This window comes from Cydia splendana, chromosome 25, assembly GCF_910591565.1.
Source record: "Cydia splendana chromosome 25, ilCydSple1.2, whole genome shotgun sequence".
In the NCBI taxonomy this organism is placed as follows: Eukaryota; Metazoa; Arthropoda; class Insecta; order Lepidoptera; family Tortricidae; genus Cydia; species Cydia splendana.
The window spans coordinates 4,763,499-4,824,446 of NC_085984.1; the positions used below are offsets into that span (position 1 = coordinate 4,763,499).

The 60,948-nt window shown below is 37.4% G+C and overlaps 1 protein-coding gene across 1 annotated transcript; it reads left to right on the forward strand.

The window, feature by feature from the left end:
• Nucleotides 1–16,111: 16,111 nt before the first annotated feature.
• Nucleotides 16,112–59,672, forward strand: LOC134802846 (pro-neuropeptide Y-like). Its single transcript, XM_063775581.1, has 3 exons — nucleotides 16,112–16,146; nucleotides 55,607–55,777; nucleotides 58,530–59,672. Exons 2-3 carry the CDS (start codon nucleotides 55,611–55,613, stop codon nucleotides 58,651–58,653), a joined length of 291 nt encoding a protein of 96 aa, XP_063631651.1. The 5' UTR covers nucleotides 16,112–16,146; nucleotides 55,607–55,610; the 3' UTR covers nucleotides 58,654–59,672.
• The last annotated feature ends 1,276 nt before the right edge of the window (nucleotides 59,673–60,948 follow it).

Sequence of the window (60,948 nt, forward strand, 5' to 3'; positions counted from 1 at the left end):
ATTCCTGCGGCTGACATTCGCGGGTTAAATAGTTTAGCTAATTTGAGAACATGTCAGAATGACGGGCGGGCAATACGGGTCCCGCGAATGTCCGATCTGGGTAAGTTTCACCTTATTTAAGGATTAGCGATCCGACCCAGCTTTGCGGGTTAAGGATGACTCACGTTACACCGGACTGTGTCCGGGCCGGAGTTTCCGGCGATTCGTTTTCTATTTTCGTGAGTCATCCTTAAAGGTGTATACGAATTTCCAGCTTATTATTTCTCATTCCAAGGTGTAACCCACACACAGGTGTAACACGCACACAACAATAATAGTGTTACAAACCTACGTATACTAGATTTCAGATATGAGATAACCATACCTATATATAAACTAATATAGCGACCCCCGCACAGAGAGAGAGCACCCCGGCTTCATACACGAAACCTAATGACAACAGAATAAAAATCCGGCCATCTATAATTAACGCAATTGACCTGTATATGTTATTCAAACAATAATCATACCTATTTTGGGCCGTTGATGATGCCTTTTAAAATATAATTAGTGGGTTTATAACCCAAAAGCTTTAGTCGGTCGGGCAGTGTAGCGCTCTCAAGGGATGATTGCAACACACAACTTTTCAATAACTGATGTAAAATGTTGTAACCGTTTATATTTAGGAAACTAGTGTACTCACCTGAAATAATCGAATGGTTCGAACTGTTCGAAGGCCGCAAAAATATGTGGCACACACTTATGGTTCCACAAATAAGATTGTGTCAGATATTTGTAGCTTTTGTTGTGTTACATATTATTGCAGGTGCCTGTACCTATTTAAGTTATTCTTGTTTTGAAATGAAATAAGAAAAACGCTTCAATATTAAAAGGTTTTTTCCTTAAGTGGTATCCAGACGGGGCTAATCAAATCGGTCGATTTGATCAGGAAAATAATTGGCGCCAATCACCAATTTTAGATTTATCGTGATATTAGAGCCCTCTAAATTGAAAAAATACTGGCGTCACAAATTGGTATTCTTGCGTCCGCACCTCATTTTATCGGTAATATCGGTCGTTCGGGAATTCGGCGATCCAAATTGGTGTTTGCGTCCGCACGTCCTGCTTCGATCGGGCAATTTTATCAGATTGGCGAAAAATTTACTAGTCTGGACACCGCTTTAAAAACATCTGGAACTAGATTCATATTTCAGAATTTGTTATTGTTTGAACTGGTTTGATACGACCTTGAAATGAAAGTAAAAGTCGTGCTTGAGATTCACTCTAATCGCCAAGACGACCGTCAAAGTCGTATCAAAACCAGTCAAGCCATAACAAATGGTTAAATGTGAATCGGTTTCCATGCTGTATAGTCACCTGTAATACGAAGTTACAGGAAGGCCGCAAAAATATCTGACACGATCTTATTTGTAGAGCCATAAGAGCGTGTCACATATTTTTGCCGCCTTCGAAGAGTAACATATTATTGCAGGTGACTGTACGGTAAGGCACTTCGAATGTAAAAAGCCAATTATCTCCGAATAACATGGAATGGACTGTCATGACATTTTGAAATAGCCATTACCCAAGTAGCATTGCAAGCTGTATATAAGCTGTATTAAAGTTTATTTGTATACTATAAGCTGTACAGTTAGGCTGTACAAAGGCTGTATAAGCGCTTATACAGCCCTTATAAGTAAAAAAAGGGCCCAAATTATACAGCCTTTGGCGTTATTAGAGCTGTAGAGTAGCTGTATAAGCAATACATAAGCTGCATAATAGCTGCATTACAGCTATATTTCGGTGTAACAGGAAACCTTAACACTACAGATAATCTCTTATAAGTACGATATAAGAATATAAGTTTTAAATGAGTTATAAGAAAGAATTACAAGAGAATAATAATCATTTAAGAAACTAAAATGTCTTAATCTTGTTCATTCGTAATATAGTAATGGCGACAATAAAGTGTTATAGTGGATGGTAAAAGTAAATATTATACAGGACTTGAATGGAATTTTACATTATTGGTAAGTGCGGATTATTATTTATTGTGAACCTGTGTATCTTTTCTGGCAAAGTATTTACGCGCCTGCAAAATAACAAAGAGAAACCATAAGGAAAATATCAAAAATCGGTAAAGTTACTGTTTGTTTTTAAGGTTAGAGTATCAAAAATATTTATAAATATTAATTCTAAGGCTAAACAATTTATTTTAGCTGGTAATCATAACACGGCGTTAGTCTGCTAAATATTTGCAAGTATTTCTTTAATTATATTTACAAATACGTTTTTTTTTTATTGTAAAATGGCGACAGTCTTTAAACAGCCTACAGGATAGTTGGAGAGCATTATAATCTTAGTAGCTGTGCTGTGTAATAAATGGAGTGTCTTTTACAGCTTTTGTAATTAAAACAGCTTTATAATAGAATATTTGTATTCGTTTGGCTGTATTTCGGTTCTCCGTACATAAGTTATAATTCTCTTTAGAGATCCGTATAACAAATAAAAAACCTGTACTTGTAACTGTCATTCATTAAAAACATTCGTAAAAACTAAAAAACTAAAACTAGTGCCTACGTCAAATCATGGGATTAGTTGTCAAGCGGACCCCAGGCTCTCATGAGCCGTGGCGAAATGCCGGGATAACGCGAGGAAGAAGAAGACTGTAACTGTCATATATTCCTTTAGTTTTATAATACACTTATTTTCAGAAATCATTACACTACTATACTTATACGAGTGTAAAATTACGCCAAAAGATTGTTATAAGCGACTCTATCAGTAATACAGAAAAAAGCTGTACTATAGCTGCCATTTATTCATTTGGTTTTATAATACCCTTACAGACAGAAGTTATACAACTACTATTCTTATAGGAGAGTAAGATTACGCCATAAGAAATAGCTTTAAAACGGGGTTGACAGATACATTTGTACAGCTACAAGTGCCAAGTGATACTACAATACAGCCTGTATACAGCTTTTACGATAAAATTAGCTTGTAGTGTTTCACAACACTTAATGTTTTAAAACGGAGTTGACAGATACTTTTGTACAGCTAAAAGTGCCAAGTGTTACTACAATACAGCCTGTATACAGCTTTTACGATAGAATTAGCTTGTAGTCTCTCACAACACTTTTAGTTTTATAGTAGATTTTTTATATTCTGATAAAGCACCCCATGCTTCCGCAGAATCCTTTATAATGATTTTATACAGCTTGAGCTGTATAATGTCTGTAAAGTACCTTTTATACAGCTTAAATCTTTTCTGACACTCTTATACGTCCCTTAAATCACTCTAAGTTCTTAATTGGCTGCTATATTGATGTTGCCGACACTTCCATGCTACTTGGGTAACCATTTAAAAGGAATTCATTTGTCAAAGCAAACAAAGGGATTAATATTTATTACGGCAAAAAGCTGGTAACAGTGGTAACGCAATGGAAATTCTAATACATACCTAGGGTAATTCGCCAGTAACTGGCCACCTGTTAGTAACTGGCCACCCTAAACCAAAAATGAATTCTATTCACCTATAAAAAGAATTCATTTTAGTATAAGGTGGCTAGTTATTGAAGGCTGGCCAGTTATTGAAACCTTATGCTAAAATGAATTCTGTTTATAGGTGAATATAATTTATTTTTAGTTTAGGGTGGCCAGTTATGGCCGGTGGCCAGTTACTGGCGAACCGTATAGAACCAGCACAGAGAACCAGTATTTAGCGCCATGAGTTGATGTTGTTTTGACAACAAACCATAAAAGCGGAGCGTGAATCTCGCGACCTAAACGCGCAACTTCTATGAAATTAAATAATATTCTATGAAATTATGACGTTTAAAATAACACTTGCACAGTCTGTGCTATCAAAATCGCTGCAGAGTTACCGTGGTCTGACTCTAAGTATACGGTATTTGTACAATAAATCCTTGTTGCCTGATTAAATTTTTAAATACATAGCAATCGCATGATTCTCCGCAAAAAACGTGACCATCCAAGTTGTGCCAATACTTTGGTACCTACCGAAGCGCTAGAGAATCAAACTTCAAGCCCTTGAAACCTAATTACAGAATCAATATTCGAATTTCAGGCTTAAGTTAAAAATTAACTGGAACTTGAAAATTCGTGTCCTAACAGCGGCACTCTTAAGGCTGCGTTTAATTCCATTTTATTTAAAGTTGTCCCCTACACTTTTTTTTTATTTGTAAAATTTTATGTTATTTCTACTCAGAATCACGAGCTCTTTCTATCCTAATAGGAGATAAAAAGTGTCCCAAAGTTTTTATTTCCACTCCGTTACGTTAGTACTCTTTATACTGTGACTCCGTTACCATTTTTCATAGACTTTGTATGGCGGTCACGGAATGGAAAGATCGAAAATTGTATGGAAATTTTGGGACACTTTTTTTCTCCTATTAGGATCAAAAGAGCTCATGATTCAGAGTAGAGTGAGTATATGTTATTTACATCTTCTTCTTCAATTTAAGAGGTATCCTCTTGTCGGTGGAGTATTTTCCATTTCTCCCTCTCATAAGCCATAGCTTTGACCTCTTGATACGACACGACACCAGCTTTTTCTTTTATTTGGTCTACATAGCTACGTCTTGGTTTGCCCCTGCCTCTCTTTCCTTCTATCTTGCCTTCTATGATGGTTTTAAAGAAGTTGTCGTGCCGTAACAAATGTCCAATCATTTTTACATAAAAAATCCCAAATATGAAACAAAGTGTAGGGGACAACTTTAAATAAAATGGCCCTTATACGCGAGGTTGCGTAGAAGGCCAAGCGATAAGAAGGTATAGAGGGAAATGCTAGGAACATAATTTTTGACTCCGTAACATTGTTTGGACTAGTTAGGAGGTGAACATATCAAAAGTCCCCGGCTGTAGCCCCGGTGCTGGAGGGTAAAGGGGGGTAAGAAGGTCTCATTTTTCGGTTTTTCACTTATATCTTATATCACGATTATAATACTATTTCAAGATTCTTTACGATTGGTTTAGCAAAAGTGGTAACCGACACCTCGATTATTGAGATTTTTTTCTCACAATTTTTATCAAACCTGCAGTTGTTTGATTGATTGATAGATTTTAGGGGTCACCCTCGTCAGCGCGACGCATATATTCACTTAAAATTCTCAAATCTAAAAATAGGCTCTGGTCCTTTTTTTCTTTTCGTTCGGCGGAAACTTTTTGAGCTTGTAATATTTATTTAATAAGTAGGTATACACATCTAAAAAATAAGTAAAAATTAGACCTAAAACCAAATTAAAACTAACAAAAATAAATTAAACTATAAACTAAACAAACTAAACTAAAACTACCTAAAATGTGAAAGCCTACAGATAGAAAATGGCCCCAGGTCTGTGCCGTCCGGAAGCGTGCCCAGAAGGCTGGCGGCGTTGCCGCGCTGAACGGCAACGCCAATGCGTACCCGTTGCGTGTATTAGGCACTTGGCCAACTCTTTGTATTATGCTGTGCTCGGCTTGACCCCACGGCCCAAGCGTCTCCACTCCACACCAAACGGCTCAAACATGCAGCCGGTGTCATATCTTAGCAAAAGGGTCAAAATATCGCATGCCGTAACAATGATATTTAGGAACCCATAGCAAGTCAGCACGTTTGTACTTATGATGATGATGATGATGACTTGTTGAACTTGTGTAATGTCTTAGCAAAAGGGTACCGACTGGAACCCAGAGGGTATTACGCACGATGCGCCGCGATACGCGTTATCGCGGCTATGGGATGAAAGGAGTCGTTATTAGGAAGAAGTTATAGGTTTTTCTTTACTTAATAGTAAAACTTTCGTAAGCTTCAGACATGTTAAATATATGATCGGGTCACTAACTCTATAATGAGATTTTTCTTTTTCAAAACTATTAATTAAAACCAAAATATTACTTTGCTAATCCGCGAAAAGATAACGTGCTAGTCAATCAGTACTAACCCGTTATACTTACTTGCGTATTTTTACATGCAATTAATATTCCCACCCTCCCACCGCGAAAATAAATACGCAAATAAATATAACAAACCACCACCAAAAGAATAAACCTCAAAAGAGGTTTAAGGAGGAGGAGGAGGTTTTAGGGAGGTTTGAGGTGTATTCTTATTAGTATGGATTTCCGGAAAGTAACGCCTGATTCTATTCACTATTTGAAAACTATTAATACTACCGAGTTTAATACCGCCTGTTGTTTAGGGCACAATTCTTTTTGTTGTCTTGTTTTTTGTCCCCAAAAAATGTGACGGAGTGGATCTTTTTGTTGTATGAATGAGATGAAATTTAGTTTTTAATTTTTCTTGTGTAAAATATAATCTACAGCTACGAAGACATGTTAACTCGATTTTTGAAGTGAAAACTTCTTTAGCGGGCGTGCACTTTTTGTGATGGGGAAAAATGATAAACTCGCGACAGCGTAAGACGTAAGACGTAAGCGCTTCGTAAGACGGACACGTGACCTGATCGAAAAACTGTTACAATGTCATTGAGTTTTCACTTCTGCCGGCACTCCCGTTGTTTTTTTATTTATTTGATTGAAGACACAACAACAAGACACAACACAACAAAAGCATGACAGAGTGATCAGAAACAAGACAACAAAAATAATTTTGATCCGTTTACCTCAACTTGTGTTGCTGTTTTATTTTTACCCGACTGCGCGACGCAAAGGAGGGTAATGTGTTTATTATCAGCCTATATATGTATGTATGTATGTATGTTTGTTCCTATGTGGCACTCCAGAGACCAAACGCGTGAACCGATTTTGATAATTTTTACGTCAATCGAACCGTCTTACTTTTGCGTGTGTCACTAAAGACATGACAGTAATCAAAATTCAATATGGCGACAACCAGACGCCAAAAATGAAAAAAAAAAAAAAAAAAGAAGTTAACGAAATATGTCGAGTGGGGTATCACTGAATAGGTATTTAAAAATTAGTTATAGGTTTCTTTTACAGTTTTTCATTTAGAGTGACCATTTAAAATCTATAACGTTATAAAGTTATAGTAATTCTGTTCAGTATTAATACTGCACTGCGCGACGCAAAGGAGGCCAATGTGACTATGTGACTAATGACTATCCTATAATATAAATAAAAATATGATAATGAAGCCTATATGTACAGTCGCCATCAGATATATCAGAACGGCCACGTATTTATTTAAGTATGTATGTATGTATGCAAGTATAAAAAGTTGACATACTATATGTCAAGTGGTGTCATATCGTTATGTATTACCTATTTAAATTATATTTTTTACGTTTCCCTTATCATTAAATTTGATTAGAATAGGTACCTAAGAAAAATTTAATAAGCTTCGTGACCTAAACGCGGTACTCGGTTGAAAAAGCTGTCATTAGATCACGATTGTATAAAATACTATTGACAAACCCAGAGTGCTTCTGCTTCGAAAGATAGTTTTAACGACCTAAAGCGTCACTTACAGGCTACAGCTTACGGTGAGATATTACTTCATTTGGAATAAATCTCTATACATATAATAAAGCTGAAGAGGGTCGAAAGTAGGCTTGTGTCGGTCATGAACTAAGAACTGTTAAGAATGAAATCCCATCAAGGACCGAAAGGAACTAAATCTTTTTGTACGCTCTTAATCGGTCTTTAGGTCCTTTAGTTCAGTGGGATTGGTGAGCGCTTGACATGAGTGAAACAGAAAATAGACTGAACGAAATGATTCACAATGACGCTGGCACGAGTGCGAACGAGAAAAAAGAGTGACAAACAGTCCTAAACTGAAAAGTATGAAGAAAAATCAAATATTTTTTCTGTTTTTTTTATATTATTTTATTATGTCTAGCTTTTTGATGTTTAATCGTCATATAGTATCGTACAACTTGAATCGTAATTCAGTTGCCAAAGATTTAGGAAAAAACTACTGTAAAATCGATTCATACATTCCCAGCTCTCAAAGACCGAACTGAACTAAAGGAACTAAAAGACCGAACTAGTTCGTTTGACCGATTGACCGAGAGCGGAGCGCTCTCTGTAGTGACCGAGCAGGCACAAGCCTAGTCGAAAGTCTGTACGTGGAAGATATTTGAAAAAAAGTTGGCTGGGAATACTTAGAATTGATAACAGAACACGTTCCAACAGTTTTTAGAATTTTTGTCTGTTTATCTGTTTGTCTGTTTAATTGAACGCGCATCACGTGAAAACGGCTGAACGGATTTTGATGAAAACTTTACTAATCTGCCGAGAAAATCCCCGGCCAGGTTATAGGCTATAAAATTTCAACCCCTAAAAGGGGGGGTAGCCACAACACTCGATTGACTTACGTTTGCTCCTGAATCGTATGGCGCTACTTAGGAAGGAGGGGCAAACTTTTTTCAAATATGTGCTAACACTATAGAGTACCCTGGTAAACTAACAGATGGCGCTGAATTTAATACGATGTGGCATAAATAAGCCACCGAGGAAGGATTTTGCTAAATTAACTCTAAGTTTAGAAGACCCCTCTTCTAAAAATTCAATCAATCGTACGGATAAAACAATTGAATTGATAATTGTGTTGATTTAATAATACAACAAAATTAAACGACAGTAAATTAATTGCCCCCTCATTGCACAGTGCCATCTTTTGGGGAGCTGAGTAAACATTAAGTAACCAAGACAACTAAAAATGAGTTTACATAGTTACGTTGTGGTAAAAAAATAAACACACATATCAACACGCGTATAATTGCATAAAATTATTTAAAATTATTTATTTTCTCCGTCATGAATTATACCTAATCGTAATTATATCGCATCAAATCCATGTTCATACGTATCGCCTCCTTAAGCACTTAATAATGGCCACGAAGGTGGGTACTTAAAAAAAAAAATCATTGACCTCTGTCATTTGCAGTGCCGGATTAACCCTTTTAAGCAAAATAAGCACTTGCTTAGGGCACCATGTCTAGGGGGCACCAAAAATTATCGAAAAATTTACGCGTTCGCTTCGCTTGCGTTTTCAATAACTTTCTAAGATATGATAAATGTAACATTCGGTTGGCGACTGCAGCAGCATTACTCTGCTGCAACGTTACTGCTGCAGCACTGTCGATTTTCGTGATAAAATGATGTGACTGATTTCCTTACTAAAAGTAAAAATGTACAACTGTCTATCAAATTGCGTTTTTGAAGTGAAAACTTCTTTGGCGGCGCTGAGCACTTTTTGAGGTGGGGTAAAAATGATAAACTCGTACCGTAACGTAACGTAACGTAACGCTGACGTCATGTGTCACTGACAATGTTATTCACCAAAGAACTTTAGTCATAACGTATCATAATCAGGTCAATTATTTAAAACTGGGCTTTTATATTAAGCAATAAAGCTCAATGTTCTAATCTTGAACGGGTTGAAATACGAGGATCTCACAGTTACATTCTAATTTTATAGCCCTCAAATATAATTCAATAAAGCTACATCTTGATGAAATCGCTAATAAAAGTGAACTCTAGTACTGGTGAATAAAACTCAAAATATCATGACCAAATATATTTAGATGCGAGGTCTGCAAGGTAACTTTACAATTTCTATGCGAATTTTAAACAATTAATTTTCACTTCAAAAATAGTTGTCATTGTCAATAAAATTGATTGTAATGTCACCTGTCGACAATGTCAGTGTCACGTGTTTCTATAAATAATATCGTCTGGAATGGAAAATTCGTTTATTTTGAATCCCTAAATCATTAATTTCAAAATACCTACGCTATAAATTTGTGAAAGCTGATTCCAGAAATCTGCCTAAGTTATATAATATAACTTAGTTTTATTGGAGTATGTATCCATATAACATCCAACTCCAAACATAACTTGTCTGAAATCAGGGGAGCAAAAATACAAATGTAAGTTACCTAAAAAAAAAAAAAAAAAAAAAAAAAAAAAAAAAAAAAAAAAAAAAAAAAAAAGTTACCTACATCATATATATTTTAACTGATTCGATTTGTAAGAAGATTTGATTCATAAAATCGTTACAAGCGTCCATTGCTAAAGGTAGCTTAGCACCCAGTGGGTACTTTCTACCCGCTTGTCACCATTGTTTGGATATTGTACTATACTACTATATTAGGAACATGCCAATTATGCTAATTATATCCTATTATTTCAGGTCATTTCGAAATAGAGGAAAGAAAACGACCTACGAAACCAGCTGTTGATAATAACACGACTAAGAAGTTGAAAGGTGAAGGAAAAGGGAATGGAACAGGAAAAAACCACAAGAAGATATAATTTGTTCACATTTCAATAATGAAAACAATTCTTACCTAAAACTTCGGAAAACTGGGTAGGGTGTCAGTAGTGTGGACGATGGGCCCACACAGCTTGTACTGAAGTCGACGACGAAGATATGGAGGATGTTTTGATATTATTTTTTCTATGAAGAGAATTAGTCCTTATCTTGCCCCATTTTTAATATTCCGTCTTATCCCATATGTGGGGTAAGATGGTGTATTTTCCATTTTTGATAATTGTTTGTACCCTTATTTATGCAAATAAATATTTTTGATTTTGATTTGAGTGCTGCAGACATTTTGGACTAGTCATTGAGTTTTCACTTCTGTCGGCACTCCCAGAGTGCAACCCGTTGTTTTTTTTATATCGATAAATTTTCGCGCTCGCTTCGCTCGCGTTTTCATTAACTTTCCAACACATGATAAAGGTGACATTCAATTTTCGTGATATAATGATGTGACTGATTTCCATACTAAAAGTAAAAATGTCCAACTGTCTATCGAATTGCGTTTTTTTATATCGAAAAATTGTCGCGCTCGCTTCGCTCGCGTTTTCAATAACTTTCTGAGTTATGATAAAGGTGACATTCGGGTGGCGACTGCAGTAGCATTAGGTACTCTGTTGCAACGTTACTGCTGCGGCACTGTCAATTTTCGTGATAAAATGATGTGACTGATTTCCATACTAAAAGTAAAAATTTACAACTGTCTATCAAAATGCGATTTTTATATCGAAAAATTTTCGCGCTCGCTCGCGCGCGTATACCTACCTTACTGTATCGTCCGACGACAAAGCTATTAAAAACAATGTCCCTGGAGTAGGCGTAAGAATCGAACCATCGACGACAGAATTCCATGCACTTCGTGGACAGAGCAAAATAGAGAGAAAAATGTTACCATTGATATTGTGCTGGGGTGTTACTGTACATAAGCTACAAGGAACGACTTTAGACCGAGCTGTGGTTGATCTAGACACGCGGTAGCGTGTCCAGCCAAGTTCAAAGAAAAAGTAACTGGCGACGCAGCAACCGTGTGTAATATTACACGAACCATTTCGAGCTACTTTTGACCCCTTCACAACTTGAAACCTACTTAACCTACACTAATGAAATTTGGCACATGTATTCAAGCCCCTTAGCTTGTCCAAAATACAAAATTTCATAAACGTAGCTCAAACAGTTACTGATAAATTAACGTTTAAAAACCGGCATTTTTGTGACTGACTGACATATAGATCATAAACCTAACGCACTTCCAGATGACCTAGAAACTTGAAATTTGGCATCAAGGTAGACTATTAGGTGTATATAGAGGGAAAAATCTAAAAAGTGGAAATTATTGATATTTCGATGGAAAAAAAATAATTAATACTTATAGACCAAAAACCTAACCCACTTCTAGATCACTTAGAAACTTGATATTTGGCATCAAGGTAGACTATTAGGTGTATATAGAGGGAAAAATCCGAAAACTGGAAATTATTGAGAATTAGATGGAAAAAATAATAATTAATACTTATAGACCAAAAATCTAACCCACTTCTAGATCACTTAGAAACTGGATATTTGGCATCAAGGTAGACTATTAGGTGTATATAGAGGGAAAAATCTGAAAAATGGAAATTATTGATATTTCGATGGAAAAAAAAGAATTAATACTTATAGACCAAAAACCTAACCCACTTCTAGATGACTTAGAAACTTGATATTTGGCATCAAGGTAGACTATTAGGTGTATATAGAGGGAAAAATCTGAAAACTGGAAATTACTGAGATTTAGATGGAAAAAATAATAATTAATACTTATAGACCAAAAATCTAACCCACTTCTAGATCACTTAGAAACTTGATATTTGGCATCAAGGTAGACTATTAGGTGTATATAGAGGAAAAAATCTGAAAAATGGAAATTATTGATATTTCGATGGAAAAAAAAGAATTAATACTTATAGACCAAAAACCTAACCCACTTCTAGATGACTTAGAAACTTGATATTTGGCATCAAGGTAGACTATTAGGTGTATATAGAGGGAAAAATCTGAAAACTGGAAATTATTGATATTTCGATGGAAAAAAAAATTAATACTTATAGACCAAAAACCTTACCCCTCTTCAAGATCACTTAGAAACTTGATATTTGGCATCAAAGTAGACTATTAGGTGTATATATAGGGAAAAATCTGAAAACTGGAAATTATTGATAATTCGATGGAAAAAACATAATTAATACTTATAGACCAAAAATCTAACCCACTTCTAGATGACTTAGAAACTTGATATTTGGCATCAAGGTAGACTATTAGGTTTATATAGAGGGAAAAATCTGAAAACTGGAAATTATTGATGTTTACATGTATAAAAATTAATTAGGTAATACTTATAAACCAAAAACCTAACCCACTTCTAGATCACTTAGAAACTTGATATTTGGCATGAAGCCAGACTATTAGGCGTATAAAAAAGAAAAAAATCTGAAAACTGAAACTTTTTAACAATTGACCGCGCGTTAGCTAGGGTCTCCTTTTCAGCTTAGGCAAACTGCTTTTAACTGCTTTTATGATGAATACCTACTATAGTAATTTCTGTACAAAAAGTAATGATATCCCAACAAAAACATAAATGTGAAATGAGAGCCAAGTTCAATATTAAGAATATGTGTCGTTGTTGACTCGCTGACAAAAGAATTGAGATCTATATGGGTGCCAAGTTCTGTGTTGTGTAGAAAATCCTGAAATTATAAAGGAGTTGTCTTGGCTAGTTTTTACGTACTTATAGGCTACTTTTCTAAAATTTGGTTTGTTGGTAAAAACTAGCCAAGTCAAATCCTTTATAATTTCAGGATTTTCTACACAACACAGAACTTGGCACCCATATAGATCTCAATTCTTTTGTCAGCGAGTCAACAACGACACATATTCTTAATAAATACTTAGAATTTAATAATATTTTATGTGATGAACAAAAAGGATTCAGGAAAAACTTATCAATAAACATGGCCATATATGACTTTTTACATAAAATATACACTAGAATGGATGATAGTCTCCCAGTCTATGCTGTTTTCATAGATATGACCAAGGCGTTTGATTATGTTGACCACAAGATACTACTAGACAAACTATATTTATACGGTGTAAGAGGCAATGTACACAATCTGATTAAATCTTACCTTTCTGGTCGTACTCAACAGACAAATATAACAAGAATATCACCTCAAACCAAAACTGAATCAGATTTTCTTTCTGATAAAAAATTAGTTACATATGGAGTGCCACAGGGTAGTATTTTAGGTCCCCTACTTTTTCTTGTGTACATAAATGACCTCCCAGGAGCTATCTTACATCCAACAGTTTTGTATGCAGATGACTGTACGGTTGTGCTTACACACAAAAATCAAATAACTAGCAGCCTAGAATCAATAAAACAATGGCTAGATAAAAATAACTTAAAAATAAATTTACAAAAAACTACAATAATGAGTTTTAGCCAAAGAAAAACTGAGGATAGCACTGCTGTAGCTTTTAATGATACCTATATTGCTAGCACACATGTTACCAAATTCTTAGGACTATACATAGATGACAAAATGAATTGGACGACTCACACTGACAATCTCTGTAAAAAACTTATGACATATTCGTATACCTTATATATGCTAAGTAAAGTCGTAAATCGCACTGCTGTTATGTCTGCTTATCACGGCTACATATCTTCTGCTTTAAGATACGGAATTATCTTCTGGGGGAACTCTAGCCAAGCCAATGATGTTTTCAAAGCACAAAAACGGTGCGTAAGATCGATCTGTAAGTTGAGGTACAATGCCAGCTGCAAACCATATTTTAAGCAACTTCACTTACTAACCGTGCCCGATTTGTATATTCTGGAGACTACAATGTTCGTCAAAAAAAATCTACATCTTTTTAAAAATGTTGTAAGTGCACGACATTGTGATAAACTTTACCCAGTTCCTGGCAAATCGGCTCTTTTCCAGAAGAGTATTTTTGCAATGGCGCCGAAAATCTATAATGGTTTGCCAAAATCACTGAGGTTGATAGATGACGAGATAGTTTTTAAGAATCTATTGGTTAAGTTTTTGAATGAGCACTGTTTTTACTCAATGACTGAATTTTTCAATATTAAGCAATGACTTGTATAATTTCAATTATTTGACATATTTAACAATTACATCCTTTTAAAATAAATTATTTCTCTTGACATTTGATGTATTCCGTTAACCTTTTTCTTGCTAGCTTTTAAATTGACCACAAATAACTTAACCATAGATGATCATAGACATAGCCGTATTTTCGTTTTAGTTTTGGTTTGACATGTTCTAATTTCAATTTTAAGTTATTTGTATATCTGTAAATATGTTTTTGTAAATATTTGTAAATATGTCTTATATTTTCTGATTTGCATGCCTTCTGGCTAAATGCGCTGATACCCACATTCTATTGTATATGACAACATCTAATATGTACGTGCATTTTTAGCAAATAAAATTTTGAATTTGAATTTGAATTTGAATTTGAATTTAATATTGAACTTGGCTCTCATTTCACATTTATGTTTTTGTTGGGATTTAAGTTCTCGCATTTTTGCAAAAGGTCAAGCATATGTAGCTTTGAGCCGCGTTAGGTCTCTAAATGGATTAATTATCAGTAGTTTAGACCACCGCAAGCTACTTAATAATCCTCACGATATTAACTCCCTCAATGAAATGACAAGATTGCGAAATTTGCCGTCTTATAATACTAACTAAAAAGTGTTAAATAAAAAAAAGATAATTTAGAAAATAAAAAAACCCGACTGCAAAAAAGCTATCTTTAGAAAAAAATAAAAAAAACTGAAAAGAAAAAAACAAGTTCAGTAGTCGAGAACATTGAATCAGTTTCATGATTAACATTTCGTATGTCAATTTTGACCTTGGAGTTTAAAAATAATGTCCAAATCGCTTGTGACGGATCCGGAACGAGCCATACGAATCGTTATGACACAGATAAAACAAACTATACATTCTTATACGAAACAGCAACTTCAACAGTCGGGACCCATTATTGTCGTCAACATTAGTGCCGCAGCCTAGACTTTTAATGGGTCCCGACTGTTGAAGTTGCTGTTTCGTATAAGAATGTATAGTTTGTTTTATCTGTGTCATAACGATTCGTATGGCTCGTTCCGGATCCGTCACAAGCGATTTGGACATTATTTTTAAACTCCAAGGTCAAAATTGACATACGAAATGTTAATCATGAAACTGATTCAATGTTCTTGTTTTTTTCTTTTCAGTTTTTTTTATTTTTTTCTAAAGATAGCTTTTTTGCAGTCGGGTTTTTGTATACCTATAATCTGCTATAATATATATATCCGGCGAGCGGTCTAGGCATCTGCCGCGAATGCAGAGGGCGCTGGTTCGATTCCAGCCCTGGGCACTCGATGCCTTGGTCTCTTTCACTTACATATATGACATCTATTTCAGTTTATTATTTATGCAGTAGTGATTCCACTTTAAATGGTTCGATGGATCGAAAATGAAAATCACAAACGGAGCGATGTACGGTGCGTGATTTGATTTATTAATCGAGCCAACCGTGAAAATGTTATATTAGGTAATTTAAAACTTTCCTTATTTAATTTTGTCGTAACATAAATCATTACTTACAAAAATTGTCAAAATAAAAAAAGATCTCAAAATATCATGCTTTTTTAGTATTTCACAACCCTGTGAGTCGAGGCCAAAAACTTGCCGATTATGAATAAGGGGGTAAAGATTTTCGTCCTGTCAAACCAAACTTTCAAGCGCGACTCCACGCATTTCCTGTAACTCCGCCCACCTGTTGGGTCTTTGCTATAAAAGCACCGCACAGTCTGTTCGCTCGCAGTCCGCTCCGAACTTTACCTGTCTTCAATCCGGTTCCATAATTAGGTAAGTTTTTGAACACCCTGTATTCAAACTTTGCTTTCATTGTAATCGTAAAAAATTGTGATTTCGGAAAAAGGGTACTTTTTGGGTACTTTTTTAACCATGACAGTGGTAATCAGACGTGTAAGTTGCGGAAAGTTGAAAAATATCACCGGTAACGAAGGCAACTTTCATTACGGAAATGGAAAATTTACTTAAATGCTTTTATTAACACATAATACATAAAACTAAATTAACAATAAATAAAATTATCTACTTAAAAATTTAATTAATATGAAATAAAACTATAATGGTAAATTACGATTGTTGTACAAAAATAGGAGAGGATTCTATGCGGATAATTTGCAATTTTGTAAATTTTCCGACGGCATAATTATAACTGCGGTGGTGTCACAAAAGTTAGAAAAACCCTATTTAACTACTAGAGTTAGACCAAGAAAAGTCTGCAGCGGTTTTGATAGCCATCGCAGTGCAAGTGTTATTTTAAACGTCAAACTTCTATGAAATTATGACCCATAGATATGTCATGTTCAACACCAAAAGGTACCTTATGGCGGCTGGCGCTTACGATATTATTAACGCCGCCGCTCCAATATTCAACCGGGGCAATGGTACCTTTTGCCGTGGAACGTCACATATGTTTACTATTTCATATCTAGTGAATCTCTAATTCATTTCCCGAATCGCGCCGTATAGCTGGGTGGTTTTCAGGTACCTAAGTACTTATTTTTTATCGAAAATTTCAGAACTTTGGGTTGTTATTAATAATACTCAAAACTGGAGCTAGATTTGGTTCAATTTGGGTGGTTTTGTCAGTTTTGTGACGTTTTTCAACATACATTTTGCAGATTTTGTATATAAACTTTTTTATATGAGGCAAAATTATAATATAATTAGAATATTATAATTAGAGTTAGACCAAGAAAAGTCTGCAGCGATTTTGATAGCCCTGGCAATGCAAGTGTTATTTATACGTCATAATTTAATAGAAGTTTGACGTTTAAAATAACACCTGCACTGCGTGTGCTACCAAATCGTTGCAGACTTGTCTTGGTCTAACACTATTATTCTAATCAGATCATCATCAATTTATATAAATAAACTCTGTCCGTTTATTCAGGCCCACTCAATAGGGTATTTGACTGTATTTAAAATAAATTCTTTTACACCATGCGAGAAATAAAGCACCAGAAGATTAATGTGTAGATAGAAAAACATAGACAGCAGTTATATTTAAAGACACAATTTATATTTTGAAACCCGTATAAAACTATAAAGAGTAGGTAATTTGATTGTGACGTCACATGCTAGTGGTCCATATTAATTTCTTCTTCTTCCTTGCGTTATCCCGGCATTTTGCCACGGGGTCATTCTTCGATTTGGTGCAAATCGCTGTCGCTCGCGTTTTTCGGTACTAAACGAAGTTGGATCTTTACCGTGTCTTATACTTATAAGTAGTACATAAAAAAATATCAATACAGGCCGTTTTCCATTTCACGATATCTTAAGAAGATCTATGTTTTTTAAGGCTCCAAAGGGTCAAAATGTCACTACCAACGCGTGTCGCCTGACCAGATTTCATCAAAACATGAGCTAAAAGTCAATTTAAATGTAACTTTATGGCTAGTATTTACTAAGTGCCTAAAACTATATTGGTTAGTACATTAATTAATTGATTGCACAAATTAAATTGTGTCGTACAGAACTAACTGGCAACATCGAACTTTTCCGGCCTCGCGGTACCGTCATTTCCGTGGATGCTACTTGCACATCATATACAGTGAAACCTGGTTAAGTGGGACCTGGATAAGTGAGAAACCTCTATAGCTGGGACTCATGGTGCGGTCCCGACACTTTAGCACTGAATTACCTCTGTTAGTGAGATAAAACGAGCCTCTATAACTGGGATTAGTTGTTGTGATTTTATAGTCACATTTACCTCTATAATTGAGACAGAGAGTGTATTTTACCTCTTTTACTGAGACTATATTTATAAGATTACATTTTCCTAATTGTTTTTTTAGAATTTTATACGAATTACCTCTGTATCTGAGATAACGTCAATCTATGACCTCTCTAACTTGGACTTTATTGATCTATTTCCGTATTATTACTAACTCTTAGTCTATCCACAAATTCCGCATTTGCTTAATTCTGTCTAAACGACTTCAAGTTTCATTTAGTTACTTTATGTAGTTAAAATGATCGAAACGAAAGCTGAAATCTTGTAAAGTAACAAGAATAAACAAATTTTCATTTAATTAATTTCTAAGCAGTGAAGTCCGTATTAAATTTAATTGAAAAAATCTATCCTTTGGAAAATCATTCAAAATAAATTCAAAGAAATATTTAAACAGACTTAAAAAATATTTAGGGACAAGGATTATTTTACCTAAACATTTAAAGATAATTACAAAATACCTTATTAACCACCTCTATAACTGAGATATATCCTCTATTCTCACCTCTATTAATGGGACCCTCTGTAAATGAGACAGAAATTTATTTGTACTTGGCTAACTGAGAGCCTGGGTAAGTGGAATACCTCTTTAAGTGAGACAAATCTGCTCGTCCCTTGAAGTCTCACTTATCCAGGTTTCACTGTAGCTGTCCAATAGAAGGCCGTGCTGAGATCCTGCCGCTGCCCCCGCGCGTCCTTCGTCGCCTAGTAATCGACAGTGGAAACACACTTCAACATTTGTGCCCGCATGAATTTTATTTTTAAATAATAAGTCGATTACCATGGTTTCGTCCAAAAAAAAATGTCAGTTCCGTGTGTCTTATTTCTCGGTAAGTGGAAGTCATTTTAATACGAATCCTATTTGATATGATTACTTATAAATTCGAATTGTTATGATGTAATTGGAAGAATGTTCTGGAACATTTATTATGTTTAGGGTTATGAGACAAAAAGATAGCTTTTATCATTACCATGGTAGTCATTACCACGGAACCACGGTATTTTTCGACAATGGTAATGACTATTCTTCCACGGTAAGAACATGAAACGCTTTTTTTATTGTTTATGTTCTCTATAAACAAAACTTTCCGAAGGAGAGTTATTTTTTCTTCGTTGTATTTTATTCATATATCATAATATTTCACTTAAAGTGAGAAAAATATATAATATAATTATTTATATGATGAAAATGATTATTTGTCATTACGATGTATTAACGCCATACTAAGCACATAAAATGTCATCACCATGACACTTTAAAATTGCGAGATCCATATCTTCGCAGATTAATTTCACAGAAAGGGACCAAGACGTATTTCAACATCCTTGTATCCTATAGTAGTTTGTGTTACAAGGGATCAAAATGATATATTTCCGTCAAGGGCCTACATTGAATCCTGAATGAAGCGATGGATTCTACAATAGAATCCCGATCGTACTGAGGGATTCTAAAGTAGAATCCTGAGCGTAATGAGGGATTCAAGTGTTAACGCCCAAGACGAAATAATTTTGATACAGTGTGACACATACTGCTTTTCACATCAACTATGAGGAAAAAAAAATCTTAGTGTTGACATAATCTGATGCTTAAACAGATTATTTAAGCTAAAAAAATTATGTGCAAAAATGTTTAGAAATAGTGTGTTAGAACAGAAAAGTGTTACTTTGATCCCTCCTAGCAGGGAAGAAAAGTGCCACTTTGATCCCTCCTAGCAGGGAAGAAAAAGCCCTTTTTCGAATAGGTGTTGTGAAAAATATTTCATTACCGGTCAAACAAATACCTAAAATAAATATTTTTTAACTTTTTACCGTGGACTCGCCAATTTACACCAAATCGAAGAATGACCCCACGGCTCATGGGAACCTGGGGTCCGCTTGACAACTAATCCCATGATTTGACGTAGGCACTAGTTTTTACGAAAGCGACTGCCATCTGACCTTCCAACCCAGAGGGGAAACTAGGCCTTATTGGGATTAGTCCGGTTTCCTCACGATGTTTTCCTTCACCGAAAAGCAACTGGTAAATATCAAATGATATTTCGTACATAAGTTCCGAAAAACTCATTGGTACGAGCCGGGGTTTGAACCCGCGACCTCCGGATTGAAAGTCGCACGCTCTTACCGCTAGGCCACCAGCGTTCCATATAAATTCCATAGTAGCAAAATCGTTTTGACAGTTCGAAAAAAGAAACTGATTTGACTAGTAGTCACACACCCTATTTGAAATACATTTGATTCCACATTAAACTGTACATTCAAAATCTTGAAGTTAATTACTCCCGCAAAATTGTAACTAGGTAAGTTTAGCAAATTCACGCCAGATTAAAGATGAAGAGTTTTCTAATTCCACTTAGAAGTTATAGTAAACGGTGTGGTGAGATTAGATCATTCGGTTATAACTTTAAGAGATTCCTACTCGGAATGTTGATGTTTCTTTTGGCATTAAAACCTATAAATTGTATAATTATAGAATTGTTACAGAATCAATTATTGACTATTGTGCATTGTTACGTTTACATACCTACTACATGACCTAGGGCCACTTGCACCATTCCACTAACCCGGGGTTAACTGGTTAAACCTGGCGTTACCATGGTTACCAGTACAATTTGACACTGGGTTAACGGTTTAACCGGTTATCCCCGGGTTAGTGGGATGGTGCAAGTGGCGTTTAGATATATAATTTAAGGTAGGTACAACTCGCGGAGGTCTCTTAGAAATACAATATTTTAATATTTAGATTAAAATATATTTAAGTTATTTTTGTATGATATTATATACCATTCCAGAACAGCCGATTCAACGGAGCCACGCCGTTTTGTCGCATAAATAGTGTTTAGTTTTTAAGTTTATAATATATATATATGTATGTTAGTCTGTAAGGTATTTGTAATATGGGCCTTGTTGCCTGATTTAAATTTTAAATAAAAAAAAAATTACCTTTTGTACGTAGGCTGGAATCAACTATAAAATACTCAACTAATTATTTAAAAAAAAAATCAAGTATAGAATATTATTATTTATTTATCGATATAGCGAGGAAATTCTGCCAGTATCTACGGCACTATGCCGCAGGGGGATAGATTTTAGTTATTTATTTTTAGATTTAGATTGTAATTTTTATAGGTACGAGTAAGTTACATATAAAACTTAATTTCGCTACAATATATATACAGTGGTACTACTAAACGAAATTAATAACTAGCTTAAATCTAAAATAGGCCCTTGAGGCATTGTACCAAGGATGCTGGCGGCATTTCCTCGCTGTATCGCAATGCTGATACGTTGTGCGAGGTAGCCGCCAGCTCTTCGGTCACCAGTTACGTCAACCAGACGCTTCGCGATTTCTGCGAACAACTTATGCGCGCTGGGACCCCATGGACCTAGAGTTTCAACACCGCTTTTCGCTTAACTTAATTCGCAACTCGTGTAGATTTAAATCAAAGCCCTCCCTTCGGTCGTGTCTTAATTTAACGCCACTTGTTTCGAATTGCCTCTTTTCCGCATTTGTATCGTAAATAACTATTTTAATACTTAATATATAGGTATTGGAATCTTGGCGCAACTCTGCGATTCCTATATGCAATTTTTTTAAACATGTTCTCTACATATTGCGGTTCCATATTAAAAGATAGCTGGACTGTAATTGAAAATGTTAATGGTGGTAATAACACCAAGTGTGAAAACAGATAATCTTTAGCTTCTATTGCGCAGATCTAAATATATTTTTTTTATTTCTATTTTAGAGTAGATAAGTAAATATATTATAAAAATAGCATTGGTTTTTGACGTGTAGGTATTCAGATTTAGGTTTATTATTTATATTCTATTTGTATTATAATAAATTTAGTGTAAAAAAGAGCATTTACACCAGCTTATAAATGCTCTCTTTATACCTACCTACTTTAAAAACTGATGGGAAAGTTGCATTTTATCCTCGGTGACAAAATTTGTTTAACCCTAGTGCCTTGAAAGCCGCGCAACTCGCAACGCTCAAGATCCCACTTTTGTAACCACTCGATAAGCTCGTGATTAAATTTTGGAATCTTTCGCTTGCTCGAGTACTATTGATATTAGTAGCAGTAGCGGATTTGTAGTCTTTGGTGCCCTAGGCCCCAGGCCCTATAGCCGCCCCTTTCACAGCACCCATCATATTGATTACATTTTTTTTCAGTTATTTCTTGTTATCATCAGCGAATTTTTTGCCCCTCTCGAATGCCTGCTCGATTTGCTGCCCCTAATTTTTTGCCGCTCTAGGCCCGGGCCTACTGGGCCTTAGGGCAAATCCGCCACTGATTAGTAATTTTAGTAGTTAAGTTACGCCTGAAGCGCTACGAGTATAGAGCCCAAAGCATGTAGCGATAATCCTCCCTGGGTTTTGTTCCAGACGATGACGATATTTACTTCTTAAGGTAGACTGAGGTGAGTTAAAACAGAGGTAAGTTGAAACAACGTCAATTTTGCGGTATTTATAATCGTCTTGAGGCAAGGACGCATATTGAGGAACGGCAAGACGAGGCTAAACATCGTTTTTTTTCAGTTCGGTAGATGTCTCAAAATTGACATTGTTTCAACCTACCCCCGTTTTAACTCACCTCGGTCTCCCCTACCTATTATAAATTATATCTTACTTCCATGCGACTTAAATGTACAGTCAGAAATAATATTCGCTAAGCACCTTAGCATACAAACTTATATGCATTCTATGCAGCAGACTGTACCTAATGCCCTTTTATACACAACAAAACAGTGTGAAAATTGCTGTCTAAAATAAAAAATATTTTTTATACCAATTTTTACTTCAATATGATTCATCTTTCGCATACACAATCCTATTTTAGTCGAAAGACTATTTTAACAAAGTATTATATTAATAGTCAAAAAAACATTAATCTTAATGCAGATCCTTCCCGCTTTGCGGAAAACATTTATTATATTTACCATTACCACCAATGTAGTTACTATAAAAAGAATTGCTGTAGCGGCCATTTAAGGATGACTCACGTTCACGCTAGACCGGGCCGGGGCCGGGCCGGAGCTTCCTGCGCTTCGTTTTCTATAGAAAGCACCCCGTGTAGTGTAGTAAATAAAGGTAGTGACAGAGCAATTTCCGATGAAAATGAGCGACAAAAAAAGGAATTACTTATCATAAAAACATATTCTCATGTTTGACAAAAGTTTTAGATTTTTTTCTAGTAAGTAGGTATTACATACTGATACAAATAACTTATTTGGTAAAATAATTTTGGACGGAGGAATTACTCAGTTCAATACATAAACAGATTTGTATTTTTTACGTATAAATACCTAACTTAGGAGTGTCTTTTTTTTGGATATTTATATGTTAGTTTTGGCTCATACTATACAATAACCAAGCAAAATTTCATCGACTGAGAAATTAATGCATGGGTCTCCATACAACAACTTGCTTTATTTACTACACTATTAGTGATCACCGATCAGCCGTCACAGAAAATGAAATGTCGTACGCCTCGGCCCGGTCTAGCGTGACAGCGTGTGTCATCCTTTACTCATTGTTAGTTGTTATTTGTGTTAAAATATTGAATTTGATTTGTTAAATGGTTAATATTTTCAGGGAAAATTAAATAAAATTGATTGATTGGATTGTTATTAAATTGGACAGATAAAAAATTAATAAAGGATGACTCACGCTAGACCGAGCCGGGGCCGGGCCGGAGCTTCCGGCGCTTCGTTTTCTATGGAAAGCACCACGTGATCACCGATCAGCCGTCATAGAATATGACATGTCGGACGCTTCGGTCTGGGCCCGGCCCAGTCTATCGTGAGAGCGGTTTCGCACTACGTCCGATCAGAATCCGATCCGAACCCGTGAAAATATGGTCCGTAATAGCCGTAGAACTCTTTCTATGGTAAGTTACGCACCGCACACGTTGAATGACGGAAAGAAATCGGATGACGGAGATCGAATCTAGTACGTAACTTACCGAACTACTTTAAAAGACAAGAAGGCACCTAGAACTAAAGAAGAAAGAAACAGACTGAAGTCACTCTATCAAAAAATAAAATGTAAAATTAAAAGAAATAAATTAAATCGCAGAATGAACATTATAAAGGATGAACTAGAGAAAAGAAGCTCAGCAAAAAGAGCTAACAAAAAGCTTAAACCATTTAAACTTTGGATACCATCTTTAATGAATGAAACTAGACAATTACATACAAATCGTAAGGATATTTTAAAAATAGCAACAAACTTTTATCAAAAGCTCTATCAGTCTCAATCTACCGAGGTTAGAACACATACAGTGGCTACAGGCGAAATACCATCTCTACTACAAAGCGAGATACGCTATGCTATCAACTCTCTAAAAACAATGAAAAGCCCAGGCCAAGACGGCATAACTAACGACCTCATCAAAGCTATACAAGAACCTTTAACGCCGATATTGACAGACCTATTTAATAAAATTATCCACGAAGAAACCATTCCAAAAGACTGGGAAACGTCAATAATTACACTTCTATATAAAAAAGGCGACCCGCTGAATATTAACAACTACCGCCCGATAAGCCTCTTGCAATCAACATACAAGTTATTTACAAACATTATTTTGAATAGAATAAAACAAACCCTAGACTTCGAACAGCCAATCGAACAAGCAGGCTTCAGACGTAACTTCTCCACAGTAGACCATATCTTCACATTACAGCAAATAATAGAAAAATGTAGAGAATATAAGAAAAAAATTTACTTAGCATTTGTAGATTACTCTAAAGCCTTCGATTCTATTTCCCATCAAACTCTATGGAAAGCGCTAAAAGAGCAGGGTGTTCATACCAAATACATACATATATTACAAGAAATATATAAGAAAAGTAAGGCCGTAGTGAAGTTAGAAAGGAATGGAGATAAATTCGATATCAAACGAGGAGTAAAACAAGGAGACCCTATCTCACCAAACCTGTTCACTGCTCTGATGGAATATATCTTTAGAAGGCTAAACTGGGACGAGTGCGGTATTAGAATAAACGGTAAGCGGTTAAGTCATCTACGCTTTGCCGATGACATTGTTCTCGTGACAGAGAGTCATCTAGAGCTTCAATTCATGCTTCAAACCCTAGATCAACAAAGTAGAGAATGCGGATTGGAAATGAATCCCGATAAAACCCGCGTAATGACAAACAGTGAACCAATATCGGTATCTATACAGTCGAAAATTATTGCCTACGCGGAAGATTATTTATACCTTGGCCAAAATATATCGTTAAGACAACGTAAACTAGACGAAATTGAGAATCGCATAAAGAAAGCATGGAGCGCTTACTGGTCATTAAAACACATATTCAAGTCAAATTTGGATATCAAATTAAAAAAGAAAGCGATGGATTCAGTCGTCACTCCAACTCTTATTTACGGATGTCAGACCTGGGCCATAACTAATGAACTAATTAAGAAAGTACGGGTATTTCAAAGAACAGCAGAACGGAGCATGCTTGGCATCAAATTATTAGATAAAATAAAGAGCGTCGACATCCGTAAAAAGACCAAAATTACTGATGCCGCCGAACTAATTTGCCGACTGAAATGGAAATGGGCCGGGCACACAGCACGAACAAAAGACGGTCGCTGGAGCGAAAAAATGCTACATTGGTACCCGCGCGACGGCAAGAGATCACGGGGTCGCCCGCGGCGCCGCTGGCGGGACGACATCGAGGCCGTGGCTGGCGTAGCCTGGACGAGAATTGCCACGGACAGAAATACATGGCACACGATGGAGGAGGCCTATGTCCACAAATGGACATCTCAATAAATAATTAAGAAATAGAATAGAATAGAATAATTAAATTACTTATAAAATTAAACTATTATATTAATGCATGGAACAATAATCTAAATCGAAAATATTATTAATACTAAATCTATCTATATAAAATAATAATAATAATTGTATATTATGTAAACCAAATGTAATATTTATTGGAATAAATGGCTCTACTACTACTACTACTACTACGTAACTTACCATAGAAATAGTTCTACGGCTACTACGGACCATATTTTCACGGGTTCGGATCGGATTCGGATTGGACGTAGTGCGAAACCGCTCTGAGTTATCCGTAATGATTTATTTTTCAGAACATAAATTAAATTTAAAATACATATGTGATCCCTGAATTCCATCCTATTTTAATCGGTAGAAACGCAGCTAAGTTTTCTAATCTTTGTTACGCATTTACCGTTTTAAAATAAACATGAGGAGTTTTAGCTTCAAATGCTAGTTTAATTTCATAAGCCTTTGTATGGGTCCGGGAAAGGTACGTTTCTCGAAATATGTGAGGTAATATTATTCCTGTATTCTTGATGATATGCAGTTGGCATAACGAGAACCTATAATAATAACCTTTCTAAAGGACAAGTGGCATTTATGAGGGACAAAATTGAGAATTAAGTAGATTAGACTAAATTAACATTTGTGGATGTGTATTTTTATAAGATTGAGTACTGAATATATATTATACTGAGTACCTATTAAAATCACTATTTTTCACAATTTTCTATTTCATGGGTCTACAATTCTACATGTTCCTCATTTAGTAAGTAGTTTTTTAGTAATTTTTTAGTAGTTATTTATTTTTACATTTATTGTATTTTAATTTTAAAATTATGTAATGGGTCTATTACCTGAATAAAGAAACATTCATTCATTCATTTACTTTTTTGTGGAAAATCATTAAAAGCAAAACATCTTTCAGGAAATTTCTGTCAATAATATATAGATATCTATCTTTTTTTTTATCTTGTTTATAAGCCATACATCCCTTCTCTATCTTAATGTTGGCTTTTTGTTTATTTTACTAAATTATTCATTGCCAGTGATATAAAATGAGATCAAGTTTATTTCAATTTGTAGCCCTAAGACCATAACCTGTTACGGAACTATTTATTTGTGGGGTTCAAAAACTACAATAAGAATCCTGTCTATAACTCCGTTTATTTCAGATTAGAAATTTTATAACGTCAAAAGTAGTGGTAACTTTTTTCCTCCACGATTAAATCTCAGAAACTGTGCACTGAATTATAGTGTTATTTACATATTATTGTACCGCAATATTTGATATCATAGGAACCCTCGGAAAAAAAGATAATTACCACCACTTTTGAAGTTGAAGAAAAAAATCTAATCTTAAAAAAACGGGCTATAATAAGCTGCACGGATATGGTGGTCTCTTGTCTACGTGACAGCGTGATAAAACGGTATCCATCACTTTCTATCGCGGTGTTAAAAAGTGACAGTTATTTTATCACGTGGAACGTGTATAAACGTGGATAAAGCCATCCATAATACGCCGGCAGTACTATTGTAAAATCGACTTTCCTGTTCCCATGAAGTGGGCGGCAAGTTTTGTAATTTATCTAGGATTAAACTAACTATCGGTTTACACTGAGTGACATCGCATTACTGCCTTATCACTAGCACTTAGTAATTGTATAAACTTTGTATAAATATGATTTAGCCGCACTATTTTCAAATAGCTCATCACGCAAATGTAAGGTGTATCGAAAATAGAGTCTGACTAGCCAAAAATTGTTGACACATATTTCGTTGTTGTATCACCAATTGTCTATGATTACAAAAAAAGCTAAAAGTCAGTTGTCAATTTATGTCAATCATTCAAATTGTTTTCGGTTTATAAGGGATATATTTTAAATAATATTAATAATGTCTATACTGAGTGAGGTTCGCAAACTATTATTTAAGCTCGTAAATAATTATGACAATGTGCCAAGTCGACGTGTAGCGTTATATAACGAAAAACTGCAATGTTTACAACTCCTTAAAAAATGTAAACAAATTAGGAGGTTGGTGCTCTATAAATATTTTGATACTTAGCATTTAGCATATTTGGCATAATACTTATGTATTTTTTTTTGGTGATGGATTAATATTACGGTATTATCGAGCTAGGTTTTATTTACACTACATTTCATTTTTCGCCTTGTTACAATAGTATATGGTGGGAAAGTGTTAACATATGTGTTTATCGTTGACTGTACTTTACATAGTGGTAGAAATTATGTGAGCTGACTTTGACTGCACGTTAACGTATATTTAACTTATATCCTTAGGCACCTTGCGTGTGCATATAAAATGAAAAATGTTTTCGAGTATCAAAACTAGAATTCCTACTACACAAAGTATGACCAGCCAAAGATTTTTGGATTTTCCCGCCAAACATTTAAGTAACATTTCAGTAGCCACACTCTACCAATTATTTTTGTTTAAGAGTTTAATCGGTATTGACGGTACCGTATTATATATAATATCTGGAAGGCCGAGCTTTGCTCGGAAAATATATAAAAACTCAAAAATGCGCGTTTTCCCAGAGATAAGACCATATAGCAAATTTCATCGAAATCGTGAGCCGTTTCCGAGATCGAGATAAATAAATAAATATACATATAGAAGAAGAATTGCTCGTTTAAAGGTACAACTATGGAAAAAATATTTTGGGGACAATCTTACACAGATCGACTAACTAACTAATTGTAAGTAAAATGTTTGGTATTTAATATAATATTAATAGGAATTATTTAGTAAATTTAATCTTTTATATGTATGGCGATCTCAGTGTATGATATTAGAAATCAAATTCGAAATTGGAATTTTTGGTTTCAGAATTTTCACACTTTGCACCCAAACTATCAATGTTTTTCTAACCTTTCGTTTCTACTATTACTTCTACTATTCGATTTTCTACCTTAAACAGAACAAATTCGATTTATTGTAATGAACGTTAATATTATTAAGATAAGGTAGAAAATCGCATGTATAAAAATCAATCACAAACTAAAGTTAGCCAAGTTGTATAAGTTAGTGGATTAGTAAAAAGGACGTTCGATGTTCCTATAATTTACATAAAATGCAAAAATATTACAATCCGTGCCAAGCTTTTGTTTTATATTGACTTATCAAGTTCGTGCCAAAGAAGCACTCCACCCGCTTAATAGTAAGCGGACACGGCAGCTCATAGACGCTTTTCACATGGGCGTTGGCGGCAACATAGAAGGAGGACTGGAGCGATCCTGTACAAAACTTATACCTTTATAAAAGAAAAGTCCATTCATCCCGTCTCACCCTGTACATATCTAAGATACCAACAGTTGTATGGGCTCTGAAGTTAGATTACCCGTATGCGTGTGCATTCGGATAAAGTTTGTTTGTTTGTGAAGTCATGATCGCACTTTTACTTGGCTGGTAAAGAAACGTAAGAGTAACTGGCCGCGTAGCCAAGATGCCAATCGCTCACGCTCCGTATGAATTAATGAATTAATGATCGTTTATTTGCATTAAACAAGCGTGTATATTAGAGATGCACCGGATATTCGGTTACTATCCGGTATCCGGCCTATCCGGCAATGATTTTAATATCCGGCCGGATACCGGATAGTGACCTACTATCCGGCCGGATACCGGATAGTAACATAGCTTGATTTCGGAGTAAACTAATTGGATTTAAGAAACAGTCTTGATCATAATCGTACTTGTTTATTATTTTAAAACAATTTAAACATTCCACTGACTTGCACGCGCACTCGTTTCGAACCTAGAAATGTGTCCGCGCGAACGTTCACTAGGAAACAGGTCAAACCTTCAGAATGCGCACCTGAAAAACCGAAATGTAGGTATAGTACCGCTGGCCGAATATCCGGCGGCCGGATACCGGATATTCGGCCGATGGTCAGGCCGAATATCCGGTATCCGGTATTCGGCCAAACAACTATCCGTTGCATCTCTAGTGTATATACATAGGTGTTCAATATTTCATTACTTAACGATTCTTGTTTTGCCATGGCTGGCGTACAAATATTACTACTTACTAACTAGCTAAACTAACTATGCACAAGTAAAGCTAAACTTACACACTACGATTATTCATGCAGTTATGTACCTACATAATACATTTTTAAATACATTGTGATAACATTAAATTAATAATTAAAATTAAATTACAATTTCGCGACGCGATCGAAACGCAACTGTCACTGTCGCACTAATATGGAAGAGTGATAGAGAGACATAAAGCTTTTCGTTGTCGAAGCGATAGCGATTGTAACCTTGGCTAGGCCGGCTGTACCGTCTGCACCCCTAGTGTAAATCTCATTCGAAAGCGCGACGTGACGTAAGAGTTTGCATTAAGTGTCATTTTGTATGGGATTTCGAGTTTCCAAAACGTCCCGCTTGGCGCGCTTTTCAAAATTCGATACAAATAAATTTTTGGCAAAAATTTCATTATTGGTACAAGCTTTTATCGCTGACTGTACTTTTCGTACGACAGACAACTAATACTCATCGAGACAATTCTAAAAACCCCTAACACAATTAGGTTGCGTTATTTCATCCCAGAGTTCCTATGGCCGCCTCCTGTCTCCATCATCAGATCAGCTCGATGGTACCATAGTATTGCATTGTCATCCAATTTATACATGCATGCAAAATTTCAGCTCAGTCGGAAACCGGGAAGTGGATCAAATTTAACTTGCAAGATTTGATTACAGACAGACAGACAGACAGACAACGGTCAGGTGAAAGTAAATAAAAGCTTGTAAAAATACTTATTTTTAGGTCATAAAACATATACCTTGAGGTCGGTACCTATATCGGAGTATAATATCCGAATCTCACCTCTCTGCTATCATTTATTATAATTAAAAAATAGTTCAAAAAGGCATTTTAATGATAACATGAACAATCTAAAATACTGCCCACAAATAACCTTTTCAATTCTGTTATTTATTTTCTCCAATTGTAAGCTAATAATAGGTAACTACTTCAATTATTTCAAAATGGCGGATATGACTGAGTGCCCTTATGAAGGGCTATTTAATCTTAAGATGACATGGAGCCTTTTGTAGTCACAATAAATCTAATCAACTTAAAACGTGATTTACAATAATAAGACATACAATACAATGTAACTCTTTTATCAAAAAGGTTGAAAGTAAAAAATAGGAACATTTTAATTTCGTTTGAATTCTAGTCTATGTATGTACCATCAGACCATCACGCTCCGCGATTGTTGCACCATTTAAGGTCTCTGCCCACTACACCGTATCATACCATGACCGTAGTAGGAACGTGTCAGGCAAAAAAATATTCTTTGTATTAAAAAGTATGAGACTAAGCCCACTAGCCCGTTCCGTCACCGACCATACCGGTCGCGTGCCATGCACGGATCGTCAAAAATTGTCGGCGAGGATATTTTGCCGGTGCACCGCGGTGCCGAAACGCTCTGTGCACGGCACGCAACGTTGCAAGAACGGTGCTTGTAGGCGGCGAAACGGTGAGCATACGGGTTATAACTGCTTATGGTGACCGTTCTAAGCCCGTTATAAACGCGTTGCCATATTCCTTGCTCGCTCTTGCCAGTCTGATAACTATTTGCTCGCTCATTCTGACGAGTATTGCTCTCCCGAATAAAACGCGGGTACTAAGGGGATAAACGTGCAACGTGGTCAGTTATAAACAGTCATATAGGGCAGCGCCAGCCAAGCCATTTCACTGACAGTATGATTTTTGACGGTCAACAAATTACTGATGCAAAAGAAATGGCAAATAAACTAAATCATCAATTCACTACTGTAACAGACAACGTACACAGTAACACAAGCAAATACCAATATAAATTACATAACTTAGATTCAACAATCTACTTATATCCGACAAGCCCAGTTGAGGTTGCAAGAGTAATTACGACACTTAAAAACTCTAAAGCAGCTGGTTATGATGAACTACCCACGTCAATTATAAAAGAAAATACTACAGTGTTTGCTTTTGTACTAAGTCATTTGATAAACTTGTCAATGGCTGAAGGCGTCTTTCCTGACAAACTTAAGCTCACTATTATTAAACCATTACTGAAAAAGGGTGCCACAACCGATCCATTAAACTATAGACCCATAGCTCTAATACCAATATTATCCAAAATTTTTGAAAAGATTTTGCATAAAAGAATGACAGATTTTTTGGAAAAACATAATATTTTATCAAAAGATCAATTTTGTGGAGTGTAGACTGTAGCTTTTCGTGATGTGGGGGTTCGTTGGGAGAAGCGTAGAAATCCGCCGCTGGAACGCGCTGGCCGCTGTGCTGTCTCGAAGTCCGCTATACCTCCATTTACCGGTATATGTGTTGTGTGAAATGAAAACACATATATTTGATTTATTCACTTGGAGAGTGTTCAGGCTGGTATGAGTGAAGCTCTCTTGATGTCTCTGATATCTCTGAATAAGCCACGAAACGGCTCTGCCTTATATAGTAAAACACAAGGCCGTTTGGTACCTTCTTCAACTAGTGGGTGTATCATGCAGAGTCAGTAATGTATATTTTTGCCAATCTCGTTAATTATAAGCACGTATGAAAGGAGCACGAATCCTAGACTTATAAATAGGTACAATATTAAGCACGTATGAAAGGAGCATGAATCCTAGACTTATAACTAGATATAAAACATTCCACGCAATTCATTTGACATAATATACGAGCACAAAGTAAAACATGATATACAAAAGTAAAAATAGCAACCTAAACGTAGAGACTAATTTAACACATACATGAACCCTAATAGCTATTTACGACAGTCTCCCCCACGTGTGTCAACACCGTCTTCATGCGCGGAGTAAATGGGGATAAGTCTAGAAACTGGGCGGCGGACGTCACCTGCGCGTGTGCGAACAATGGCCATTCTCACATGACCATCTGGGCCAGGAAATAGCTGGGCGATTACGCCTCTGGGCCACGTTCCTCGTGGCATGGAGCTATCCGCAATGATGACTACGTCACCTTCATGCAGTTTTCTCACGTTTTGGTGAGCACCAGGCCTGGGGAGGAGGCTGGGTCGGTATTCCCGCTGCCAGCGCCTCCAAAATTGGTCGGCTAGCGTTTGCGCTGTTTTCCACGAAGAGAGCGACATAATTGCGTCTGTGAAGACACCCAGTGGCGACATGGCACTTGATCGACCGATTAGAAAGTGATTCGGCGTCAGGGCTTCGATGTCTAAATCTGGATTCACTGGTGTCAACGGTCTGGAATTGACTATGTGCTCTGATTCTAGCAGTAAAGTATGTAGAACTTCTTCGTGGGGTGCTCTTTCTTTCAACTCGTTGATGACGATCGCGTGGTTGCCGTGATTGTAGAGTGCATGAAAATGCTGTACTAATAACTTGACGAAATCCTCTTTTGCATGTAAAACAGGCATGTGCGTGTTTTTATCGATTCTAGCATTTAGAACGATGATTCCGTTTTTGTCAAGTTGTACAGCGATTTTGTATAGCGGAGATTTCTTCAGGAGTGGCCGCCCAGTTTCCAGAAGCTTGATTTCCTCCGGAAATGCAGCATGTTGACTCCGTCGGATTAGTAATATCTCTGCTAAATCTAAATGCCCCTTATTTATCTCTATGTCTGTTTTCTTAGCGAACAATGCGGCTTTGAAAACCTCGGCGGCAACCAGAATACTAGCGGTGGCGCGAACTAATCGTACGTTATTAATAATGAACGATCGCCACGCGGGTGCGAGTGAGACGGGTATAGGCGAGTCCCAATCGATCCCTGTCCACCAAACGAAACGTAACGTATCGCGATCTTGCTCAATTATTTCGATCTGTAAAGACTCTAACAGGTCGGGGCCAGCCAACAGCGCGCTGCTAAACGAACGTCCGTAAGCTGTGGCTGCCGTGTCCCAAACTAATCGCGTTTTCCCGCTTTGCGGCTGAAAAGTTGGGAAGTGCGCCAGAGGCCACGTCCGGGGTGCCTCGGGGGGCGGCGGCGAGTCCATTTTTTCCGCGTAACCTTTGTCGAGCAAGTTGTTCATATGCTTTGCATATTCGGCTTTAAGTTTCGCATCGCGGTCTAGCTTTCGTTCTAGACTGTACGGCCGTTGCAATGCTTGCGCTCGGTTATCGGGGAGTTTCTCGTCATCTGATCGCCACAGTAAGCCCGAGTGATACCTTTGCTCCCCCGGTATCTTCTCGCAGGTGGCTTCTAACAAATCTAGCGCACGTTGGCCGGGGTCGGCCCGAGGTACCTTCTGCGAAACGCCTAATGATTCTGTCTCAGAATGTCGTTTCGCAAGTTGTAAGGCCTCGTCTTCCGCGGTATTAGGCTTTGCGTGCCCAACAAATTGTACCGCAGGTGCGATGCTGTCCGCAGTTTCGTGTATCGTCAAAGCCATTACCGCGCCTTCGTCAAATAGCGCGAGGGTTTGGACGGTACCTAACGGTTCCGACACCTCTTCAGGAATGACTTTGAGACACGTCTGCGGCAGCCTAACATTGAGTACTGCAGGTGCGGCCGGGACACTATTACCGTTCGCGGATGCGGCCGCGCTTAATCCGTGTAATAGTTTATTATGTCCGGCTTCGCACTGAGTCATGCCACACGCGACATATTTACATTTAAAACGCGTACGGTGTCTCGCGCCTAAACATCTATAGCACAATCTAGTACCCTTCACCAAGTCCCATCGCTCAGATATAGTCGCGGCTAGAAATTTCGAACACTCGCTAACTTTGTGTTCTTTGCCGTTCTTACATATGGCGCACGCATCGCGCGAGACAGAGACAGACGATATCTCCCGCTGGGGCTTAGCTCCGGTTGACGCTGGCTTTTTTAAATTACCATCGTGGCGCTTTACTTGAGCTATAGTTGATTTACTAGTACGCGATCTATTTCCCGTATCACGTGTGTATGACTCGCGGGAATCTGACTCCGAATCCGAACTATAGTCGCGAAGGGACGCGGGGGCGCGGGACCTAGCGAGAGCGTGGCTCGATCGACTGGGCTCGCGCACAGAGGAAACCGCGTTTCGTTCATTTCGCGATCTATCATACGTATCACGGTAGAACGCGGGGTCGCGAGACCTAGAGAGAGCTTGGCTCGATCTTCTGGGTTCGCGCGCAGAGGAAACCGCGCTCACTGCATTCCGTGACCCGTTAGACGTATCACGCGTGTACGTTTCGTGGCAATCTGCCTCCGAATCAGAACTAACATCGCGAGAGTACGCGGGGGCGCCGGACCCAGCGAGAGCGTTGCTCAATCGACTGGGTTCGCGCACAGCGTTTACCGCGTTTCGCGATCTATTAGACGTATCACGCGTGTACGTTTCGTGGTAATCTGACTCCGAATCCGAACTAACGTCGCGAGAGTACGCGGGGGCGCCGGACCCAGCGAGAGCGTTGCTCGATCGACTGGGTTCGCGCACAGCGTTTACCGCGTTTCGCGATCTATTAGACGTATCACGGTAGAACGCGGGGGGACGAGACCCAGAGAGAGCTTGGCTCGATCTTCTCGGTTCGTGCACAAAGGAAACCGCATTCACTGCATTCCGTGATCGGTTAGACGGCTTATGTCGGTTTACGCGCTTGGCCGCAGTGCTAATTTCGTTAAGAAACTCGGAAATTGCTACTAACCCGGGTGATTCTACGTTAGACTGCCTGTATTTGGCCCATTCATAGCGCACTATCAGATTTAATTTATCCACGATTTTATTCACGAGCTCAGGCGCGTGCAAGTATTTCTCTTGACGCAAGGATCTAATGGTGGCGACGGCATTCGCTACATGCGCGGCGAATGAGGCTATATTCGAATTGTCTTCGGATAAACGCGGCATGCGTTTAACATTATGAATTTCCGTAAGAACAATCTCCTCAGGGTCGCCGAACTGCCGTTCCAGCGCTTCCATTATCTCGTACGGATCCTGAACTGTGTACATTATTGATTTTACGGCCGTCCGAGCTTCGCCCTTAAGTGCGCGTCTAATCCGACTGACGTTATTGACGGCACTAAACATGGGCGACGTATCTTCGAACTCTGCCCTAAATGATATCCACTCGGTGATATCTCCGCCGAATGCAGGTAATTCCGGCGGTTTATGGTACATTGGCGCGTAGGTACCGTGCGGTACCTCTAAAACGCGCGGGGGCGGTCTGCTAGCCCGGTCGGCGGCTGCACGCGGCGGCGGCTGCGCGGTCTTTTTCGGCGGCGGGAATTTAACGTTTTCTTTCGCGACCTCGTGCTGTAACCTAGCTTGTCGTTCTACCCAACTTCTAGTACGCTCTTCGACGGTCGCGTCACTGCTGCCGACAGACTGCGCCTTCAGTGGCGCAACCTGCGGCCGCAAATTTGCAGTGACGGACCCTTTCTTAGAAGCTTCGACGGTCGCGTCACTGCCGCCGCGAGACTGCGCCTTCAATTGCGCAATCTGCAGCCGTAAATTGGCAGTGTCGGACTCGGTCTTAGCAACGACTAGACGGGCTTTATGAACCTCGAGCTCGGCCATTAGCACGGACAATTCATTGTCGCGTTCCCTAACCGATTTGCGATTCTTTAATTCGCGATTAGACGGCGCCCGCGACGGCGGCGGCGGCGCATCGGTGTCTTTATTCACTAGCGTATTCGACCTACTACGATTTACTACGGTGGCGTCTAACATCTCCGAGTGTACCGACTCGGTTCCACCGGTAGCATTCGGGTTGCCACTGGTGCCCTTGCTCCTCGTATTAGTCTCGTTGGACGTAGTCTTACCAGACGAGGGGGTAGGGGTATCCATGTTCGGTGCGGGCGCAGGTGGGCCCTTGGTGCGTGATCGTAGGCTCCTTGCTTCCTTTTCGGACATCTTTCTGGCTGGAACCACTTCACTTAACACACGCGGGGGGTCCCTAACTTGACCTGCCTATGCCTATGACTGACCGTTGCCGTGCGCAACGTCAGTGCCCTAAGCGTGGATCCCTCGTGGCACTGAATCTCCCGCAATGGCAAAGTGCTATGCCTAGAACGTTCGATAGCAGTGTGTGGGTATCAACCATGTGACACTTGCAACGAAAGTTGCCAGGACACGTGAGCGGAGGTGGTCCTACGACGCTGCACGGTCCGTCCGGCAAGCCGGTAAATGGGTTACGGAAAGGTATAGGGTTTGGGTCTAAACCGAAGCGAACTTCTAGGCTCAGCGCGTCCTTTATTCTTTCTTGCCGTCTGAGTCAAGCAACGTTCGCTTAAAACTCAGCGCGTACTTGTTTCTTTCTTGCTGTCTGAGTTAAGCAATGTCGCTTGAAACTCAGCGCGTACGTTTTTCTATCTTGATGTCTGAGTTAAGCTATGTCGCTTGAAACTCAGCGCGTACGTTTTTCTATCTTCATCCGGCTTCAAAAGGACCAAACTGTGGAGTGTAGACTGTAGCTTTTCGTGATGTGGGGGTTCGTTGGGAGAAGCGTAGAAATCCGCCGCTGGAACGCGCTGGCCGCTGTGCTGTCTCGAAGTCCGCTATACCTCCATTTACCGGTATATGTGTTGTGTGAAATGAAAACACATATATTTGATTTATTCACTTGGAGAGTGTTCAGGCTGGTATGAGTGAAGCTCTCTTGATGTCTCTGATATCTCTGAATAAGCCACGAAACGGCTCTGCCTTATATAGTAAAACACAAGGCCGTTTGGTACCTTCTTCAACTAGTGGGTGTATCATGCAGAGTCAGTAATGTATATTTTTGCCAATCTCGTTAATTATAAGCACGTATGAAAGGAGCACGAATCCTAGACTTATAAATAGGTACAATATTAAGCACGTATGAAAGGAGCATGAATCCTAGACTTATAACTAGATATAAAACATTCCACGCAATTCATTTGACATAATATACGAGCACAAAGTAAAACATGATATACAAAAGTAAAAATAGCAACCTAAACGTAGAGACTAATTTAACACATACATGAACCCTAATAGCTATTTACGACAAATTTGGTTTCCGTAAAAATAAATCTACAACATTAGCTGTACTAGATCTTATGGAAAATGTTTTGAATTGTAGGAATAATAGAATACCTGTCACTGGCATTTTTATGGACATGTCAAAGGCTTTTGACAGAGTAGATCATAACATATTATTAACAAAACTATACCACCTTGGTATTAGAGGGAACTGCCATGAATGGGTAAGAACTTACTTAAACCAGCGTGTGCAATGTACAGAAATACCGAAATATGACGATACCACAAAAATTTTAATAAAATATAGATCCGATTGTCTTAAAGTTACAACTGGCGTCCCTCAAGGCAGCGTCCTTGGACCATTGCTTTTTCTTGTTTATATTAACGACTTGCCATCTCTTACTAATCACAAGATGACGCTTTTTGCTGATGACTGTTCTATAGTAGTACAAGAGAAAGATACCCAAAATTATGAGAATGAAATCAACCAAGTCTTTAATGATGTAAACTTGTGGCTAGTTAATAATAATCTAAAAGTTAATCTACTTAAGACAAAATTTATGGAATTTTATGCACAACAAGGTAAACCGAGGAATGTAAATATAAACTATGATGGTCATGCGATTGAATGTGTGTCATCAATTCGTTTCTTAGGTGTTATTTTAGATTGCCACACCAACTGGAAAGACCATACTGAAATGCTGATTGATAAATTGAACAGGTTTATATTTGCCCTGCGAAGGCTCTCTCAACTTTCGTCACAAAAACTGCACTCTTAGCATTTAATGGACATGTAATGTCCAATTTGCGCTATGGTCTATTACTTTGGGGTAACTGTAGTAATATGCAAAAAGTATTTCTGCTACAAAAGAAATGTATACGGACTATATGTGGTGTCCATCAAACAGAACCCTGTCGACCTCTTTTCAATAAATTAAAAGTGATGACGCTACCCTCATTATACATTTATGAGATAAGTTTATATGTCAAACACAATATAGGTTTATTTAGAAATAAGGCAACTACCACAATATATCCGTCTCGAAACGGCACTGATCTATGCTATCCGTTCCACCCAAAGACAGCATTCTTTGCAAACAATGTGTTATGTATGTCTATAAAAATATTTAATAATCTACCCGTAGAGATAAGAAACTCTGACATGCCTGAATTTAAAAACAAACTATATAAATTTTGCTTGGATAAGTGTTATTATAGAATCGACGAATATTTGACATGTGTAAATAATGAATATATATTTTTTTTTTCAATTTATTTGGGACAAAAAACAGTAACACACAGGGTTCAAACACAGAAATAGAGTACAAAGGATAATAAAGTGTGAGACCAACAACATCGTCCACAGATTACTAGATTACCTACTGATAAATCTACAATGTATATAGCGCAAGGTAACAATATAAATCATGTATGTAAAAATTGTAAAAGTAAAATTAACAAAGATAAGATTACAAAATAGGTTTGTGGATGCAATTACAAATTCATATTGGCAGAAGTAGTCTTATACAGATTAATGAGCGAGTAAACAGTTAAATAAAACAGCATGGCCCATGGGAGCAACTTTTAATTATGTTTTTTTTGAAGCAATTGAATCAATTTTTTTTTTATACACATTATCAGAGAACATGAAAATATCAATATCATTAAAATACAAATTGTAACATTTAACCAGCCTGTATAGGGGATCTCGTTCTCCAGCGTGGGTGCGGCAGCGCGAGTCTGCAAACAGCTGGTGCTTACGTGCAGCGCGCTCCCGCGCCCTCGTCGGTACGCGGTAGCAAATAGTCCCGCTCAGGCTTGGACAGTCAAATTTGTTATGACATAGATTATAAAGGACCATCGCGTCCAGAAGGAGGCGTCGGTTTTGTAAGTTGAGTAATTTGTACTTATCAAGAAGCTGTTGGTAACTTAAACGCGATCGGCAACATCGGAACTGCATGGCACGCAAGAATTTCTTTTGAACAGTCTCTATTGAGCTTTTGTACTTATCATAGAAAGGATTCCATATTGACACGGCATATTCTATTTGTGACCTAACCAGCGACTTATATAAATAGAGGTAAGTTGAGGGTTGTTTAAAATCCGTACCGAGACGCATGATAAAACCGTACATTTTATACGCTTTACCGATGATATGACTGATATGACAATCTAAATGTAGTTTTGAGTCTAAATTGACACCAAGATCTTTTATTACCGAGACTTTTTCTTTTTTTTTTTTTTTACCGAGACTTTTTCGAGAGCCGATCCGCTAAGGGTGTATATATATGAATATATATATGATAAGTAATGGAAAATAATGATGATGGATAATAATTATAATATATTGTATATCGAGGACATAAATTAATTAGTATGTGAGTTATTATTGTTCTATAACTTTTTATATGTATATACTTAGTTATAGTACCTAGTTAATAAGGAAAGTTTGCATGCTTCTTTAAGTAAATGTACGCACTTAAATCACCTACTGTCCAACTATGTTTACCACTACATTTTTGCAAATAAATATCTTTATCTTTATCTTTAAAACGCGATTGCTACGGGGATTATAGGCGGATGCTATGGGGATGATACGCGGTTACTACGGGCACTAAACCCGTTATGTACGGATATGAAACAATGTGGACACGGTGTAGTGGGCATAGTAGTCCGTATCGCGCTACATTCCGTGCCTGATACGTTCACAGCACGGTCATGGCCGCCTGGACCCTAAAGGTAGAGACCCTAAAGAAACCTTTACGGTCCTAGCTACATTGGTTGTTCAATACTTACGCTATAGAATTTCCTATTTATCAAAAACCCTAAATGGCATAACAATTCTGTGTGGTGACTGTATACATATACACATTCAGGTCCACTATTTGAATATTTAGACTTAGATTAGGTACCAAATTATCTATTTTATTGAAGCCGCTTCGTATGTTTTCAGTTACAAATTAGGTATGCTAGTAATTTATTTTTTAAATTTATGCAATGAAGATTACTTTTATTGCATTATAAATGTATAATTCCTTTGATGTCATTCTAAATCAATCTTAAGATTTGAGTTCTCTAACAATTCTCAAAATTAATATTTTAACGCCTTTATATACCGCCTTATAAGCCTTACAAAATTTTTCACAGCTGTCAATTCCATACACTTTCCACACACCTTAAAAAGCGAAATTGTATTTAGATGTCAGTTGTCATCGTACTCAAGCATATAAGCAAATATAAGCATTGTAAGAAACTAAGAACATTATTTGTGACGTAATTTTCAACTATAAGGTACTACATTGGCAGCGTCGATTCGTGGTTGATTTTAAATTGAAGCTACATATATGGAAGAAATAGCGTCTTAGGGGCTGTCCATAAATTACGTCATCGATTTTTGACGATTTTTGACCCCCCCCCCCCCCCTATAATCATCCAAAAATCATGCTTCAAATGACCCCATTTCCTCCTACTTCATGCTACCGTCATCCGATGTCCAGACCCCCCCCCCCTAATTTGAAATGACGTAATTTATGAATAGCCCCTTATTGTCAACCGACAATAAAGGGGCCCACTGATTAACAGTCCGCCGGACCTGTCAAAATTTTGTTCTAACTGACAGGCCGATACCTTCCGGCGGACTGTTAATCAGTGGGCCCCTTAAGTACCCTTTTGGTTGAAAACGGCACATTAATGTGGTAAATGTTCGTAGGTACTAACTAAAAATACAGATATTAATTATTTTGCGAAACAGCAAGCCTATTAAAATTGATTTATATAACCATAATTCTATGATAGTCATCGTTTAATACAACAAAATTGTATCATCAATACACCTTACAAAACAAAGTCCCCCGCCACGACTGTCTGTTAATTTGTGTGTTAGTATGTTTGTTCGCGATAAACTCAAAAACTACTGAATGGATTTTCATGTGGTTTTCACTTATCAATAGAGTGATTCTTGAGGAAGGTTTAGGTGTATAATTTGTTAACCCGTGCAAAGCCGCATTCATGCAACTATTTCTTGGCCTTTAGAAATACGCAAGAGTAATGTCCCAGTCCTTTTAAAATCGAAAGAAAAATATAAAAGACATGACGATTGTTCGAGCTTTTAAGAAATTGAATGAATTCCCTTCAGTAACTCTTTCCCCAAAGAATGCTTATCTTAATTGTCTTAAATATATTGGACTTTTAAAAACTTTTGTTAAATATTTTTGTTTATCCTTTGCCGTTGGAAACATAATGATTTATTTTTGTAACAACTACTTAATGTAATTTCTTGTAAGTTTGGGTTTTTTATTTGTTTGTATTTAATAAGCATATTTAACGAAGTCCTACTTAATTATTACTATTTGTTTCTAGCAAATTACATTTATAGTAGAGATGCAACGGATAGTTGTTTGGCCGGATACCGGATACCGGATATTCGGCCTGACCATCGGCCGAATATCCGGTATCCGGCCGCCGAATATTCGGCCGGCGGAACTATACCTACATTTCGGTTTTTCAGGTGCGCATTGTGCAGGTTTGACCTGTTTCCTAATGAACGTTCGCGCGGACACGTTTCTAGGTTCGAAATGAGTGCGCGTGTAAGTCAGTGGAATGTTTAAATTGTTTTAAACTAATTAACAAGTACGATTATGGTCGTTACAGTTTCTTAAATCCAATTTGTTTACTCCTAAATCAAGCACTGTTACTTATCCGGTATCCGGCCAGATAATAGGCCACTATCCGGTATCCGGCTGGACATCAAAATAATGGCCGGATAGGCCGGATACCGGATAGTAACCGAATATCCGGTGCATCTCTAATTTATAGATTTATTCGCTTTACATGTACCTATACATTTTCTATGATTTCGCTTTTTACTGATTTGAATCAAAAATGCTGTTACGCTTGCTGATATAATTGTTTGAAATAAACAAACGGGGGTATTTTTTCCTATTTACCTACTTCCGGGTACAATGTCATTTATAGATATTATCTATCTTATCTTATACCTTTAAACGAGAAATTCTTGTATATATATATATATATATATATATATATATATATATATATGTATATGTATATATATATATATATATATATATATTTTATATTTCGGGGATCTAAATTTGTTATATGGGGTTTTTCGGGGGTGAAAAATCGATCTAGCTTTGGTAATATAATATCGAAAAAGTTTGGCTATTATAATGAAATGTTTAGAGCCACCCTATCTTTACTATGCTATGTCCTAAAAATAGATAAAACCTAAGGTTATATAACAAAAGTTAATTCCTTCATTTAATGCACCATTAATTTGAATTACATGTTAAATCGTAAACATGCTCGTAATTAAGACCAATTAATTAATAGATTTAACGGTGTTGTTAAATTTGGTTAATTGTTAATTAACTTTCTTGGCCTAATTCTTAGTCAAGCTGAAGCTGTACCAAGTCTTGAAATTATGGTTTTGGTAGTGTTATTTTACATAATTTTACCAAAAAACTTGTTATGTTCCTATAGTTTGTTTATTTTAGCATTAGTAATAAGGTAAACAATCTTGATGTGTCTTTTAATTGATAAACACGTTTTATAAATAAGTCACGGCAAATTATAACAATTATGAATCTAATGCGATCATTTACATAAATTCTGCTCCTTTCATAAGTAATAATAGTTACCGATTTTAAAAAGCGTTTTTCAATTAAAAGACATGTCAAGATCGCTTACCTTCTTTCTAATGCTAAAAAAACGAACTATAGCTTTGTACGGAGCACTAAAATGTGTCAGGATGACAGATGCTACGAAAAGTCACGTGACATGTCATAGGTCATAGTCATGTTCATAGGTAAGTATATTATTTAAATTTCGATTGGCGTTTTCTGTCAACGATTGTCATCTCTAGCTCCTCTGAGCTTAGTTTTGTGCGTTTATCCTCATTACGTACATTTCATTGCATATTGTAGGTAAGTAATTTTTTTTAAATAGCCCGTTAGTGTCCCACTCAAGGCCTGTTCACTTCCTAAGAAAGTTATGTCCCCAAATAATTGCGCATGTGTGCGCCTTAATCTTCTATGTGTGCGTTGGCCTCCGGGAAAAAGTTGCGAGTAATAAAAATAAAAACATTTTTCTACAGCAACATTGCTCCCAACTCTGATTTAAATTATCACGAATTTTATACAATATTAATCATAAAACGGGACTTAAAACGCTTAAAACTTAATTACATGCGATTAAGTTTTATAATGAATATTTGCTTCCAACTGTCTTTATCAATGTTCATAAAATATATGGAGGGTAGGTACGTCTACCCACCATAATAAAAAATATATTTGTCAATGACTCTGTCCAACTGCTGTGGTTAAAGTTCATAACGAAAATTTTATTTATTAACTCTTTAAATAATACATACAACGTGTACCGCTACGTACCACTTAAGACTGTAAGTCTGTACCTACATGGATTACAGCAATGCACATAGAAAATGTGCTAAATGCGGAGCAACGGCTGTTGAAGCAGCCAGAGTGAAATTTACAACTTTAGTGGGTTCAGAAGGAACCGAGTCATAACGCATCTGGAAAGCGTATTAATTAACCGTGAAGAAATGTATGAATACAAGTTGGAAATCTGTGTAAAATGCCGTATGTAAAGTGTGGTGTATCTGTGTGTAAAGTGTAATAGGTAGGCATGCCTAATGTTATTTGTATAAAAGGTACTGAAAACTTTGTGAATGCGCTTTATTAATGTCTATTTTTTTATTAAGTTGCCAGTTGCCAGTTTTCAGTGTATATTTTTATATGTAAAACATTTTTTAATAAATAATATATATAATGTTATAAACATAAACATGCCTTTTATTTAAATCAATTGATAATACCACAAACAAGGGGTAATATTTGCATCTTGCATATATTTCGTGATATGAAGATAACAAATATGTTTATCAACAGAATTACTACCTACCAATACCCGCCAGGCTAAACCGGTTGTCAACTTTAGTTCCATTGGTACACAAAGACGGCGCCACTAGTATAAACGTATAAACGGTTGGGGACATTTTTTTGTATGGAGTTACCGTTCTTCTCCTAGTGAGTATTATATTCTTTGGTCCCACTGCTAGGCAAAGGCCTCTCCCCTTGATCTCCACAACTCCTTTTGTTGTGCTTTTTCCGGCCAGTTACTGATGAAGGTGTCTAAGTCGTCCCGCCATCTCCGTCTGGGCCTGCCACGTCCGCGCTTCTTTTGCGGCATCCACCACCAAGTCTTGGTGGCTATACTAGCCCACCTATCCGGAATTCCGGATTCCGGATGCATGCGGCACACGTGACCCGCCCAGTCCCACTTCAGCCCCGTCTTCCCCTAATTATAAATACCTTTTATAATTCGCGGAGGCGACATTTTAAAAACCAAAACCCAAATTGCCAATCTACCTTAACTTATATTTAGACTAAATTACCTTGCATGTATAAATACCCTAATTCGCGCATAACTCCACAGGTAAAGTCGCGAAGTCAAATTGCCCACGTCTTGGTTTCTCGTTACGGCGCTGCCAACCGTGAAAATAATATCCGACGACGTTGGAATACGGCCTTTGAGTTGGCGGCATTGATCAAAATTTCAAATTTAGTTCGTTTTAATGTAGTTTTAAACCGAGTTCCGAAAAACGAGTGGATTCTTGGGATTTGGCCAGTCGTTAAATTGTGCAGCTCATAGCTTAATAAAAAAATTTTGGGTCATGTAAGGGAGCGATGCATAACTGCTTCAGTGCTTCTGGTACCTACATACATTATTTAAGTTTACATTTGGCGTTTCCAACCAAAATTTTGATAAGAATGTCATCTTGGCTAAGCTCCTGGTAGCCATCATTGGGAATTTTGATTTTCGCGGCAACCGTCCAAAGTAGTATAAATACTATGCTGTAATAAATATAAAAAACTTCCAAAGAAGATTATTTTCAAACAAGATCGGCTTAATTTTTCTACAAAAGTCTTCTGTTCATATTGGGTAGTTTTGGTTTTACATGAATAACCAAATAAAATGTTCCTCGTCGCATTGAAACATGTTATTTCCGGTGAAATTGGCTAAACATGTATTTTATTGCATAAAATAAAAGCACATTAACCAGATTTACAAGATTGCGCCGTGTTTCCGTCAAATTCGCCCGTCTAGCAACCCTTTGAGGGGAAAATTGCTCTCAACAGGTATAGTGATGTGCTGGTATCAAACTTAAGTTTATCTAATCTTTATCTTTTAAGTTTGCAACCATTTTTATTATTTGTTAGGTTAGCATTGGACGACCGGTCTGGCCTTGTAGGTAGGACCCTGTCTATGAAGCCGATGGTCCCGGGTTCGAATACCGGTAAGGGCATTTATTTGTGTGATGAGACAGATATTTGTTCAAGAGTCATGGTTGTTTTCTATGTATATAAGTATTTCTATATTATATATATTGTTGTCTAAGTACCTACCCACAACACAAGCCTTCATGAGCTTACCGTGGGGCTTAGTCAATTCATGTAAAAATGTCTTATGGTAATTTTTATTTAGTATTATTTATTTAGCATCTCTTTTATGGCATTATTTAAAAAAATCTGAGTATAATCCTCGCTTACGCCTGATAGAGAAAATTATTATACATTGCCAAGAAAAGGGCAGTCTTGAAGCGAAACATTTATTTCATAAAATTTCATTTTGACCCTTGGAAAGCCTTTACACCTCCAAATCTCATAATTGTATTAGTATTTTCACTGACGTCAAAGATCCTTTACATCTCCAAATTTAATTACAAGAGAGAGACTTTTACTAACGCCGTGTCAAAAAATAACTACCCATGCTTACAGATGTGCAAGATGCGGAAAATTTAAAAAAAGTTGAAGATTTAAGTTTCGTAAATGTTAAATATTGTTTTCCTTTTTTATTATGCCACATTACCTACTGATTTCAGATCCTCGTTGATTTTTTTTTTTTCATTTTGATTGACATCTGTACCTACATACAATTGATATATAAGTTTCGATTGGCGTTTTCTATTATAGATTATCACTTGTCTAGGCCCCCAGTTCATTAAATTAATCAACACTTATTTATGGTTGCACTTATCAGGTATAATATTATACCCCTTTTCTTCATACTAACGCGCGGTGTCAGAAAGTAACGTACCTAAGCTTTATCCAGTCATGCGTCAGAACATTTTCGTATCAATACTCGATAGATTTTTTCCAGAGCTAGTACATAATGTTATTCATTATTATTGAGTCTATCTAGCGTAGTTTATTGTTAAAAGTGTTATTAAAGTGTAAAATTGTATTTATGTCTAAGACAACTTACCAATATTGTACGCCTTTTAAGGGGCTATTCGTAAATTACGTCATTTCAAATTAGGGGGGGGGGGTCTGGACATCGGATGATGGTAGCATGACGTAGGAGGAAACGGGGTCATTCGAAGCATGATTGAATTATTTTAGGGAGGGGGGGTCGAAAATCATCAAAAATCGATGAAGTAATTTATGGACAGCCCCTAAGGCAGGATATGGAGAGCATCAATAATTTGTACTTACTACCTTTGTAAACCCCACCCATAACCATACAATAAATATTTTTTGATTTTTTGATTTTTGATAGACGGTGACGGTACGTCCCTACGGACGATTTGCCGCGAGAACAATGGTGCCGATTCGCAATCACGATTGTTTTCACCGGCGGGCCAATTTTAGCTTAGAGAGGATTTGGACACAGCTCGGAGCTGATAACTTGGAAACTTGCTGAAATCATGGTTCAAACTTACACAGATTGATTCGGTCAAATTGTGTTTTTTGAAAAACAAATTATAGCCAGCATTCAATCAATGTAGTACGATACCTTTGGGTATGGTGCTTTACGCACACTAGTGTCCCATCCCCTCTCCCTGACGCAACCCCCCCTTTTAGCATGAAATATGTCCCGGTTGACGGTTTTTTTAAGTTTTGAGAAATGTATTAGAGTAAGGAATAAAGTGTCAATGAAATAAATAATCACTGTTAAAGGTTATATATTCTTTTTTTTGATATGACGCACTATATTCATGTTATGGCTAGATGAACTTCGACAAAATTTAACCGTTGAAAAACTTGTTGAAGTTCAATATAACATAGTTTACATAGTACGTGATAGTACTGAAAGAAATCTTACACGGACAATAATTTCGCAAGCTTATTCTCCGTATAAGATTTCTTTCAGTACTATCACGTACTATGTTATATTAAACTTCAACAAGTTAATACATGAATATGGTGAGTCTTACCAAAAAGTTGCATAAAACCTTTTTTGTTTTAAATTTATTAAGGATTATTTCTTACCTTGACACTTTATTCCTAGCTCTAATACTTTTATCAAAAATAAAAAAAACCGGCAATTAATTCATGCTAAAAGGGGGGGGTTGCGTCAGGGGGAGGGGATGGGACACTAGTGTGCGTAAATCACCATACCCAAAGGTATCATATTACATTCATTGAATGCTGGCTATAATTTGTTTGTCTTCCCCATACATTAGAACACAACTTGACCGAATCAAGATAACGGGACCGGACTTATGGTTTTATAGCTTTTATATACTAAATCAAAGTCAAAATATTCTTTATTATACAAGTAGGTTTAACCACAAACACTTGTAACAATTTTGTAAACTACGTTTTAGACGTATGTTTGTGATTGTTTTCTATCGAACGAAAGTCAAATAATTAAGATTCGAATCGATCGAAGATTTTACTTACTATAATTTTTCTAGAGAAAAAATCCTCAACATTTCTAATAAATTCTTTGGCAACCGTATTGTGATCTAAAAAAGCGGTACGATTTTTCTACAACCCCGGTCTCTGAACCTGCGGTACGGGGAGGGGGGGGGGGGGCTTTATTGACCACCGTTTCGGTAACTATACTCTGTATCTTTAGGTATTTAAATAAAAGTAAACAAAATCTACCCTCAAATGGCTCCTTTAGCCAGTTGAGGGTAGACGAAAACATTACATGATCAAATAATGTAGGTTAAAGTCAGGTTGTTCATTGACAAATCCAGGCAGTTTTGTATTTGGTTGGTGAACCAATAAATGTTAAAACTACCCGAAAATGTACAAATTGTTTGATTACCTTTATTTAAATACTACCTAAAGATACAGACCATAGGCCTTTAGCCTTTAGCCTGCTTGTCAGTTTGTCAAGTACCTGCCGGTTTGACGAAGTACGTAATTCATTTAGCGGTAAGTTTAGCGGCAAACTGGAGAGCTAAGCACATATCGAGCCGGTTGTTAACGTTGGAACACCGGGCTATTTATAACGGACGGTTAATTTTGGATAATTAGTGATGGGGAAAAGTCAGCAGCAGAAGTATAGGTCTACCACAATTCTCAGGTGCTTGTTAAAGTAGCTATATTTTCTGATATAGCCAGGGGTTTTGGGATGTAAACTAATTTGTCATATTTTTACTTAAATACTTAAACTAATTTACATACTTAATACAAATCAGTTTCTTACTTTTTGAATTTTTAACAGGCAGAAACGTCTGCGAACGATGCTCAGATGGCAGAGCGCTGGAGTATCGATCCAGAGGCCGTGAGTTCAAGTCTCACCCAAGACAGTAATTTTTCCACTTTTAAGTTTCTTACTTTGTCAGTCAGTTATTAATTGTTTAGAAATTATACCGGGTGGAACAGAACTAAGGACTTTTATGCTAACGGGGAATTGTTTAGGCGACGTACTTTATTTTTCACTTATTATTCAACCTAATATTTCTAACAGTTTGTGAGATACAGTTTGTTAAACATTAGTGCGAAACTCTGCATGTTTCAACCCTAGCAAGTAGATCCGAGAATCGAATGTAAAGTCAGGTTATGAGCCCATCTACGTGCACACTAGGCACTGCTAAATAATCGTGATTATTTCAATTTAACGACAGGTATTGAAAAAAGGGGGCCGCTACGTACTGTATTTTGTATTTAAGTACCTTTTAAATACATCAAACTAGTTTTTATGTTGCTGGTTTCGTCGATCTATGAACTCAGAACAAAAACGGCCGTTTTAACTTTGGATGCATAGATTGACAAATCCAGCAACATAAAAACTGTGTCCATTTAAAAAGCTATGCTAGTTATAAGTATTATGTTATAACCCAGTACTATGGTAAGAAGTTCATATTTATAGTTCTACATTTAGCATTTTTTAGCTACACTTAGGAATATAAAATCACACCGACAATCACCGATATCTCAAAATATTCTAAATTAATATATTGATTATGCAATTAATAATAAGTTATGGGATTATTCTATATCTCCGTGATAATGGGTGGGTTGTGATAACAAAGAGAATAGAATGTTTCGTGGTAATGCTATAAATAACTAGAGCAATTTAAAGTAATAGTCCGGCCTACTATTTGACAATAGAAAAATGCAGGAACAGTGATATAAATAAAAACTTTTTACAAAAAAAATGAAACCGACTTCAAAAAGGATGAAATAAAATATTATCCTTTTTTATGTCTATGCGTTACCAACTGATATGTTTGAAGTCGGTGGTCAAGCCAAATTTTGAAGCATACCATGACTTTGGTGCGATTCGATAAGGATTTACCTACGTTGGATTGCCTTACACGACGACAATGGACGTACTTTCTGTTGGTACAGTCGACGTTAAAAATATGTTTACACTTTTCGCCTTATTACAAAGGAGTAAGGTGCAAAAGTGTAAACATATCATTGACGTCGACTGGACCTAAGAACACACGGTCAAACCTTCTTGACGCAGTCCGTACCATGTTTGTCGGCACATTAGTGTAAATATAAATGCATTTTTTTGCCGTCGTATTTTTTAAAGAGCATTTCTTACTAATGCTCGAACAGTCTATAGCACGCAAGTGTGGGATTGGGACTGACTTCCCGTCCCTTATCCAGAGGACTACCTTTCAAAATATAAAACAATTCAAGGAATTTACCTGCTTGCCAAATTTCACCTAAAGCGGTTCAGTTGTTTAGCCATGAAAAGGCGACAAAGAGGCAGACAGAATTCTTTACACATTTATAATAGTTATTAGTACAGTTCTAATGGGATTTATAGCCATAAAGCTGATTATTTTTGACTGGTATTGTAACTACTTGGCTTGGCACCGACTTCAAACATATTAGTTGGTAACGCATAGACATAAAAAAGGATAATATTTTATTTCATCCTTCTTGAAGTCGGTTTCATTTTTTTTGTAAAAAGTTTTTATTTAACGCATTGTTAAGAGCGCGACGCCTGAATGAAAAACAAGATCAAGTTTAACACTAAATTCGTGTACCTATTACTTTAGTAAATATGTAATCAGGAATTTTCTCGAGTCCGTGTGGGAAATTATAATTCCTGTCAACTAAATCCATCCGCCCGCCCCGCCACTGACCCAATCCCTCAGCCCCCCGATCACTCAACCTCACAGCACATCAACCCCTGATCCAGGAACCCCTCGATCCTGAACCAGCAACCCTTCAACCGCCATTCCCCGAGCCCTGACCCCTTAACTCCTAACCCTAACCCCCGATCAGTAGCCAGTAGTTATTTTAATCCTTTTCTCAAAATCTGGGGGTACAGCCGTGCCCCCGCTAAAACGAGACAAAGGGCAAATGGCAGTGCATATCTTTTCTCGGCACGTTTCGACGTATTTTCGAACCCTCGTAGTTTCGGTTTGGATAATCCTAGAGAGCTGAAATTTTTTGTATACCATGTTACCATTTCTTATAAAGAAAATAAGAAATATATATATTATGTCATATAGTAGAAGAGCCGGCCGCAAAATTTCTAACCGACATGATACCACGATGAAATGCACAATGGTTTCCCATAGTGATGCTAAGTCCGAATTCGATAGTCTGCCACGGCGGAAATTGCCGAAAGTACGAAAAATAAGGCCACTTCCGGTGCGAAAAAAGGGGGCTGATTTAACCCATCTGATACCATGAAAAACCTTGGCAGACTTATATATTCCTGAAATGGGGGTTCATAACTACCGACTGGAATTGGTTTCATGGTGGTATCAGATGGGTTAGTGTATGGTAACCGATGGTCATCTTGCTAATAATCTCGTCTGCCAAGGTGTTTCGGCAGGAAAAGCCTTGGCAGACTTATATATTCCTGAAGTGGGGGTTCATACCTACCGACTGGAATTGGTTTCATGGTGGTATCAGATGGGTTGATGTAGGGTAACTGATGTACACCTTGCTAACATAATCTCGTCTGCCAAGGTGTTTCGACAGGAAAAGCCCTGGCAGACTTATATATTCCTGAAATGAGGGTTCATACCTACCGACTGGAATTGGTTTCATCGTGGTATCAGATGGGTTAGTGTACGGTAACAGATGATCATCTTGCTTATAATCTCGTCTGCCAAGGTGTTTCGGCAGGAAAAACCTTGGCAGACTTATATATTCCTAAAATGGGGGTTCATACCTACCGACTGGAATTGTTTTCATGGTGGTATCAGATGGGTTAGTGTAGGGTAACCGATGGTGATCTTGCTCACATAATCTCGACTGCCAAGGTGTTTCGGCAGGAAAAGCCTTGGCAGACTTATACATTCCTGACATGAGGGTTCATACCTACCGACTGGAATTGGTTTCATGGTGATATCAGATGGGTTAAATTAGGGGTCCCGGTGGCCACCTTTGAGAGCGTCCGCCAAGCACTTCCGGCAAAAAAAATACTGGCAGACTTCGCTTTTGTGTGTCTACATGTAAATTTCTAACTGCTGCCATAACTATTATTTCGGTATCAGATGGGTTAAATCAGCCCTCTTTTTTCGCACCGGAAGTGGCCTTCTTTTTCGTACTTTCGGCAAGTTCCGCCGTGGCAGACTATCGAATTCGGACTTAGCATCACTTTTATGGGAAACCACTGTGCATTTCATCGTGGTATCAAGTCGGTTAGAAAATTTGCGGCCGGCTCTTCTACTAATAGGGCAATCGTACACAAATCTATCTTGTTATTACCTTATATACGTACCTATTGTAAGTATTTCTTAGTTGGACCATTTTTTCATATTGTGTAGGTCCTGTATCTCACAATTTTTATTAATTTGACGGGCAGAAAATATGTGTCCCAACTTCCCAAAATTATTCTTCCGATACCGTTTCCATTTTTCATACATTATTACATGTCAGAATCGGAATGGACAGTACGAAAAATGCATTATAGGGGCACTTTTTTCAACATAAAAACTCTCGATATTGGTTTGTAAATATTTACAACAATTGATATTAGAGGGATAATGTTTCTTCTAAAAGTCGGAAGCGTGATGAAGTAGCAATCGGACAGATTTTTATGGAGTATGCGCTCTTTAAATATTGAATTTCAAGTTTATTTTACTGTTATTATCATAATATTCGTTCCTGGGTTACCTATGGACGTTTTCTATGTACGGGTATATTTTTTTCAACTTGGGTGTTCCAGGGTTATCCAACTAACTCAGAGTTAAGTAACCGTCCTAATACAGTATACAGTTTAACCCAGTATAAACGGTTTACTCCGAGTTTGATACCTAACCCTGGAACTTGCGTGGCCTTGGGCCTAAAGTTCAATTTTTTTTGTGGTTTCACGGTTCCTGTTTGCAAAACTACGTTTTATTAGTCTTGTAGGGCTCCCTAGAAGTTTTTTTTTTCACCGTAAACCAGAACCCACTAAACCCTCCCCTACCCTCCTGGTTTAAAGCCAAACGCACCTAAAGACAGACCGATATAAGTCTGCAACGATGTTGACACCACACGCAGTGCAAACCTTACCTCGATCTAACTCTACCACGATTTACCCGTAAGTTAATTAAGTAAATTAAAAGTTTACTATAGAAAAACTTAAAGAAAGGACTGACAAGTTTAAGTTGCTTGCAGTTAATCTTAAACTTGCAAGATTCTTGGCGACTTTTGCGGTTTTAGATTACTTAGTTAAGTTCAAGGAAAAATAATACGAAAGCTATATTTAGCTGCTTGCTTTTTAAAGTTGTAGTTTTACATCCCAGATATGAAATTAACAGTTCGATTCCCTCAATGGCCCCTCAAAGGGATTTAACGGCCTCCTAGTGACCCTACCTACGAAGCAGGAAGGTCCCGGGTTCGAATCCTGGTACCTAAGGGCATTTATTTGTGTGTTTATAACAAATATTTGTTTCTGAGTTATGGATGTTTTCTACGTATATAAGTATTATATATATCGTCGTTTAGTGCCCACAACACAAGCCTAATTGAGCTTACTGTGGACTAGGTCGATCTGTGTAAAATTTGTCCTATAATATTTCTATTTCTTAATGGCCTCAATTTATTTCAACAGTCATTCCTCGTCCTTCGACCTGCCTACCTTACAAAATGTTGTAGGTAAAATTTTTTTGACAATACATTCATAACTAGAGTCTGTGCGGAAAGAGAAGAGTCATAGAATGTCTTGGTTCCCTTAAATTCCACGACTCTTGTCTTTCACACAGCCTGTACTTCATTCACTCGTTCTATTTTTTGGTACGTAACATAGGTATCAGATTCAGATATAAATATAAATAATATATACAGGGTGGCTAAAAATAACTGCATACCCCTTAACCAGGGAGGTTTTGGGATTATACTGAGCAACTTTTACTATGGGACCAACCCCGAAATCGCGAAAAAAATATGTCTGTTCCATACATTTTGGCTGGTCCATTTTCTATGGGAGAGTAAATTTTTTTTCACAATTTCGGGGTTGGTCCCACAGTAAAAGTTGCTCAGTATACCTAATCCCAAAACTTCCCTGACAACGGGAATGCAGTTATTTATTAGCCGCCGTGTTTAGATCCGTAGGTACCGATTGAGGAGAGTCTTTTCAAAAGGGCTTATTTCTCTATGGATACAAAAATAAGTCGTTTTCAAAAGACACCTCTCGATTATTCTGATAGCATGTTAAATTAAATAAAGGCATATACCAATACGCCAAAATAAAAATAACTTGCCTATTTACCCAACAATAACTATTGATTATCTACATAAACATATGACTATATGAGAATTATATTGTTACGTCATCAGCGTCATCGTATTTAGGCACACGTCTTTTAAAACGACATAACCGTCACGACCGGGCATGGCGCTTACGCCCTTTATCTCAACGTATCAAATATGTGCCAACTTTATTCCAAAATGGCGGACGCTAGTCACGTCCCGATGATCAGCGATCCGGGGAAGTTAACCGTTTCATACTTGATATGCAGGTTGTTTGATGAATACCGAGTTTATTCTATTTATTTTGCATAGGTAGGTAAATATTGGTACGTTGGTTGGATATTTTAGAACTGGCATTTCGTTACATCACAAATAGCTGAAAGATACCTAAGATCGCTTAGGCTGGTATTCAACCTGTCCAATTTCTTTGACCAATGTGCATTGCGTCTCACATTTTGCTTAATGAGAGAGTGAGACGCTATGACATTGGACAAAGAAATTGGTGGAATACCACCCTTAGACAAAACTGTGTTTAAACACGCCGATTTCTTCGTATTTACGCGTGACACGCACACTTTCGTGACTCGAGAGGGCTGAGCGGTGAATGGCTATCCCCAGCGCTATCCGCGATACGCGACCATTGTGCGTGGAAATCGGCTTGTCATGAAGTCACAGTTTTTAACCGACTTCAAAATTCCAAAAGGAAGATGTTCTCACTTGTACCTACCCTAACCGTTACCACAGGGCCGCCGGTTTAAACCAAAACTTTCTACAACACCCCAGGTTTCAAACACGCTTTAATATATAACCTTTCACATTCCAGCACCATGCGACTACTAGTGGCCGCCATCTTGTTCGTGTCGGCCATCTTGTGGAGCGACGGCCTGGAGCTGAGCCCGCGCCCGCGGCGCCCGGAGCGCTTCGACACGGCTGAACAGATCTCCAACTATCTGAAGGAACTGCAGGAATACTATTCTGTGCACGGCCGGGGCCGGTGAGACAGTCTATCATTGACGGGGCCTACTAATGGGGCATGAATGGGCCCAGTACAGCGGTGTGACACCGCTACAACGCGATTGGTTGATGAGTTTGCAACACGCGCGCGATTGGTCGCAAATAGCTGCGTTATACTGCATGATTGGCAATTTTAGTGCACGTAAGGCCCGTCCTGAGATATACGGCAATGCAGTCTATAGTCTTGCATTGTAGTGGATTTAGGGGGGTTAAGGGCTCAAGCCCCGCCACAAACATTTGAGTTCCCTCATGATAAATCGGGTAGGAAGGGGTCGACCAAAATCCTAGATCCGCCACTGGTCTGGCAAGTCAACTTTGTGAGTAGAAAAAGGCGTGAAATTCAAAATTTGCATAGGGGATCGACGTTATCTTCGACTAAAAAATTACGGACGGTCCGGAAAAGGTAGGGAGTGAAACATGTCGAGCGTTTTTCGACTTAAAATACGTGAGTGACCCCGTTCTTAATATATTTAATATGTCTGTGTCTCACGGAAGCTTTATTATTTAAAAAACCGGGCAAGTGCGAGTCGGACTCGCGCACGAAGGGTTCCGTACCATAATGAAAAAACGGCAAAAAAAAAAACGGTCACCCATCCAAGTACTGACCCCGCCCGACGTTGCTTAACTTCGGTCAAAAATCACGTTTGTTGTATGGGAGCCCCACTTAAATCTTTATTTTATTCTGTTTTTATTAGTATTTGTTGTTATAGCGGCAACAGAAATACATCATCTGTGAAAATTTCAACTGTCTAGCTATCACGGTTCGTGAGATACAGCCTGGTGACAGACGGACGGACGGACGGACGGACGGACGGACAGTGGAGTCTTAGTAATAGGGTCCCGTTTTACCCTCTGGGTGCGGAACCCTAAAAATTACCGCTCATAGAGTAGGACCAAAATAATTTGGCAGCGAGCACAGACTCTACTCCTTTACCAATTTACCAACCGCCTGAGATAAGATGGCAAACCATGAAACTAACGTTCACAAGTGTCTTCTCGCGGGTTCCGCTACTCCCCGTGGGATGTCGCTAGTGGCGCATGCTTTTAGTACCTACTCGTACCTACAGTGAGCTACAGATGGCGCTTTTTACAACAATGATAACTTTTCAACATAAAAGTTTGATGAAACCACGTATGAGTCATACGAAGCTAGCCGCCGCCATACAATCGATGTTACGCTCCCATTTTAATATGTGACGTTATCTATGAAAAGGGACCTTATTGTCGATGGCGCTTACGCCATTATTAACGATGCTCCGATATAAATACAATGCCGCGCGACGCTGTGCGGAGTAAGCGCCATGGACAATAAGGTCCCTTTTCATAAATAATGCCCCATATGACGTTCTGAAACAACATGAAACTTGGCATAAACATTCATGTAATATAGCTATGTCAAGTAGTAGTTTTCGTTGCTAGAAAAGTTTTTTTTTTTCAATGACCAAGAAATTACCTACAATTACTATATTTATTGACAGCAAAAATTAATACCAGACATGAGTACCGCAAAATGGGGTGAGTCCCTACTCAAAACTGAAATTCAAACCTCGATAATATTTTATTTTTACACGACTGCCCAAACAAAATAGTTATTTGTACAACAAGAGATCAATGTTTGATATTTCTTCGAGTGCTTATTTTGAGTCCCGTGCAAGCGAAAGATTCTATAATAGATTCACGAGCGTAGCGAGTGAATCTAATTTAGAATCTTGAGCGTAGTAAGGGATTCAAAAGCGCACGAGATGTAAATAACTTTGATCTCGTGTAGTACACAAAATTTTTCACCTCAGCAGCTCGAACAAGGGTACTTTGCTTCTTAAAAACAGTGAGTAAAATGCGATTTTGCTCACTGAGTGAGACAAAATGACATTCAAGTGACCTTTATAGTCAAATGTCATTTCAACATGCGGGGTCTAATACAAGTTCGATATACTTGGGTTCTATTATCTCTCTCCCTCTAGGTATGTTCTCACTGCTTAGGGTGAAAAGAGTATTGTTTTCAGCATTCATGTTTGTATGTAAGTATATATTTCTTTATGTGAGTTTCTTTATTCCACCTTAACTTCTGAATGCCTTAACCGATTTAGACGTATGATACATCATTAGAATCCTTACGTCATCCTGGGTGACATAGGCTATGTGACGTCATTATAAAAACAACATGGCGGAGTTAATACGCCATATTATGCAACCTTTGGAAAAAAAAATCGTGCAAACCTATCGAGTGGGGTATCAAAATGAAGGGCTTTGAAAGCCGATTAATAATACATATGCAACATGTGGATTTAAGTTCAAGTTTAAGAAAGTAAGAATTGACAAAATATGTTAAGAAAAGCTTATCTCATAAAACCAAATATTATTATTGAATGGGGTATTAAAAAGAAGGGGTTTGACCGCTGATCATAAAAAAATATATTTGCTATTTCCTTGGGATTTCTGATCATCAGAGAATAATGTTCTAAGATATCTTTAAATGGGCAAGCCGGTGGGAATCGAGTTCTATGGACGCTTCGCCACTGCCAGACATACACACATGTTAGACATATACACACTTTAACTTTAATGCTTACGAGTATATCTAAATATCGTTTTAAAATAAGAGCGTTACTTCGATTGTATACGAGCGGCTTTTTGGCTCAAATCTAACGTTTTTTTAATTATTTTCACTTAATTAATTAAATAAATAAATAAATATTATAGGACATTTAAAAAAAGTACTTTTTTCTTTCCAGTTACGGCAAAAGACAGATGCACATATCGGACGCGTCGGTAATATTCAAGGAGTTCCCATTCTTTGACCACAGCCTCCAGAACCTGAACGAAGATACAGTATTTAAGGCGCTCGCGTACCAGTAAAATGATGACTGCATTGGAACTTGGCAATATTGCCGGAAATATTGCCGAAACGTTGACAATATAGTCGGAAATATTGCTGAGGTCTTCCTAGAATTGTATATGTTAAATACGTTTCCTTGTATACATTACCGTATTTTTTTCATGGACTTAAACAAGTAAGCATATAGCAAAGATTCTTTCGAAGCATAAATATGATGATTATTTTTGTTGGTAGTATTCCCGATGAGTTTTTTGGAAAGGAAAATATAGTTTGTAATACTATTACTTTAAAAAAATAGAGGCTTGATTTCCTAAGGAATATTGCTAGCAATATTAAATATCTTAACATTGCAGAGGCTAAAAAATTATATTTCGTAAACACATTTTTTTTATATGAGTGTAAAAGAAATAAATTAAATAAATATTCAAAACGGATTTCATGAGCTTTTACTGCTGCAATAATTAAATACAATAAATTAATTAATTATATAATTTGTTAATTTTTAAACCTTTTTGAGAAATAAATTTATTTTAGCATTTGACTAAAAATACGTGTAAAGCTCGATTTCCACCGGCTTGCTTATTTCAATTGTGCTCGTTAACCTTCAGGTCTCTTAAGGCAATTAGGTCAACTTTGCTCCGGGTTGCCCAATGAATAATTCTGATGCTCCTCAAATGATTCATTAGTTATTGCTTTTATCATAATATTTGTTGAATTTTATAATAATTTTAAAACAAAATGTATAAAGCTAGTTTGGCGTTTTAAAGAAAATTTAACAGATGTATAGTTTATTATTTTTTAATAATTTTCTGTAATAATCTATAAATCGACTATTTATTTATTCTAGTCGATTATTATCACCTGTCTAGTCAATTATTATTTTAATAATTCTGATAATTAATCCCTAAACATAATTTACAGGCTGGGTGATAAATTATTTTCAGGGATTCAATCATTATAAAAAAGTAGTGTAAAATATGAACAGTTATGGGTAATTAGTTGTAATTGTATTCCAAAATGCAAAAGTTTCAAAGTTAAAGTTGTTTTATTTATGTAAGGTCAATAAGGGGTAACTGTGGCTGCGGGTTAAGTGTGACTAGCCGTCGCTGCGGGGCTAAGCAAAACTAGAGCATGGACGGAAACTACCGCAATGACCCTATCTTGGATACGAATTGATATAACGGGTAAAGTTGAAAATCACTGATAGATATCCACTTAACCAGAAGCACTTCATATTTAAGCAACAATTAGGCTACTGTACTGCAACGCCTACCAAGACACCACGAGGGGCTACCGCGAAAACCGAAGTTCGCAAATTGCGGGGATCTTTCTCTTTTACTCCAATGAAGATGTAATTAGAGTAACAGAGAAAGATGCCCACAATTTGCGAACTTCGATATTCGCGGTAATAGCTGCTTACTGTTGAGTATTGCTATAGCAGAATATGCTTCTAGTTCTTAAAGCATTTAATAACCGGAGTCGCCTTTAAAAGCTTACCCCTCTGCCGAAAACCTTGCACAATTGTGCACAAGCACAAATAGACATACATTTGACGTGCCCCTCCCGCGCAAAATTCGGCAGACTGTTTTGTACAGAAAATGATAGCCAAGGCGTCTCCAATTACTAAATGCTCGAAGTTCTAGTTTACTAGATATTTTAATTTCAAAATTACCCCGTTTTCGAAGCTACCCCAACACCATGGTTGCCGAGCAAAACTAAACAAGTAAAAGTAAATAAAATAAACTTTATTCTTGACTACCTTTTAGACTAACATACAACCTTGACGCATCGCCCGTTCCAGTGTAGGACATGACAGAGGGCCTGCCGCGAACCACGGTCTTCGTGTTGCCTCCATGTCACACTTACGTACGAATGTATAAGTGCCACAGAGAGGCAGCACGTCGAACGTGGTTCGCGGTAGGCTCTCAGGTTACGGACACGAATAATAAAGAAAGTACGATTTATTGATTCGCAACTGTGTTGTCTTCCACATTTCCCTGCCCACACTCGTTGTCGCTGCAGCACGGGAGAGACTCGATCCTGTCCGTATACCCTTTCATGTTCAAAACATCGATCACCTGCTGATTCAAGTCAACGTCAGGCCGGTAGTGGTCGGAGCATGCCCTTATAGATTTTATAACGCCTTCTTCGACAACCATCTCACCAGCCGAAGCCACTGCGTGACCAGCGAACAGACTGGAGGCCCGCAGAACGGTGTTATGCACATTGGACAGTAAGATTTGACCATCTGCTCCCATAGCGAAGATCGCCGCTCGCCCCGATTGGCCGATGTCAGCTTCCCTCGTGTCCACTAA

Bases quoted from the DNA above. Each gene is read 5' to 3' on its own strand.
- LOC134802846 (XM_063775581.1), top strand. From the start codon at position 55,611: ATGCGACTACTAGTGGCCGCCATCTTGTTCGTGTCGGCCATCTTGTGG. The intron at 55,778-58,529 runs GTGAGACAGTCT...TTTTCTTTCCAG, and splicing joins TCTGTGCACGGCCGGGGCCG to TTACGGCAAAAGACAGATGC.